This window comes from Triturus cristatus, chromosome 1_2, assembly GCF_964204655.1.
Source record: "Triturus cristatus chromosome 1_2, aTriCri1.1, whole genome shotgun sequence".
NCBI classification, from domain to species: domain Eukaryota; kingdom Metazoa; phylum Chordata; class Amphibia; order Caudata; family Salamandridae; genus Triturus; species Triturus cristatus.
In genome coordinates this window covers 239,330,521-239,402,106 of record NC_140580.1, presented here as the reverse complement: position 1 = coordinate 239,402,106, position 71,586 = coordinate 239,330,521, and positions in this window count along the sequence as shown.

The window sequence follows — 71,586 nt, the reverse complement described above, 5'->3', positions numbered from 1 at the left end:
TGGCCTAATAGCTAATGTCTTAGACTCGTACTATGGCCTAATGGTTAAGGTCTTAACTCTTACTCTGGCCTAATAGCTAAGGTCTTAACTCTTACTCTGCCCTAATAGCTAAGGTCTTAGACTCATACTCTGGCCTAATGGTTAAGGTCTTAACTCTTACTCTGGCCTAATAGCTAAGGTCTTAGACTCGTACTATGGCCTAATGGTTAAGGTCTTAACTCTTACTCTGGCCTAATAGCTAAGGTCTTAGACTCGCACTCTGGCCTAATATCCATGGTCGCAACTCTTACTCTGGCCTAATAGCTAAGGTCTTAGACTTGTACTCTGGCCTAATGGTTAAGGTCTTAACTCTTACTCTGGCCTACTGGTTAAGGTCTTAACTCTTACTCTGGCCTAATAGCTAAGGTCTTAGACTCGTACTCTGGCCTACTGGTTAAGGTCTTAACTCTTACTCTGGCCTAATAGCTAAGGTCTTAACTCTTACTCTGGCCTAATAGCTAAGGTCTTAACTCTTACTATGGCCTAATAGCTAAGGTCTTAGACTTGTACTATGGCCTAATGGTTAAGGTCTTAACTCTTACTCTGGCCTAATAGCAAAGGTCTTAGACTCGTAATCTGGCCTAATAGCTAAGGTCTTAACTATTACTCTGGCCTAATAGCTAAGGTCTTAGACTCGTACTATGGCCTACTGGTTAAGGTCTTAACTCTTACTCTGGCCTAATAGCTAAGGTCTTAACTCTTACTCCTGCCTAATTGCTAAGGTCTTAGACTCGTACTCTGGCCTAATGGTTAAAGTCTTAACTCTTACTCTGCCCTACTGGTTAAGGTCTTAGACTCGTACTCTGGCCTAATAGCTAAGGTCTTAGACTCGTACTCTGGCCTAATGGTTAAGGTCTTAACTCTTACTCTGGCCTAATAGCTAAGGTCTTAGACTCGTACTCTGGCCTACAGGTTAAGGTCTTAACTCTTACTCTGGTCCAATAGCTAAAGTCTTAACTCTTACTCTGGCCTAATAGCTAAGGTCTTAGACTCGTACTCGGGCCTACTGGTTAAGGTCTTAACTCTTACTCTGGCCTAATAGCTAAGGTCTTAGACTCGTACTCTGGCCTAATAGCTAAGGTCTTCGACTCGTACTCTGGCCTACTGGTTAAGGTCTTAACTCTTACTCTGGCCTAATAGCTAAGGTCTTAACTCTTACTCTGGCCTAATAGCTAAGGTCTTAGACTCGTACTCTGGCATAATGGTTAAGGTCTTAACTCTTACTCTGGCCTACTGGTTAAGGTCTTAACTCTTACTCTGGCCTACTGGTTAAGGTCTTAACTCTTACTCTGGCCTAATAGCAAAGGTCTTAGACTCGTAATCTGGCCTAATAGCTAAGGTCTTAACTATTACTCTGGCCTAATAGCTAAGGTCTTAGACTCGTACTATGGCCTACTGGTTAAGGTCTTAACTCTTACTCTGGCCTAATAGCTAAGGTCTTAACTCTTACTCCTGCCTAATTGCTAAGGTCTTAGACTCGTACTCTGGCCTAATGGTTAAAGTCTTAACTCTTACTCTGCCCTACTGGTTAAGGTCTTAGACTCGTACTCTGGCCTAATAGCTAAGGTCTTAGACTCGTACTCTGGCCTAATGGTTAAGGTCTTAACTCTTACTCTGGCCTAATAGCTAAGGTCTTAGACTCGTACTCTGGCCTACAGGTTAAGGTCTTAACTCTTACTCTGGTCCAATAGCTAAAGTCTTAACTCTTACTCTGGCCTAATAGCTAAGGTCTTAGACTCGTACTCGGGCCTACTGGTTAAGGTCTTAACTCTTACTCTGGCCTAATAGCTAAGGTCTTAGACTCGTACTCTGGCCTAATAGCTAAGGTCTTCGACTCGTACTCTGGCCTACTGGTTAAGGTCTTAACTCTTACTCTGGCCTAATAGCTAAGGTCTTAACTCTTACTCTGGCCTAATAGCTAAGGTCTTAGACTCGTACTCTGGCATAATGGTTAAGGTCTTAACTCTTACTCTGGCCTACTGGTTAAGGTCTTAACTCTTACTCTGGCCTAATAGATAAGGTCTTAACTCTTACTCTGGCCTAATAGCTAAGGTCTTCGACTCGTACTCTGGCCTACTGGTTAAGGTCTTAACTCTTACTCTGGCCTAATAGCTAAGGTCTTAACTCTTACTCTGGCCTAATGGTTAAGGTCTTAGACTCTTACTCTGGCCTACTGGTTAAGGTCTTAGACTCTTACTCTGTCCTACTGGTTAAGGTCTTAACTCTTACTCTGGCCTAATAGCTAAGGTCTTAGACTCGTACTCTGGCCTAATGGTTAAGGTCTTAACTCTTACTCTGGCCTTATAGCTAAGGTCTTAGACTCGTACTCTGGCCTAATAGCTAAGGTCTTAACTATTACACTGGCCTAATAGCTAAGGTCTTAACTCTAACTCTGTCCTAATAGCTAAGGTCTTAGACTCGTACTCTGGCCCACTAGTTAAGGTCTTAACTCTTACTCTGGCCTAATAGCTAAGGTCTTAGACTCGTACTCTGGCCTAATGGTTAAGGTCTTAACTCTTACTCTGGCCTAATAGCTAAGGTATTAACTCTTACTCTGGCCTCATAGCTAAGGTCTTAGACTCGTACTCTGGCCTAATGGTTAAGGTCTTAACTCTTACTCTGGCCTACTGGTTAAGGTCCTAACTCTTACTCTGGCCTAATGGTTAAGGTCTTAGACTCTTACTCTGGCCTACTGGTTAAGGTCTTAGACTCTTACTCTGGCCTAATAGCTAAGGTCTTAGACTCGTACTATGGCCTAGAGGTTAAGGTCTTAACTCTTACTCAAGCCTAAGAGCTAAGGTCTTAAATCTTACTCTGGCCTAATAGCTAAGGTCTTAGACTCGTACTATGGCCTACTGGTTAAGGTCTTATCTCTTACACCGGCCTAATTGCTAAGGTCTTAACTCTTACTCTGGCCTAATGGTCAAGGTCTTAACTCTTACTCTGGCCTAATAGCTAAGTTCTTAGACTCGTACTATGGCCTACAGGTTAAGGTCTTCGCTCTTACTATGGCCTAATAGCTAAGGTCTTAACTCTTACTCTGGCCTAATAGCTAAGGTCATAGACTCGTACTCTGGCCTAATGGTTAAGGTCTTAACTCTTACTCTGGCCTAATAGCTAAGGTCTTAACTCTTACTCTGGCCTAATAGCTAAGGTCTTAGACTCGTACTCTGGCCTAATGGTTAAGGTCTTAACTCTTACTATGGCCTAATAGCTAAGGTATTAACTCTTACTCTGGCATCATAGCTAAGGTCTTAGACTCGTACTCTGGCCTAATGGTTAAGGTCTTAACTCTTACTCTGGCCTAATGGTAAAGGTCTTAGACTCTTACTCTGGCCTACTGGTTAAGGTCTTAGACTCTTACTCTGGCCTAATAGCTAAGGTCTTAACTCTTACTCTGGCCTAATAGCTAAGGTCTTAGACTCGAACTATGGCCTACAGGTTAAGGTCTTCACTCTTACTATGGCCTAATAGCTAAGGTCTTAACTCTTACTCTGGCCTAATAGCTAAGGTCTTAGACTCGTACTATGGCCTACTGGTTAAGGTCTTAACTCTTACTCTGGCCTACTGGTTAAGGTCTTAACTCTTACTCTGGCCTAATAGCTAAGGTCATAGACTCGTACTCTGGCCTAATGGTTAAAGTCTTAACTCTTACTCTGGCCTAATAGCTAAGGTCTTAACTCTTACTCTGGCCTAATAGCTAAGGACTTAGACTCGTACTCTGGCCTAATGGTTAAGGTCTTAACTCTTACTCTGGCCTAATAGCTAAGGTATTAACTCTAACTCTGGCATGATAGCTAAGGTCTTAGACTCGTAGTCTGGCCTAATGGTTAAGGTCTTAACTCTTACTCTGGCCTAATAGCTAATGTCTTAACTATTACTCTGGCCTAATAGCAAAGGTCTTAGACTCGTAATCTGGCCTAATAGCTAAGGTATTAACTCTTACTCTGGCCTAATAGCTAAGGTCTTAACTCTTACTCTGGCCTAATAGCTAAGGTCTTAACTCTTACTCTGGCCTAATAGCAAAGGTCTTAGACTCGTAATCTGGCCTAATAGCTAAGGTCTTAACTCTTACTCTGGCCTAATAGCTAAGGTCTTAGACTCGTACTATGGCATACTGGTTAAGGTCTTAACTCTTACTCTGGCCTACTGGTTAAGGTCTTAACTCTTACTCTGGCCTACTGGTTAAGGTCTTAACTCTTACTCTGGCCTAATAGCTTAGGTCTTAACTCTTTCTCTGGCCTAATAGCTAAGGTCTTAGACTCGTACTATGGCCTACTGGTTAAGGTCTTATCTCTTACACCGGCCTAATTGCTAAGGTCTTCACTCTTACTCTGGCCTAATGGTCAAGGTCTTAACTCTTACTCTGGCCTAATAGCTAAGTTCTTAGACTCGTACTATGGCCTACAGGTTAAGGTCTTCGCTCTTACTATGGCCTAATAGCTAAGGTCTTAACTCTTACTCTGGCCTAATAGCTAAGGTCATAGACTCGTACTCTGGCCTAATGGTTAAGGTCTTAACTCTTACTCTGGCCTAATAGCTAGGGTCTTAACTCTTACTCTGGCCTAATAGCTAAGGTCTTAGACTCGTACTCTGGCCTAATGGTTAAGGTCTTAACTCTTACTATGGCCTAATAGCTAAGGTATTAACTCTTACTCTGGCATCATAGCTAAGGTCTTAGACTTGTACTCTGGCCTAATGGTTAAGGTCTTAACTCTTACTCTGGCCTACTGGTTAAGGTCTTAACTCTTACTCTGGCCTAATGGTAAAGGTCTTAGACTCTTACTCTGGCCTACTGGTTAAGGTCTTAGACTCTTACTCTGGCCTAATAGCTAAGGTCTTAACTCTTACTCTGGCCTAATAGCTAAGGTCTTAGACTCGTACTATGGCCTACAGGTTAAGGTCTTAACTCTTACACTCGCCTACAGGTTAGGGTCTTAACTCTTACTCTGGCCTACAGGTTAAGGTCTCAACTCTTACTCTGGCCTAATAGCTAAGGTCTTAGACTCGTACTCTGGCCTACAGGTTAAGGTCTTAACTCTTACTCTGGCCTACTGGTTAAGGTCTTAACTCTTACTCAGGCCTAATAGCTAAGGTCTTAAATCTTACTCTGGCCTAATAGCTAAGGTCTTAACTCTTACTCTGGCCTAATAGCTAAGGTCATAGACTCGTACTCTGGCCTAATGGTTAAGGTCTTAACTCTTACTCTGGCCTAATAGCTAAGGTCTTAACTCTTACTCTGGCCTAATAGCTAAGGTCTTAGACTTGTACTCTGGCCTAATGGTTAAGGTCTTAACTCTTACTCTGGCCTACTGGTTAAGGTCTTAACTCTTACTCTGGCCTAATAGCTAAGGTCTTAGACTCGTACTCTGGCCCAATGTTTAAGGTCTTAACTCTTACTCTGGCCTAATAGCTAAGGTCTTAACTCTTAATCTGGCCTAATAGCTAAGGTCTTAGACTCGTACTATGGCCTACAGGTTAAGGTCTTAACTCTTACTCTGGCCTAATAGCTAAGGTCTTAGACTCGTACTCTGGCCTACTGGTTAAGGTCTTAACTCTTACTCTGGCCTATTAGCTAAGGTCTTAACTCTTACTCTGGCCTAATAGCTAAGGTCTTAACTCTTACTCTGGCCTAATAGCTAAGGTCTTAGACTTGTACTATGGCCTAATGGTTAAGGTCTTTACTCTTACTCTGGCCTAATAGCTAAGGTATTAACTCTTACTCTGGCATGATAGCTAAGGTCTTAGACTCGTAGTCTGGCCTAATGGTTAAGGTCTTAACTCTTACTCCTGCCTAATAGCTAAGGTCTTAGACTCATACTCTGGCCTAATGGTTAAGGTCTTAACTCTTACTCTGGCCTAATAGCTAATGTCTTAACTCTTACTCTGGCCTAATAGCAAAGGTCTTAGACTCGTAATCTGGCCTAATAGCTAAGGTATTAACTCTTACTCTGGCCTAATAGCTAAGGTCTTAACTCTTACTCTGGCCTAATAGCTAAGGTCTTAACTCTTACTCTGGCCTAATAGCAAAGGTCTTAGACTCGTAATCTGGCCTAATAGCTAAGGTCTTAACTCTTACTCTGGCCTAATAGCTAAGGTCTCAGACTCGTGCTATGGCCTACTGGTTAAGGTCTTAACTCTTACTCTGGCCTACTGGTTAAGGTCTTAACTCTTACTCTGGCCTACTGGTTAAGGTCTTAACTCTTACTCTGGCCTAATAGCTAAGGTCTTAACTCTTTCTCTGGCATAATAGATAAGGTCTTAGACTCGTACTCTAGCCTAATGGTTAAAGTCTTAACTCTTACTCTGGCCTAATAGCTAAGGTCTTAACTCTTACTCTGGCCTAATAGGTAAGGTCTTAGACTCGTACTCCGGCCTAATGGTTAAGGTCTTAACTCTTACTCTGGCCTACTGGTTAAGGTCTTAACTCTTACTCTGGCCTAATAGCTAAGGTCTTAGACGCGTACTATGGCCTAATGGTTAAGGTCTTAACTCTCACTCTGGCCTAATAGCTAAGGTCTTAGACTCGCACTCTGGCTTAATAGCTAAGGTCTTAGACTCGTACTCTGGCCTAATGGTTAAGGTCTTAACTCTTACTCTGGCCTAATGGTTAAGGTCTTAGACTCGTACTCTAGCCTACTGGTTAAGGTCTTAACTCTTACTCTGGCCTACTGGTTAAGGTCTTAACTCTTACTCTGGCCTAATAGCTAAGGTCTTAACTCTTACTCTGCCCTAATAGCTAAGGTCTTAGACTCGTACTCTGGCCTAATGGTTAAGGTCTTAACTCTTACTCTGGCCTAATAGCTAAGGTCTTAGACTCGTACTATGGCCTAATGGTTAAGGTCTTAACTCTTACTCGGGCCTAATATCTAAGGTCGCAACTCTTACTCTGGCCTAATAGCTAAGGTCTTAGACTTGTACTCTGGCCTAATGGTTAAGGTCTTAACTCTTACTCTGGCCTACTGGTTAAGGTCTTAACTCTTACTCTGGCCTAATAGCTAAGGTCTTAGACTCGTACTCTGGCCCAATGTTTAAGGTCTTAACTCTTACTCTGGCCTAATAGCTAAGGTCTTAACTCTTAATCTGGCCTAATAGCTAAGGTCTTAGACTCGTACTATGGCCTACAGGTTAAGGTCTTAACTCTTACTCTGGCCTAATAGCTAAGGTCTTAGACTCGTACTCTGGCCTACTGGTTAAGGTCTTAACTCTTACTCTGGCCTAATAGCTAAGGTCTTAACTCTTACTCTGGCCTAATAGCTAAGGTCTTAGACTTGTACTATGGCCTAATGGTTAAGGTCTTAACTCTTACTCTGGCCTAATAGCAAAGGTCTTAGACTCGTAATCTGGCCTAATAGCTAATGTCTTAACTATTACTCTGGCCTAATAGCTAAGGTCTTAGACTCGTACTATGGCCTACTGGTTAAGGTCTTAACTCTTACTCTGGCCTAATAGCTAAGGTCTTAACTCTTACTCCTGCCTAATTGCTAAGGTCTTAGACTCGTACTCTGGCCTAATGGTTAAGGTCTTAACTCTTACTCTGCCCTACTGGTTAAGGTCTTAGACTCGTACTCTGGCCTAATAGCTAAGGTCTTAGACTCGTACTCTGGCCTAATGTTTAAGGTCTTAACTCTTACTCTGGCCTAATAGCTAAGGTCTTAGACTCGTACTCTGGCCTACAGGTTAAGGTCTTAACTCTTACTCTGGTCCAATAGCTAAGGTCTTAACTCTTACTCTGGCCTAATAGCTAAGGTCTTAGACTCGTAGTCTGGCCTACTGGTTAAGGTCTTAACTCTTACTCTGGCCTAATAGCTAAGGTCTTAACTCTTACTCTGGCCTAATAGCTAAGGTCTTAACTCGTACTCTGGCCTAATAGCTAAGGTCTTAGACTCGTACTCTGGCCTAATGGTTACGGTCTTAACTCTTACTCTAGCCTACTGGTTAAGGTCTTAGACTATTACTCTGTCCTACTGGTTAAGGTCTTAACTCTTACTCTGGCCTAATAGCTAAGGTCTTAGACTCGTACTCTGGCGTAATAGCTAAGGTCTTAGACTCGTACTCTGGCCTAATGGTTAAGGTCTTAACTCTTACTCTGGCCTAATAGCTAAGGTCTTAGACTGGTACTCTGGCCTAATAGCTAAAGTCTTAACTCTTACTCTGGCCTACTGGTTAAGGTCTTAACTCTTACTCTGGCCTAATAGCTAAGGTCTTAGACTCATACTCTGGCCTACTGGTTAAGGTCTTAACTCTTACTCTGGCCTACTGGTTAAGGTCTTAACACTTACTCTGGCCTAATAGCTAAGATCTTAACCTCGTACTCTGGCCTACAGGTTAAGGTCTTAGACTCTTACTCTGGCCTACTGGTTAAGGGCTTAACTCTTACTCTGGCCTACTGGTTAAGGTCTTAGACTCTTACTCTGGCCTACTGGTTAAGGTCTTAACTCTTACTCTGGCCTAATAGCTAAGGTCTTAGACTCGTACTCTGGCCTACAGGTTAAGGTCTTAACTCTTACTCCGGCCTAATAGCTAAGGTCTTAGACTCGTACTCTGGCCTAATAGTTAAGGTCTTAACTCTTACTCTGGCCTAATGGCTAAGGTCTTAGACTCGTACTCTGGCCTAATGGTTAAGGTCTTAACTCTTACTCTGGCCTAATAGCTAAGGTCTTAACTCTTACTCTGGCCGAATAGCTAAGGTCTTAGACTCGTACTCTGGCCTAATGGTTAAGGTCTTAACTCTTACTCTGGCCTAATAGCTAAGGTCTTACACTCGTACTATGGCCTACTGGTTAAGGTCTTAACTCTTACTCCAGCCTAATAGCTAAGGTCTTAGACTCGTACTCTGGCCTAATAGTTAAGGTCTTAACTCTTACTCTGGCCTAATAGCTAAGGTCTTAACTCTTACTCTGGCCTAATAGCTAAGGTGTTAGACTCGTACTCTGGCCTAATGGTTAAGGTCTTAACTCTTACTCTGGCCTAATAGCTAAGGTCTTAGACTCGTACTCTGGCCTAATAGTTAAGGTCTTAACTATTACGCTGGCCTAATAGCTAAGGTCTTAACTCTAACTCTGTCCTAATAGCTAAGGTCTTAGACTCGTACTCTGGCCTACTAGTTAAGGTCTTAACTCTTACTCTGGCCTAATAGCTAAGGTCTTAGACTCGTACTCTGGCCTAATGGTTAAGGTCTTAACTCTTACTCTGGCCTAATAGCTAAGGTATTAACTCTTACTCTGGCCTCATAGCTAAGGTCTTAGACTCGTACTCTGGCCTAATGGTTAAGGTCTTAACTCTTACTCTGGCCTACTGGTTAAGGTCCTAACTCTTACTCTGGCCTAATGGTTAAGGTCTTAGACTCTTACTCTGGCCTACTGGTTAAGGTCTTAGACTCTTACTCTGGCCTAATAGCTAAGGTCTTAGACTCGTACTATGGCCTAGAGGTTAAGGTCTTAACTCTTACTCAAGCCTAAGAGCTAAGGTCTTAACTCTTACTCTGGCCTAATAGCTAAGGTCTTAGACTCGTACTATGGCCTACTGGTTAAGGTCTTATCTCTTACACCGGCCTAATTGCTAAGGTCTTAACTCTTACTCTGGCCTAATGGTCAAGGTCTTAACTCTTACTCTGGCCTAATAGCTAAGTTCTTAGACTCGTACTATGGCCTACAGGTTAAGGTCTTCGCTCTTACTATGGCCTAATAGCTAAGGTCTTAACTCTTACTCTGGCCTAATAGCTAAGGTCATAGACTCGTACTCTGGCCTAATGGTTAAGGTCTTAACTCTTACTCTGGCCTAATAGCTAGGGTCTTAACTCTTACTCTGGCCTAATAGCTAAGGTCTTAGACTCGTACTCTGGCCTAATGGTTAAGGTCTTAACTCTTACTATGGCCTAATAGCTAAGGTATTAACTCTTACTCTGGCATCATAGCTAAGGTCTTAGACTCGTACTCTGGCCTAATGGTTAAGGTCTTAACTCTTACTCTGGCCTACTGGTTAAGGTCTTAACTCTTACTCTGGCCTAATGGTAAAGGTCTTAGACTCTTACTCTGGCCTACTGGTTAAGGTCTTAGACTCTTACTCTGGCCTAATAGCTAAGGTCTTAACTCTTACTCTGGCCTAATAGCTAAGGTCTTAGACTCGTACTATGGCCTACAGGTTAAGGTCTTAACTCTTACACTCGCCTACAGGTTAGGGTCTTAACTCTTACTCTGGCCTCCAGGTTAAGGTCTTAACTCTTACTCTGGCCTAATAGCTAAGGTCTTAGACTCGTACTCTGGCCTACAGGTTAAGGTCTTAACTCTTACCCTGGCCTACTGGTTAAGGTCTTAACTCTTACTCAGGCCTAATAGCTAAGGTCTTAAATCTTACTCTGGCCTAATAGCTAAGGTCTTAACTCTTACTCTGGCCTAATAGCTAAGGTCATAGACTCGTACTCTGGCCTAATGGTTAAGGTCTTAACTCTTACTCTGGCCTAATAGCTAAGGTCTTAACTCTTACTCTGGCCTAATAGCTAAGGTCTTAGACTTGTACTCTGGCCTAATGGTTAAGGTCTTAACTCTTACTCTGGCCTACTGGTTAAGGTCTTAACTCTTACTCTGGCCTAATAGCTAAGGTCTTAGACTCGTACTCTGGCCCAATGTTTAAGGTCTTAACTCTTACTCTGGCCTAATAGCTAAGGTCTTAACTCTTAATCTGGACTAATAGCTAAGGTCTTAGACTCGTACTATGGCCTACAGGTTAAGGTCTTAACTCTTACTCTGGCCTAATAGCTAAGGTCTTAGACTCGTACTCTGGCCTACTGGTTAAGGTCTTAACTCTTACTCTGGCCTAATAGCTAAGGTCTTAACTCTTACTCTGGCCTAATAGCTAAGGTCTTAACTCTTACTCTGGCCTAATAGCTAAGGTCTTAGACTTGTACTATGGCCTAATGGTTAAGGTCTTAACTCTTACTCTGGCCTAATAGCAAAGGTCTTAGACTCGTAATCTGGCCTAATAGCTAAGGTCTTAACTATTACTCTGGCCTAATAGCTAAGGTCCTAGACTCGTACTATGGCCTACTGGTTAAGGTCTTAACTCTTACTCTGGCCTAATAGCTAAGGTCTTAACTCTTACTCCTGCCTAATTGCTAAGGTCTTAGACTCGTACTCTGGCCTAATAGCTAAGGTCTTAGACTCGTACTCTGGCCTAATGTTTAAGGTCTTAACTCTTACTCTGGCCTAATAGCTAAGGTCTTAGACTCGTACTCTGGCCTACAGGTTAAGGTCTTAACTCTTACTCTGGTCCAATAGCTAAGGTCTTAACTCTTACTCTGGCCTAATAGCTAAGGTCTTAGACTCGTAGTCTGGCCTACTGGTTAAGGTCTTAACTCTTACTCTGGCCTAATAGCTAAGGTCTTAACTCTTACTCTGGCCTAATAGCTAAGGTCTTAACTCGTACTCTGGCCTAATAGCTAAGGTCTTAGACTCGTACTCTGGCCTAATGGTTACGGTCTTAACTCTTACTCTAGCCTACTGGTTAAGGTCTTAGACTATTACTCTGTCCTACTGGTTAAGGTCTTAACTCTTACTCTGGCCTAATAGCTAAGGTCTTAGACTCGTACTCTGGCGTAATAGCTAAGGTCTTAGACTCATACTCTGGCCTAATGGTTAAGGTCTTAACTCTTACTCTGGCCTAATAGCTAAGGTCTTAGACTGGTACTCTGGCCTAATAGCTAAGGTCTTAACTCTTACTCTGGCCTACTGGTTAAGGTCTTAACTCTTACTCTGGCCTAATAGCTAAGGTCTTAGACTCATACTCTGGCCTACTGGTTAAGGTCTTAACTCTTACTCTGGCCTACTGGTTAAGGTCTTAACTCTTACTCTGGCCTAATAGCTAAGATCTTAACCTCGTACTCTGGCCTACAGGTTAAGGTCTTAGACTCTTACTCTGGCCTACTGGTTAAGGGCTTAACTCTTACTCTGGCCTACTGGTTAAGGTCTTAGACTCTTACTCTGGCCTACTGGTTAAGGTCTTAACTCTTACTCTGGCCTAATAGCTAAGGTCTTAGACTCGTACTCTGGCCTACAGGTTAAGGTCTTAACTCTTACTCCGGCCTAATAGCTAAGGTCTTAGACTCGTACTCTGGCCTAATAGTTAAGGTCTTAACTCTTACTCTGGCCTAATAGCTAAGGTCTTAGACTCGTACTCTGGCCTAATGGTTAAGGTCTTAACTCTTACTCTGGCCTAATAGCTAAGGTCTTAACTCTTACTCTGGCCTAATAGCTAAGGTCTTAGACTCGTACTCTGGCCTAATGGTTAAGGTCTTAACTCTTACTCTGGCCTAATAGCTAAGGTCTTACACTCGTACTATGGCCTACTGGTTAAGGTCTTAACTCTTACTCCAGCCTAATAGCTAAGGTCTCAGACTCGTACTCTGGCCTAATAGTTAAGGTCTTAACTCTTACTCTGGCCTAATAGCTAAGGTCTTAGCTCTTACTCTGGCCTAATAGCTAAGGTGTTAGACTCGTACTCTGGCCTAATGGTTAAGGTCTTAACTCTTACTCTGGCCTAATAGCTAAGGTCTTAGACTCGTACTCTGGCCTAATAGCTAAGGTCTTAACTATTACGCTGGCCTAATAGCTAAGGTCTTAACTCTAACTCTGTCCTAATAGCTAAGGTCTTAGACTCGTACTCTGGCCTACTAGTTAAGGTCTTAACTCTTACTCTGGCCTAATAGCTAAGGTCTTAGACTCGTACTCTGGCCTAATGGTTAAGGTCTTAACTCTTACTCTGGCCTAATAGCTAAGGTATTAACTCTTACTCTGGCCTCATAGCTAAGGTCTTAGACTCGTACTCTGGCCTAATGGTTAAGGTCTTAGCTCTTACTCTGGCCTAATAGCTAAGGTGTTAGACTCGTACTCTGGCCTAATGGTTAAGGTCTTAACTCTTACTCTGGCCTAATAGCTAAGGTCTTAGACTCGTACTCTGGCCTAATAGCTAAGGTCTTAACTATTACGCTGGCCTAATAGCTAAGGTCTTAACTCTAACTCTGTCCTAATAGCTAAGGTCTTAGACTCGTACTCTGGCCTACTAGTTAAGGTCTTAACTCTTACTCTGGCCTAATAGCTAAGGTCTTAGACTCGTACTCTGGCCTAATGGTTAAGGTCTTAACTCTTACTCTGGCCTAATAGCTAAGGTATTAACTCTTACTCTGGCCTAATAGCTAAGGTCTTAGACTCGTACTATGGCCTACTGGTTAAGGTCTTAACTCTTACTCTGGCCTAATAGCTAAGGTCTTAACTCTTACTCCTGCCTAATTGCTAAGGTCTTAGACTCGTACTCTGGCCTAATGGTTAAGGTCTTAACTCTTACTCTGCCCTACTGGTTAAGGTCTTAGACTCGTACTCTGGCCTAATAGCTAAGGTCTTAGACTCGTACTCTGGCCTAATGTTTAAGGTCTTAACTCTTACTCTGGCCTAATAGCTAAGGTCTTAGACTCGTACTCTGGCCTACAGGTTAAGGTCTTAACTCTTACTCTGGTCCAATAGCTAAGGTCTTAACTCTTACTCTGGCCTAATAGCTAAGGTCTTAGACTCGTAGTCTGGCCTACTGGTTAAGGTCTTAACTCTTACTCTGGCCTAATAGCTAAGGTCTTAACTCTTACTCTGGCCTAATAGCTAAGGTCTTAACTCGTACTCTGGCCTAATAGCTAAGGTCTTAGACTCGTACTCTGGCCTAATGGTTACGGTCTTAACTCTTACTCTAGCCTACTGGTTAAGGTCTTAGACTATTACTCTGTCCTACTGGTTAAGGTCTTAACTCTTACTCTGGCCTATAGCTAAGGTCTTAGACTCGTACTCTGGCGTAATAGCTAAGGTCTTAGACTCGTACTCTGGCCTAATGGTTAAGGTCTTAACTCTTACTCTGGCCTAATAGCTAAGGTCTTAGACTGGTACTCTGGCCTAATAGCTAAAGTCTTAACTCTTACTCTGGCCTACTGGTTAAGGTCTTAACTCTTACTCTGGCCTAATAGCTAAGGTCTTAGACTCATACTCTGGCCTACTGGTTAAGGTCTTAACTCTTACTCTGGCCTACTGGTTAAGGTCTTAACACTTACTCTGGCCTAATAGCTAAGATCTTAACCTCGTACTCTGGCCTACAGGTTAAGGTCTTAGACTCTTACTCTGGCCTACTGGTTAAGGGCTTAACTCTTACTCTGGCCTACTGGTTAAGGTCTTAGACTCTTACTCTGGCTTACTGGTTAAGGTCTTAACTCTTACTCTGGCCTAATAGCTAAGGTCTTAGACTCGTACTCTGGCCTACAGGTTAAGGTCTTAACTCTTACTCCGGCCTAATAGCTAAGGTCTTAGACTCGTACTCTGGCCTAATAGTTAAGGTCTTAACTCTTACTCTGGCCTAATGGCTAAGGTCTTAGACTCGTACTCTGGCCTAATGGTTAAGGTCTTAACTCTTACTCTGGCCTAATAGCTAAGGTCTTAACTCTTACTCTGGCCGAATAGCTAAGGTCTTAGACTCGTACTCTGGCCTAATGGTTAAGGTCTTAACTCTTACTCTGGCCTAATAGCTAAGGTCTTACACTCGTACTATGGCCTACTGGTTAAGGTCTTAACTCTTACTCCAGCCTAATAGCTAAGGTCTTAGACTCGTACTCTGGCCTAATAGTTAAGGTCTTAACTCTTACTCTGGCCTAATAGCTAAGGTCTTAACTCTTACTCTGGCCTAATAGCTAAGGTGTTAGACTCGTACTCTGGCCTAATGGTTAAGGTCTTAACTCTTACTCTGGCCTAATAGCTAAGGTCTTAGACTCGTACTCTGGCCTAATAGTTAAGGTCTTAACTATTACGCTGGCCTAATAGCTAAGGTCTTAACTCTAACTCTGTCCTAATAGCTAAGGTCTTAGACTCGTACTCTGGCCTACTAGTTAAGGTCTTAACTCTTACTCTGGCCTAATAGCTAAGGTCTTAGACTCGTACTCTGGCCTAATGGTTAAGGTCTTAACTCTTACTCTGGCCTAATAGCTAAGGTATTAACTCTTACTCTGGCCTCATAGCTAAGGTCTTAGACTCGTACTCTGGCCTAATGGTTAAGGTCTTAACTCTTACTCTGGCCTACTGGTTAAGGTCCTAACTCTTACTCTGGCCTAATGGTTAAGGTCTTAGACTCTTACTCTGGCCTACTGGTTAAGGTCTTAGACTCTTACTCTGGCCTAATAGCTAAGGTCTTAGACTCGTACTATGGCCTAGAGGTTAAGGTCTTAACTCTTACTCAAGCCTAAGAGCTAAGGTCTTAACTCTTACTCTGGCCTAATAGCTAAGGTCTTAGACTCGTACTATGGCCTACTGGTTAAGGTCTTATCTCTTACACCGGCCTAATTGCTAAGGTCTTAACTCTTACTCTGGCCTAATGGTCAAGGTCTTAACTCTTACTCTGGCCTAATAGCTAAGTTCTTAGACTCGTACTATGGCCTACAGGTTAAGGTCTTCGCTCTTACTATGGCCTAATAGCTAAGGTCTTAACTCTTACTCTGGCCTAATAGCTAAGGTCATAGACTCGTACTCTGGCCTAATGGTTAAGGTCTTAACTCTTACTCTGGCCTAATAGCTAGGGTCTTAACTCTTACTCTGGCCTAATAGCTAAGGTCTTAGACTCGTACTCTGGCCTAATGGTTAAGGTCTTAACTCTTACTATGGCCTAATAGCTAAGGTATTAACTCTTACTCTGGCATCATAGCTAAGGTCTTAGACTCGTACTCTGGCCTAATGGTTAAGGTCTTAACTCTTACTCTGGCCTACTGGTTAAGGTCTTAACTCTTACTCTGGCCTAATGGTAAAGGTCTTAGACTCTTACTCTGGCCTACTGGTTAAGGTCTTAGACTCTTACTCTGGCCTAATAGCTAAGGTCTTAACTCTTACTCTGGCCTAATAGCTAAGGTCTTAGACTCGTACTATGGCCTACAGGTTAAGGTCTTAACTCTTACACTCGCCTACAGGTTAGGGTCTTAACTCTTACTCTGGCCTCCAGGTTAAGGTCTTAACTCTTACTCTGGCCTAATAGCTAAGGTCTTAGACTCGTACTCTGGCCTACAGGTTAAGGTCTTAACTCTTACTCTGGCCTACTGGTTAAGGTCTTAACTCTTACTCAGGCCTAATAGCTAAGGTCTTAAATCTTACTCTGGCCTAATAGCTAAGGTCTTAACTCTTACTCTGGCCTAATAGCTAAGGTCATAGACTCGTACTCTGGCCTAATGGTTAAGGTCTTAACTCTTACTCTGGCCTAATAGCTAAGGTCTTAACTCTTACTCTGGCCTAATAGCTAAGGTCTTAGACTTGTACTCTGGCCTAATGGTTAAGGTCTTAACTCTTACTCTGGCCTACTGGTTAAGGTCTTAACTCTTACTCTGGCCTAATAGCTAAGGTCTTAGACTCGTACTCTGGCCCAATGTTTAAGGTCTTAACTCTTACTCTGGCCTAATAGCTAAGGTCTTAACTCTTAATCTGGCCTAATAGCTAAGGTCTTAGACTCGTACTATGGCCTACAGGTTAAGGTCTTAACTCTTACTCTGGCCTAATAGCTAAGGTCTTAGACTCGTACTCTGGCCTACTGGTTAAGGTCTTAACTCTTACTCTGGCCTAATAGCTAAGGTCTTAACTCTTACTCTGGCCTAATAGCTAAGGTCTTAACTCTTACTCTGGCCTAATAGCTAAGGTCTTAGACTTGTACTATGGCCTAATGGTTAAGGTCTTAACTCTTACTCTGGCCTAATAGCAAAGGTCTTAGACTCGTAATCTGGCCTAATAGCTAAGGTCTTAACTATTACTCTGGCCTAATAGCTAAGGTCCTAGACTCGTACTATGGCCTACTGGTTAAGGTCTTAACTCTTACTCTGGCCTAATAGCTAAGGTCTTAACTCTTACTCCTGCCTAATTGCTAAGGTCTTAGACTCGTACTCTGGCCTAATGGTTAAGGTCTTAACTCTTACTCTGCCCTACTGGTTAAGGTCTTAGACTCGTACTCTGGCCTAATAGCTAAGGTCTTAGACTCGTACTCTGGCCTAATGTTTAAGGTCTTAACTCTTACTCTGGCCTAATAGCTAAGGTCTTAGACTCGTACTCTGGCCTACAGGTTAAGGTCTTAACTCTTACTCTGGTCCAATAGCTAAGGTCTTAACTCTTACTCTGGCCTAATAGCTAAGGTCTTAGACTCGTAGTCTGGCCTACTGGTTAAGGTCTTAACTCTTACTCTGGCCTAATAGCTAAGGTCTTAACTCTTACTCTGGCCTAATAGCTAAGGTCTTAACTCGTACTCTGGCCTAATAGCTAAGGTCTTAGACTCGTACTCTGGCCTAATGGTTACGGTCTTAACTCTTACTCTAGCCTACTGGTTAAGGTCTTAGACTATTACTCTGTCCTACTGGTTAAGGTCTTAACTCTTACTCTGGCCTAATAGCTAAGGTCTTAGACTCGTACTCTGGCGTAATAGCTAAGGTCTTAGACTCATACTCTGGCCTAATGGTTAAGGTCTTAACTCCTACTCTGGCCTAATAGCTAAGGTCTTAGACTGGTACTCTGGCCTAATAGCTAAGGTCTTAACTCTTACTCTGGCCTACTGGTTAAGGTCTTAACTCTTACTCTGGCCTAATAGCTAAGGTCTTAGACTCATACTCTGGCCTACTGGTTAAGGTCTTAACTCTTACTCTGGCCTACTGGTTAAGGTCTTAACTCTTACTCTGGCCTAATAGCTAAGATCTTAACCTCGTACTCTGGCCTACAGGTTAAGGTCTTAGACTCTTACTCTGGCCTACTGGTTAAGGGCTTAACTCTTACTCTGGCCTACTGGTTAAGGTCTTAGACTCTTACTCTGGCCTACTGGTTAAGGTCTTAACTCTTACTCTGGCCTAATAGCTAAGGTCTTAGACTCGTACTCTGGCCTACAGGTTAAGGTCTTAACTCTTACTCCGGCCTAATAGCTAAGGTCTTAGACTCGTACTCTGGCCTAATAGTTAAGGTCTTAACTCTTACTCTGGCCTAATAGCTAAGGTCTTAGACTCGTACTCTGGCCTAATGGTTAAGGTCTTAACTCTTACTCTGGCCTAATAGCTAAGGTCTTAACTCTTACTCTGGCCTAATAGCTAAGGTCTTAGACTCGTACTCTGGCCTAATGGTTAAGGTCTTAACTCTTACTCTGGCCTAATAGCTAAGGTCTTACACTCGTACTATGGCCTACTGGTTAAGGTCTTAACTCTTACTCCAGCCTAATAGCTAAGGTCTCAGACTCGTACTCTGGCCTAATAGTTAAGGTCTTAACTCTTACTCTGGCCTAATAGCTAAGGTCTTAGCTCTTACTCTGGCCTAATAGCTAAGGTGTTAGACTCGTACTCTGGCCTAATGGTTAAGGTCTTAACTCTTACTCTGGCCTAATAGCTAAGGTCTTAGACTCGTACTCTGGCCTAATAGCTAAGGTCTTAACTATTACGCTGGCCTAATAGCTAAGGTCTTAACTCTAACTCTGTCCTAATAGCTAAGGTCTTAGACTCGTACTCCGGCCTACTAGTTAAGGTCTTAACTCTTACTCTGGCCTAATAGCTAAGGTCTTAGACTCGTACTCTGGCCTAATGGTTAAGGTCTTAACTCTTACTCTGGCCTAATAGCTAAGGTATTAACTCTTACTCTGGCCTCATAGCTAAGGTCTTAGACTCGTACTCTGGCCTAATGGTTAAGGTCTTAACTCTTACTCTGGCCTACTGGTTAAGGTCCTAACTCTTACTCTGGCCTAATGGTTAAGGTCTTAGACTCTTACTCTGGCCTACTGGTTAAGGTCTTAGACTCTTACTCTGGCCTAATAGCTAAGGTCTTAAACTCGTACTATGGCCTAGAGGTTAAGGTCTTAACTCTTACTCAAGCCTAAGAGCTAAGGTCTTAACTCTTACTCTGGCCTAATAGCTAAGGTCTTAGACTCGTACTATGGCCTACTGGTTAAGGTCTTATCTCTTACACCGGCCTAATTGCTAAGGTCTTAACTCTTACTCTGGCCTAATGGTCAAGGTCTTAACTCTTACTCTGGCCTAATAGCTAAGTTCTTAGACTCGTACTATGGCCTACAGGTTAAGGTCTTCGCTCTTACTATGGCCTAATAGCTAAGGTCTTAACTCTTACTCTGGCCTACTAGCTAAGGTCATAGACTCGTACTCTGGCCTAATGGTTAAGGTCTTAACTCTTACTCTGGCCTAATAGCTAGGGTCTTAACTCTTACTCTGGCCTAATAGCTAAGGTCTTAGACTCGTACTCTGGCCTAATCGTTAAGGTCTTAACTCTTACTATGGCCTAATAGCTAAGGTATTAACTCTTACTCTGGCATCATAGCTAAGGTCTTAGACTCGTACTCTGGCCTAATGGTTAAGGTCTTAACTCTTACTCTGGCCTACTGGTTAAGGTCTTAACTCTTACTCTGGCCTAATGGTAAAGGTCTTAGACTCTTACTCTGGCCTACTGGTTAAGGTCTTAGACTCTTACTCTGGCCTAATAGCTAAGGTCTTAACTCTTACTCTGGCCTAATAGCTAAGGTCTTAGACTCGTACTATGGCCTACAGGTTAAGGTCTTAACTCTTACACTCGCCTACAGGTTAGGGTCTTAACTCTTACTCTGGCCTACAGGTTAAGGTCTTAACTCTTACTCTGGCCTAATAGCTAAGGTCTTAGACTCGTACTCTGGCCTACAGGTTAAGGTCTTAACTCTTACTCTGGCCTACTGGTTAAGGTCTTAACTCTTACTCAGGCCTAATAGCTAAGGTCTTAGACTCGTACTCTGGCCTAATAGTTAAGGTCTTAACTCTTACTCTGGCCTAATAGCTAAGGTCTTAGACTCGTACTCTGGCCTAATGGTTAAGGTCTTAACTCTTACTCTGGCCTAATAGCTAAGGTCTTAACTCTTACTCTGGCCTAATAGCTAAGGTCTTAGACTCGTACTCTGGCCTAATGGTTAAGGTCTTAACTCTTACTCTGGCCTAATAGCTAAGGTCTTACACTCGTACTATGGCCTACTGGTTAAGGTCTTAACTCTTACTCCAGCCTAATAGCTAAGGTCTCAGACTCGTACTCTGGCCTAATAGTTAAGGTCTTAACTCTTACTCTGGCCTAATAGCTAAGGTCTTAGCTCTTACTCTGGCCTAATAGCTAAGGTGTTAGACTCGTACTCTGGCCTAATGGTTAAGGTCTTAACTCTTACTCTGGCCTAATAGCTAAGGTCTTAGACTCGTACTCTGGCCTAATAGCTAAGGTCTTAACTATTACGCTGGCCTAATAGCTAAGGTCTTAACTCTAACTCTGTCCTAATAGCTAAGGTCTTAGACTCGTACTCTGGCCTACTAGTTAAGGTCTTAACTCTTACTCTGGCCTAATAGCTAAGGTCTTAGACTCGTACTCTGGCCTAATGGTTAAGGTCTTAACTCTTACTCTGGCCTAATAGCTAAGGTATTAACTCTTACTCTGGCCTCATAGCTAAGGTCTTAGACTCGTACTCTGGCCTAATGGTTAAGGTCTTAGCTCTTACTCTGGCCTAATAGCTAAGGTGTTAGACTCGTACTCTGGCCTAATGGTTAAGGTCTTAACTCTTACTCTGGCCTAATAGCTAAGGTCTTAGACTCGTACTCTGGCCTAATAGCTAAGGTCTTAACTATTACGCTGGCCTAATAGCTAAGGTCTTAACTCTAACTCTGTCCTAATAGCTAAGGTCTTAGACTCGTACTCTGGCCTACTAGTTAAGGTCTTAACTCTTACTCTGGCCTAATAGCTAAGGTCTTAGACTCGTACTCTGGCCTAATGGTTAAGGTCTTAACTCTTACTCTGGCCTAATAGCTAAGGTATTAACTCTTACTCTGGCCTAATAGCTAAGGTCTTAGACTCGTACTATGGCCTACTGGTTAAGGTCTTAACTCTTACTCTGGCCTAATAGCTAAGGTCTTAACTCTTACTCCTGCCTAATTGCTAAGGTCTTAGACTCGTACTCTGGCCTAATGGTTAAGGTCTTAACTCTTACTCTGCCCTACTGGTTAAGGTCTTAGACTCGTACTCTGGCCTAATAGCTAAGGTCTTAGACTCGTACTCTGGCCTAATGTTTAAGGTCTTAACTCTTACTCTGGCCTAATAGCTAAGGTCTTAGACTCGTACTCTGGCCTACAGGTTAAGGTCTTAACTCTTACTCTGGTCCAATAGCTAAGGTCTTAACTCTTACTCTGGCCTAATAGCTAAGGTCTTAGACTCGTAGTCTGGCCTACTGGTTAAGGTCTTAACTCTTACTCTGGCCTAATAGCTAAGGTCTTAACTCTTACTCTGGCCTAATAGCTAAGGTCTTAACTCGTACTCTGGCCTAATAGCTAAGGTCTTAGACTCGTACTCTGGCCTAATGGTTACGGTCTTAACTCTTACTCTAGCCTACTGGTTAAGGTCTTAGACTATTACTCTGTCCTACTGGTTAAGGTCTTAACTCTTACTCTGGCCTATAGCTAAGGTCTTAGACTCGTACTCTGGCGTAATAGCTAAGGTCTTAGACTCGTACTCTGGCCTAATGGTTAAGGTCTTAACTCTTACTCTGGCCTAATAGCTAAGGTCTTAGACTGGTACTCTGGCCTAATAGCTAAAGTCTTAACTCTTACTCTGGCCTACTGGTTAAGGTCTTAACTCTTACTCTGGCCTAATAGCTAAGGTCTTAGACTCATACTCTGGCCTACTGGTTAAGGTCTTAACTCTTACTCTGGCCTACTGGTTAAGGTCTTAACACTTACTCTGGCCTAATAGCTAAGATCTTAACCTCGTACTCTGGCCTACAGGTTAAGGTCTTAGACTCTTACTCTGGCCTACTGGTTAAGGGCTTAACTCTTACTCTGGCCTACTGGTTAAGGTCTTAGACTCTTACTCTGGCTTACTGGTTAAGGTCTTAACTCTTACTCTGGCCTAATAGCTAAGGTCTTAGACTCGTACTCTGGCCTACAGGTTAAGGTCTTAACTCTTACTCCGGCCTAATAGCTAAGGTCTTAGACTCGTACTCTGGCCTAATAGTTAAGGTCTTAACTCTTACTCTGGCCTAATGGCTAAGGTCTTAGACTCGTACTCTGGCCTAATGGTTAAGGTCTTAACTCTTACTCTGGCCTAATAGCTAAGGTCTTAACTCTTACTCTGGCCGAATAGCTAAGGTCTTAGACTCGTACTCTGGCCTAATGGTTAAGGTCTTAACTCTTACTCTGGCCTAATAGCTAAGGTCTTACACTCGTACTATGGCCTACTGGTTAAGGTCTTAACTCTTACTCCAGCCTAATAGCTAAGGTCTTAGACTCGTACTCTGGCCTAATAGTTAAGGTCTTAACTCTTACTCTGGCCTAATAGCTAAGGTCTTAACTCTTACTCTGGCCTAATAGCTAAGGTGTTAGACTCGTACTCTGGCCTAATGGTTAAGGTCTTAACTCTTACTCTGGCCTAATAGCTAAGGTCTTAGACTCGTACTCTGGCCTAATAGTTAAGGTCTTAACTATTACGCTGGCCTAATAGCTAAGGTCTTAACTCTAACTCTGTCCTAATAGCTAAGGTCTTAGACTCGTACTCTGGCCTACTAGTTAAGGTCTTAACTCTTACTCTGGCCTAATAGCTAAGGTCTTAGACTCGTACTCTGGCCTAATGGTTAAGGTCTTAACTCTTACTCTGGCCTAATAGCTAAGGTATTAACTCTTACTCTGGCCTCATAGCTAAGGTCTTAGACTCGTACTCTGGCCTAATGGTTAAGGTCTTAACTCTTACTCTGGCCTACTGGTTAAGGTCCTAACTCTTACTCTGGCCTAATGGTTAAGGTCTTAGACTCTTACTCTGGCCTACTGGTTAAGGTCTTAGACTCTTACTCTGGCCTAATAGCTAAGGTCTTAGACTCGTACTATGGCCTAGAGGTTAAGGTCTTAACTCTTACTCAAGCCTAAGAGCTAAGGTCTTAACTCTTACTCTGGCCTAATAGCTAAGGTCTTAGACTCGTACTATGGCCTACTGGTTAAGGTCTTATCTCTTACACCGGCCTAATTGCTAAGGTCTTAACTCTTACTCTGGCCTAATGGTCAAGGTCTTAACTCTTACTCTGGCCTAATAGCTAAGTTCTTAGACTCGTACTATGGCCTACAGGTTAAGGTCTTCGCTCTTACTATGGCCTAATAGCTAAGGTCTTAACTCTTACTCTGGCCTAATAGCTAAGGTCATAGACTCGTACTCTGGCCTAATGGTTAAGGTCTTAACTCTTACTCTGGCCTAATAGCTAGGGTCTTAACTCTTACTCTGGCCTAATAGCTAAGGTCTTAGACTCGTACTCTGGCCTAATGGTTAAGGTCTTAACTCTTACTATGGCCTAATAGCTAAGGTATTAACTCTTACTCTGGCATCATAGCTAAGGTCTTAGACTCGTACTCTGGCCTAATGGTTAAGGTCTTAACTCTTACTCTGGCCTACTGGTTAAGGTCTTAACTCTTACTCTGGCCTAATGGTAAAGGTCTTAGACTCTTACTCTGGCCTACTGGTTAAGGTCTTAGACTCTTACTCTGGCCTAATAGCTAAGGTCTTAACTCTTACTCTGGCCTAATAGCTAAGGTCTTAGACTCGTACTATGGCCTACAGGTTAAGGTCTTAACTCTTACACTCGCCTACAGGTTAGGGTCTTAACTCTTACTCTGGCCTCCAGGTTAAGGTCTTAACTCTTACTCTGGCCTAATAGCTAAGGTCTTAGACTCGTACTCTGGCCTACAGGTTAAGGTCTTAACTCTTACTCTGGCCTACTGGTTAAGGTCTTAACTCTTACTCAGGCCTAATAGCTAAGGTCTTAAATCTTACTCTGGCCTAATAGCTAAGGTCTTAACTCTTACTCTGGCCTAATAGCTAAGGTCATAGACTCGTACTCTGGCCTAATGGTTAAGGTCTTAACTCTTACTCTGGCCTAATAGCTAAGGTCTTAACTCTTACTCTGGCCTAATAGCTAAGGTCTTAGACTTGTACTCTGGCCTAATGGTTAAGGTCTTAACTCTTACTCTGGCCTACTGGTTAAGGTCTTAACTCTTACTCTGGCCTAATAGCTAAGGTCTTAGACTCGTACTCTGGCCCAATGTTTAAGGTCTTAACTCTTACTCTGGCCTAATAGCTAAGGTCTTAACTCTTAATCTGGCCTAATAGCTAAGGTCTTAGACTCGTACTATGGCCTACAGGTTAAGGTCTTAACTCTTACTCTGGCCTAATAGCTAAGGTCTTAGACTCGTACTCTGGCCTACTGGTTAAGGTCTTAACTCTTACTCTGGCCTAATAGCTAAGGTCTTAACTCTTACTCTGGCCTAATAGCTAAGGTCTTAACTCTTACTCTGGCCTAATAGCTAAGGTCTTAGACTTGTACTATGGCCTAATGGTTAAGGTCTTAACTCTTACTCTGGCCTAATAGCAAAGGTCTTAGACTCGTAATCTGGCCTAATAGCTAAGGTCTTAACTATTACTCTGGCCTAATAGCTAAGGTCCTAGACTCGTACTATGGCCTACTGGTTAAGGTCTTAACTCTTACTCTGGCCTAATAGCTAAGGTCTTAACTCTTACTCCTGCCTAATTGCTAAGGTCTTAGACTCGTACTCTGGCCTAATGGTTAAGGTCTTAACTCTTACTCTGCCCTACTGGTTAAGGTCTTAGACTCGTACTCTGGCCTAATAGCTAAGGTCTTAGACTCGTACTCTGGCCTAATGTTTAAGGTCTTAACTCTTACTCTGGCCTAATAGCTAAGGTCTTAGACTCGTACTCTGGCCTACAGGTTAAGGTCTTAACTCTTACTCTGGTCCAATAGCTAAGGTCTTAACTCTTACTCTGGCCTAATAGCTAAGGTCTTAGACTCGTAGTCTGGCCTACTGGTTAAGGTCTTAACTCTTACTCTGGCCTAATAGCTAAGGTCTTAACTCTTACTCTGGCCTAATAGCTAAGGTCTTAACTCGTACTCTGGCCTAATAGCTAAGGTCTTAGACTCGTACTCTGGCCTAATGGTTACGGTCTTAACTCTTACTCTAGCCTACTGGTTAAGGTCTTAGACTATTACTCTGTCCTACTGGTTAAGGTCTTAACTCTTACTCTGGCCTAATAGCTAAGGTCTTAGACTCGTACTCTGGCGTAATAGCTAAGGTCTTAGACTCATACTCTGGCCTAATGGTTAAGGTCTTAACTCCTACTCTGGCCTAATAGCTAAGGTCTTAGACTGGTACTCTGGCCTAATAGCTAAGGTCTTAACTCTTACTCTGGCCTACTGGTTAAGGTCTTAACTCTTACTCTGGCCTAATAGCTAAGGTCTTAGACTCATACTCTGGCCTACTGGTTAAGGTCTTAACTCTTACTCTGGCCTACTGGTTAAGGTCTTAACTCTTACTCTGGCCTAATAGCTAAGATCTTAACCTCGTACTCTGGCCTACAGGTTAAGGTCTTAGACTCTTACTCTGGCCTACTGGTTAAGGGCTTAACTCTTACTCTGGCCTACTGGTTAAGGTCTTAGACTCTTACTCTGGCCTACTGGTTAAGGTCTTAACTCTTACTCTGGCCTAATAGCTAAGGTCTTAGACTCGTACTCTGGCCTACAGGTTAAGGTCTTAACTCTTACTCCGGCCTAATAGCTAAGGTCTTAGACTCGTACTCTGGCCTAATAGTTAAGGTCTTAACTCTTACTCTGGCCTAATAGCTAAGGTCTTAGACTCGTACTCTGGCCTAATGGTTAAGGTCTTAACTCTTACTCTGGCCTAATAGCTAAGGTCTTAACTCTTACTCTGGCCTAATAGCTAAGGTCTTAGACTCGTACTCTGGCCTAATGGTTAAGGTCTTAACTCTTACTCTGGCCTAATAGCTAAGGTCTTACACTCGTACTATGGCCTACTGGTTAAGGTCTTAACTCTTACTCCAGCCTAATAGCTAAGGTCTCAGACTCGTACTCTGGCCTAATAGTTAAGGTCTTAACTCTTACTCTGGCCTAATAGCTAAGGTCTTAGCTCTTACTCTGGCCTAATAGCTAAGGTGTTAGACTCGTACTCTGGCCTAATGGTTAAGGTCTTAACTCTTACTCTGGCCTAATAGCTAAGGTCTTAGACTCGTACTCTGGCCTAATAGCTAAGGTCTTAACTATTACGCTGGCCTAATAGCTAAGGTCTTAACTCTAACTCTGTCCTAATAGCTAAGGTCTTAGACTCGTACTCCGGCCTACTAGTTAAGGTCTTAACTCTTACTCTGGCCTAATAGCTAAGGTCTTAGACTCGTACTCTGGCCTAATGGTTAAGGTCTTAACTCTTACTCTGGCCTAATAGCTAAGGTATTAACTCTTACTCTGGCCTCATAGCTAAGGTCTTAGACTCGTACTCTGGCCTAATGGTTAAGGTCTTAACTCTTACTCTGGCCTACTGGTTAAGGTCCTAACTCTTACTCTGGCCTAATGGTTAAGGTCTTAGACTCTTACTCTGGCCTACTGGTTAAGGTCTTAGACTCTTACTCTGGCCTAATAGCTAAGGTCTTAAACTCGTACTATGGCCTAGAGGTTAAGGTCTTAACTCTTACTCAAGCCTAAGAGCTAAGGTCTTAACTCTTACTCTGGCCTAATAGCTAAGGTCTTAGACTCGTACTATGGCCTACTGGTTAAGGTCTTATCTCTTACACCGGCCTAATTGCTAAGGTCTTAACTCTTACTCTGGCCTAATGGTCAAGGTCTTAACTCTTACTCTGGCCTAATAGCTAAGTTCTTAGACTCGTACTATGGCCTACAGGTTAAGGTCTTCGCTCTTACTATGGCCTAATAGCTAAGGTCTTAACTCTTACTCTGGCCTACTAGCTAAGGTCATAGACTCGTACTCTGGCCTAATGGTTAAGGTCTTAACTCTTACTCTGGCCTAATAGCTAGGGTCTTAACTCTTACTCTGGCCTAATAGCTAAGGTCTTAGACTCGTACTCTGGCCTAATCGTTAAGGTCTTAACTCTTACTATGGCCTAATAGCTAAGGTATTAACTCTTACTCTGGCATCATAGCTAAGGTCTTAGACTCGTACTCTGGCCTAATGGTTAAGGTCTTAACTCTTACTCTGGCCTACTGGTTAAGGTCTTAACTCTTACTCTGGCCTAATGGTAAAGGTCTTAGACTCTTACTCTGGCCTACTGGTTAAGGTCTTAGACTCTTACTCTGGCCTAATAGCTAAGGTCTTAACTCTTACTCTGGCCTAATAGCTAAGGTCTTAGACTCGTACTATGGCCTACAGGTTAAGGTCTTAACTCTTACACTCGCCTACAGGTTAGGGTCTTAACTCTTACTCTGGCCTACAGGTTAAGGTCTTAACTCTTACTCTGGCCTAATAGCTAAGGTCTTAGACTCGTACTCTGGCCTACAGGTTAAGGTCTTAACTCTTACTCTGGCCTACTGGTTAAGGTCTTAACTCTTACTCAGGCCTAATAGCTAAGGTCTTAAATCTTACTCTGGCCTAATAGCTAAGGTCTTAACTCTTACTCTGGCCTAATAGCTAAGGTCATAGACTCGTACTCTGGCCTAATGGTTAAGGTCTTAACTCTTACTCTGGCCTAATAGCTAAGGTCTTAACTCTTACTCTTGCCTAATAGCTAAGGTCTTAGACTCGTACTCTGGCCTAATGGTTAAGGTCTTAACTCTTACTCTGGCCTAATAGCTAAGGTATTAACTCTTACTCTGGCATGATAGCTAAGGTCTTAGACTCGTAGTCTGGCCTAATGGTTAAGGTCTTAACTCTTACTCCTGCCTAATAGCTAAGGTCTTAGACTCATACTCTGGCCTAATGGTTAAGGTCTTAACTCTTACTCTGGCCTAATAGCTAATGTCTTAACTCTTACGCTGGCCTAATAGCAAAGGTCTTAGACTCGTAATCTGGCCTAATAGCTAAGGTATTAACTCTTACTCTGGCCTAATAGCTAAGGTCTTAACTCTTACTCTGGCCTAATAGCTAAGGTCTTAACTCTTACTCTGGCCTAATAGCAAAGGTCTTAGACTCGTAATCTGGCCTAATAGCTAAGGTCTTAACTCTTACTCTGGCCTAATAGCTAAGGTCTTAGACTTGTGCTATGGCCTACTGGTTAAGGTCTTAACTCTTACTCTGGCCTACTGGTTAAGGTCTTAACTCTTACTCTGGCCTAATAGCTAAGGTCTTAACTCTTTCTCTGGCCTAATAGATAAGGTCTTAGACTCGTACTCTAGCCTAATGGTTAAGGTCTTAACTCTTACTCTGGCCTAATAGCTAAGGTCTTAACTCTTACTCTGGCCTAATAGGTAAGGTCTTAGACTCGTACTCCGGCCTAATGGTTAAGGTCTTAACTCATACTCTGGCCTAATAGCTAAGGTCTTAGACTCGTACTCTGGCCTAATAGCTAAGGTCTTAGACTCGTACTCTGGCCTAATGATTAAGGTCTTAACTCTTACTCTGGCCTAATAGCTAAGGTCTTAGACTCGTACTCTGGCCTAATGGTTAAGGTCTTAACTTTTACTCTGGCCTAATAGCTAAGGTCTTAACTCTTACTCTGGCCTGATAGCTAAGGTCTTAGACTCGTACTCTGGCCTAATAGCTAAGGTCTTAGACTCGTACTCTAGTCTAATGGTTAAGGTCTTAACTCTTACTCTGGCCTAATAGCTAAGGTCTTAACTCTTACTCTGGCATACTGGTTAAGGTCTTAACTCTTACTCTGGCCTAATAGCTAAGGTCTTAGACTCGTACTCTGGCCTAATAGCTAAGGTCTTAACTCTTACTCTGGCCTAATAGCTAAGGTCTTAGACTCGTACTCTAGCCTACTGGTTATGGTCTTAACTCTTACTCTGGCCCACTGGTTAAGGTCTTAACTCTTACTCTGGCCTAATAGCTAAGGTCTTAACTCTTACTCTGGCCTAATAGCTAAGGTCTTAGACCCGTACTCTGGCCTAATGGTTAAGGTCTTAACTCTTACTCTGGCCTAATAGCTAATGTCTTAGACTTGTACTATGGCCTAATGGTTAAGGTCTTAACTCTCACTCTGGCCTAATAGCTAAGGTCTTAGACTCGCACTCTGGCCTAATAGCTAAGGTCTTAGACTCGTACTCTGGCCTAATGGTTAAGGTCTTAACTCTTACTCTGGCCTAATGGTTAAGGTCTTAGACTCGTACTCTAGCCTACTGGTTAAGGTCTTAACTCTTACTCTGGCCTACTGGTTAAGGTCTTAATTCTTACTCTGGCCTAATAGCTAAGGTCTTAGACTCGTACTATGGCCTAATGGTTAAGGTCTTAACTCTTACTCTGGCCTAATAGCTAAGGTCTTAACTCTTACTCTGCCCTAATAGCTAAGGTCTTAGACTCATACTCTGGCCTAATGGTTAAGGTCTAAACTCTTACTCTGGCCTAATAGCTAAGGTCTTAGACTCGTACTATGGCCTAATGGTTAAGGTCTTAACTCTTACTCTGGCCTAATAGCTAAGGTCTTAGACTCGCACTCTGGCCTAATATCCATGGTCGCAACTCTTACTCTGGCCTAATAGCTAAGGTCTTAGACTTGTACTCTGGCCTAATGGTTAAGGTCTTAACTCTTACTCTGGCCTACTGGTTAAGGTCTTAACTCTTACTCTGGCCTAATAGCTAAGGTCTTAGACTCGTACTCTGGCCTACTGGTTAAGGTCTTAACTCTTACTCTGGCCTAATAGCTAAGGTCTTAACTCTTACTCTGGCCTAATAGCTAAGGTCTTAACTCTTACTATGGCCTAATAGCTAAGGTCTTAGACTTGTACTATGGCCTAATGGTTAAGGTCTTAACTCTTACTCTGGCCTAATAGCAAAGGTCTTAGACTCGTAATCTGGCCTAATAGCTAAGGTCTTAACTATTACTCTGGCCTAATAGCTAAGGTCTTAGACTCGTACTATGGCCTACTGGTTAAGGTCTTAACTCTTACTCTGGCCTAATAGCTAAGGTCTTAACTCTTACTCCTGCCTAATTGCTAAGGTCTTAGACTCGTACTCTGGCCTAATGGTTAAAGTCTTAACTCTTACTCTGCCCTACTGGTTAAGGTCTTAGACTCGTACTCTGGCCTAATAGCTAAGGTCTTAGACTCGTACTCTGGCCTAATGGTTAAGGTCTGAACTCTTACTCTGGCCTAATAGCTAAGGTCTTAGACACGTACTCTGGCCTACAGGTTAAGGTCTTAACTCTTACTCTGGTCCAATAGCTAAAGTCTTAACTCTTACTCTGGCCTAATAGCTAAGGTCTTAGACTCGTACTCGGGCCTACTGGTTAAGGTCTTAACTCTTACTCTGGCCTAATAGCTAAGGTCTTAGACTCGTACTCTGGCCTAATAGCTAAGGTCTTCGACTCGTACTCTGGCCTACTGGTTAAGGTCTTAACTCTTACTCTGGCCTAATAGCTAAGGTCTTAACTCTTACTCTGGCCTAATAGCTAAGGTCTTAGACTCGTACTCTGGCATAATGGTTAAGGTCTTAACTCTTACTCTGGCCTACTGGTTAAGGTCTTAACTCTTACTCTGGCCTAATAGATAAGGTCTTAACTCTTACTCTGGCCTAATAGCTAAGGTCTTCGACTCGTACTCTGGCCTACTGGTTAAGGTCTTAACTCTTACTCTGGCCTAATAGCTAAGGTCTTAACTCTTACTCTGGCCTAATGGTTAAGGTCTTAGACTCTTACTCTGGCCTACTGGTTAAGGTCTTAGACTCTTACTCTGTCCTACTGGTTAAGGTCTTAACTCTTACTCTGGCCTAATAGCTAAGGTCTTAGACTCGTACTCTGGCCTAATGGTTAAGGTCTTAACTCTTACTCTGGCCTAATAGCTAAGGTCTTAGACTCATACTCTTGCCTAATAGCTAAGGTCTTAACTATTACGCTGGCCTAATAGCTAAGGTCTTAACTCTAACTCTGTCCTAATAGCTAAGGTCTTAGACTCGTACTCTGGCCCACTAGTTAAGGTCTTAACTCTTACTCTGGCCTAATAGCTAAGGTCTTAGACTCGTACTCTGGCCTAATGGTTAAGGTCTTAACTCTTACTCTGGCCTAATAGCTAAGGTATTAACTCTTACTCTGGCCTCATAGCTAAGGTCTTAGACTCGTGCTCTGGCCTAATGGTTAAGGTCTTAACTCTTACTCTGGCCTACTGGTTAAGGTCCTAACTCTTACTCTGGCCTAATGGTTAAGGTCTTAGACTCTTACTCTGGCCTACTGGTTAAGGTCTTAGACTCTTACTCTGGCCTAATAGCTAAGGTCTTAGACTCGTACTATGGCCTAGAGGTTAAGGTCTTAACTCTTACTCTGGCCTAATAGCTAAGGTCTTAACTCTTACTCTGGCCTAATAGCTAAGGACTTAGACTCGTACTCTGGCCTAATGGTTAAGGTCTTAACTCTTACTCTGGCCTAATAGCTAAGGTATTAACTCTAACTCTGGCATGATAGCTAAGGTCTTAGACTCGTAGTCTGGCCTAATGGTTAAGGTCTTAACTCTTACTCTGGCCTAATAGCTAATGTCTTAACTATTACTCTGGCCTAATAGCAAAGGTCTTAGACTCGTAATCTGGCCTAATAGCTAAGGTCTTAACTCTTACTCTGGCCTAATGGTTAAGGTCTTAGACTCTTACTCTGGCCTACTGGTTAAGGTCTTAGACTCTTACTCTGTCCTACTGGTTAAGGTCTTAACTCTTACTCTGGCCTAATAGCTAAGGTCTTAGACTCGTACTCTGGCCTAATGGTTAAGGTCTTAACTCTTACTCTGGCCTAATAGCTAAGGTCTTAGACTCGTACTCTGGCCTAATAGCTAAGGTCTTAACTATTACGCTGGCCTAATAGCTAAGGTCTTAACTCTAACTCTGTCCTAATAGCTAAGGTCTTAGACTCGTACTCTGGCCCACTAGTTAAGGTCTTAACTCTTACTCTGGCCTAATAGCTAAGGTCTTAGACTCGTACTCTGGCCTAATGGTTAAGGTCTTAACTCTTACTCTGGCCTAATAGCTAAGGTATTAACTCTTACTCTGGCCTCATAGCTAAGGTCTTAGACTCGTACTCTGGCCTAATGGTTAAGGTCTTAACTCTTACTCTGGCCTACTGGTTAAGGTCCTAACTCTTACTCTGGCCTAATGGTTAAGGTCTTAGACTCTTACTCTGGCCTACTGGTTAAGGTCTTAGACTCTTACTCTGGCCTAATAGCTAAGGTCTTAGACTCGTACTATGGCCTAGAGGTTAAGGTCTTAACTCTTACTCAAGCCTAAGAGCTAAGGTCTTAACTCTTACTCTGGCCTAATAGCTAAGGTCTTAGACTCGTACTATGGCCTACTGGTTAAGGTCTTATCTCTTACACCGGCCTAATTGCTAAGGTCTTAACTCTTACTCTGGCCTAATGGTCAAGGTCTTAACTCTTACTCTGGCCTAATAGCTAAGTTCTTAGACTCGTACTATGGCCTACAGGTTAAGGTCTTCGCTCTTACTATGGCCTAATAGCTAAGGTCTTAACTCTTACTCTGGCCTAATAGCTAAGGTCATAGACTCGTACTCTGGCCTAATGGTTAAGGTCTTAACTCTTACTCTGGCCTAATAGCTAAGGTCTTAACTCTTACTCTGGCCTAATAGCTAAGGTCTTAGACTCGTACTCTGGCCTAATGGTTAAGGTCTTAACTCTTACTATGGCCTAATAGCTAAGGTATTAACTCTTACTCTGGCATCATAGCTAAGGTCTTAGACTCGTACTCTGGCCTAATGGTTAAGGTCTTAACTCTTACTCTGGCCTAATGGTAAAGGTCTTAGACTCTTACTCTGGCCTACTGGTTAAGGTCTTAGACTCTTACTCTGGCCTAATAGCTAAGGTCTTAACTCTTACTCTGGCCTAATAGCTAAGGTCTTAGACTCGTACTATGGCCTACAGGTTAAGGTCTTCACTCTTACTATGGCCTAATAGCTAAGGTCTTAACTCTTACTCTGGCCTAATAGCTAAGGTCTTAGACTCGTACTATGGCCTACTGGTTAAGGTCTTAACTCTTACTCTGGCCTACTGGTTAAGGTCTTAACTCTTACTCTGGCCTAATAGCTAAGGTCATAGACTCGTACTCTGGCCTAATAGCTAAGGACTTAGACTCGTACTCTGGCCTAATGGTTAAGGTCTTAACTCTTACTCTGGCCTAATGGCTAAGGTATTAACTCTAACTCTGGCATGATAGCTAAGGTCTTAGACTCGTAGTCTGGCCTAATGGTTAAGTTCTTAACTCTTACTCTGGCCTAATAGCTAATGTCTTAACTATTACTCTGGCCTAATAGCAAAGGTCTTAGACTCGTAATCTGGCCTAATAGCTAAGGTATTAACTCTTACTCTGGCCTAATAGCTAAGGTCTTAACTCTTACTCTGGCCTAATAGCTAAGGTCTTAACTCTTACTCTGGCCTAATAGCAAAGGTCTTAGACTCGTAATCTGGCCTAATAGCTAAGGTCTTAACTCTTACTCTGGCCTAATAGCTAAGGTCTTAGACTCGTACTATGGCCTACTGGTTAAGGTCTTAACTCTTACTCTGGCCTACTGGTTAAGGTCTTAACTCTTACTCTGGCCTACTGGTTAAGGTCTTAGCTCTTACTCTGGCCTAATAGCTAAGGTCTTAACTCTTTCTCTGGCCTAATAGATAAGGTCTTAGACTCGTACTCTAGCCTAATGGTTAAGGTCTTAACTCTTACTCTGGCCTAATAGCTAAGGTCTTAACTCTTACTCTGGCCTAATAGGTAAGGTCTTAGACTCGTACTCCGGCCTAATGGTTAAGGTCTTAACTCGTACTCTGGCCTCATAGCTAAGGTCTTAGACTCGTACTCTGGCCTAATAGCTAAGGTCTTAGACTCGTACTCTGGCCTAATGGTTAAGGTCTTAACTCTTACTCTGGCCTAATAGCTAAGGTCTTAGACTCGTACTCTGGCCTAATGGTTAAGGTCTTAACTTTTACTCTGGCCTAATAGCTAAGGTCTTAACTCTTACTCTGGCCTGATAGCTAAGGTCTTAGACTCGTACTCTGGCCTAATAGCTAAGGTCTTAGACTCGTACTCTAGTCTAATGGTTAAGGTCTTAACTCTTACTCTGGCCTAATAGCTAAGGTCTTAACTCTTACTCTGGCATACTGGTTAAGGTCTTAACTCTTACTCTGGCCTAATAGCTAAGGTCTTAGACTCGTACTCTGGCCTAATAGCTAAGGTCTTAACTCTTACTCTGGCCTAATAGCTAAGGTCTTAGACTGGTACTCTAGCCTACTGGTTAAGGTCTTAACTCTTACTCTGGCCTACTGGTTAAGGTCTTAACTCTTACTCTGGCCTAATAGCTAAGGTCTTAACTCTTACTCTGGCCTAATAGCTAAGGTCTTAGACCCGTACTCTGGCCAAATGGTTAAGGTCTTAACTCTTACTCTGGCCTAATAGCTAAGGTCTTAGACTCGTACTATGGCCTAATGGTTAAGGTCTTAACTCTCACTCTGGCCTAATAGCTAAGGTCTTAGACTCGCACTCTGGCCTAATAGCTAAGGTCTTAGACTCGTACTCTGGCCTAATGGTTAAGGTCTTAACTCTTACTCTGGCCTAATGATTAAGGTCTTAGACTCGTACTCTAGCCTACTGGTTAAGGTCTTAACTCTTACTCTGGCCTACTGGTTAAGGTTTTAACTCTTACTCTGGCCTAATAGCTAAGGTCTTAACTCTTACTCTGCCCTAATAGCTAAGGTCTTAGACTCGTACTCTGGCCTAATGGTTAAGGTCTTAACTCTTACTCTGGCCTAATAGCTAAGGTCTTAGACTCGCACTCTGGCCTAATATCCATGGTCGCAACTCTTACTCTGGCCTAATAGTTAAGGTCTTAGACTTGTACTCTGGCCTAATGGTTAAGGTCTTAACTCTTACTCTGGCCTAATAGCTAAGGTCTTAGACTCGTACTCTGGCCCAATGTTTAAGGTCTTAACTCTTACTCTGGCCTAATAGCTCAGGTCTTAACTCTTAATCTGGCCTAATAGTTAGGTCTTAGACTCGTACTATGGCCTACAGGTTAAGGTCTTAACTCTTACTCTGGCCTAATAGCTAAGGTCTTAGACTCGTACTCTGGCTTACTGGTTAAGGTCTTAACTCTTACTCTGGCCTAATAGCTAAGGTCTTAACTCTTACTCTGGCCTAATAGCTAAGGTCTTAACTCTTACTCTGGCCTAATAGCTAAGGTCTTAGACTTGTACTATGGCCTAATGGTTAAGGTCTTAACTCTTACTCTGGCCTAATAGCAAAGGTCTTAGACTCGTAATCTGGCCTAATAGCTAAGGTCTTAACTATTACTCTGGCCTAATAGCTAAGGTCTTAGACTCATACTATGGCCTACTGGTTAGGGTCTTAACTCTTACTCTGGCCTAATAGCTAAGGTCTTAACTCTTACTCCTGCCTAATTGCTAAGGTCTTAGACTCGTACTCTGGCCTAATGGTTAAGGTCTTAACTCTTACTCCTGCCTAATAGCTAAGGTCTTAGACTCACACTCTGGCCTAATAGCTAAGGTCTTAGACTCGTACTCTGGCCTAATGGTTAAGGTCTTAACTCTTACTCTGGCCTAATAGCTAAGGTATTAACTCTTACTCTGGCCTCATAGCTAAGGTCTTAGACTCGTACTCTGGCCTAATGGTTAAGGTCTTAACTCTTACTCTGGCCTACTGGTTAAGGTCCTAACTCTTACTCTGGCCTAATGGTTAAGGTCTTAGACTCTTACTCTGGCCTACTGGTTAAGGTCTTAGACTCTTACTCTGGCCTAATAGCTAAGGTCTTAGACTCGTACTATGGCCTTGAGGTTAAGGTCTTAACTCTTACTCAAGCCTAAGAGCTAAGGTCATAACTCTTACTCTGGCCTAATAGCTAAGGTCTTAGACACGTACTATGGCCTACTGGTTAAGGTCTTATCTCTTACACCGGCCTAATTGCTAAGGTCTTAACTCTTACTCTGGCCTAATGGTCAAGGTCTTAACTCTTACTCTGGCCTAATAGCTAAGTTCTTAGACTCGTACTATGGCCTACAGGTTAAGGTCTTCGCTCTTACTATGGCCTAATAGCTAAGGTCTTAACTCTTACTCTGGCCTAATAGCTAAGGTCATAGACTCGTACTCTGGCCTAATGGTTAAGGTCTTAACTCTTACTCTGGCCTAATAGCTAGGGTCTTAACTCTTACTCTGGCCTAATAGCTAAGGTCTTAGACTCGTACTCTGGCCTAATGGTTAAGGTCTTAACTCTTACTATGGCCTAATAGCTAAGGTATTAACTCTTACTCTGGCATCATAGCTAAGGTCTTAGACTCGTACTCTGGCCTAATGGTTAAGGTCTTAACTCTTACTCTGGCCTACTGGTTAAGGTCTTAACTCTTACTCTGGCCTAATGGTAAAGGTCTTAGACTCTTACTCTGGCCTACTGGTTAAGGTCTTAGACTCTTACTCTGGCCTAATAGCTAAGGTCTTAACTCTTACTGTGGCCTAATAGCTAAGGTCTTAGACTCGTACTATGGCCTACAGGTTAAGGTCTTAACTCTTCAACTCGCCTACAGGTTAGGGTCTTAACTCTTACTCTGGCCTACAGGTTAAGGTCTTATCTCTTACTCTGGCCTAATAGCTAAGGTCTTAGACTCGTACTCTGGCCTACAGGTTAAGATCTTAACTCTTACTCTGGCCTACTGGTTAAGGTCTTAACTCTTACTCAGGCCTAATAGCTAAGGTCTTAAATCTTACTCTGGCCTAATAGCTAAGGTCTTAACTCTTACTCTGGCCTAATAGCTAAGGTCATAGACTCGTACTCTGGCCTAATGGTTAAGGTCTTAACTCTTACTCTGGCCTAATAGCTAAGGTCTTAACTCTTACTCTGGCCTAATAGCTAAGGTCTTAGACTCGTATTCTGGCCTAATGGTTAAGGTCTTAACTCTTACTCTGGCCTAATAGCTAAGGAATTAACTCTTACTCTGGCATGATTGCTAAGGTCTTAGACTCGTAGTCTGGCCTAATGGTTAAGGTCTTAACTCTTACTCCTGCCTAATAGCTAAGGTCTTAGACTCATACTCTGGCCTAATGGTTAAGGTCTTAACTCTTACTCTGGCCTAATAGCTAATGTCTTAACTCTTACTCTGGCCTAATAGCAAAGGTCTTAGACTCGTAATCTGGCCTAATAGCTAAGGTATTAACTCTTACTCTGGCCTAATAGCTAAGGTCTTAACTCTTACTCTGGCCTAATAGCTAAGGTCTTAACTCTTACTCTGGCCTAATAGCAAAGGTCTTAGACTCGTAATCTGGCCTAATAGCTAAGGTCTTAACTCTTACTCTGGCCTAATAGCTAAGGTCTTAGACTTGTGCTATGGCCTACTGGTTAAGGTCTTAACTCTTACTCTGGCCTACTGGTTAAGGTCTTAACTCTTACTCTGGCCTACTGGTTAAGGTCTTAACTCTTACTCTGGCCTAATAGCTAAGGTCTTAACTCTTTCTCTGGCCTAATAGATAAGGTCTTAGACTCGTACTCTAGCCTAATGGTTAAGGTCTTAACTCTTACTCTGGCCTAATAGCTAAGGTCTTAACTCTTACTCTGGCCTAATAGGTAAGGTCTTAGACTCGTACTCCGGCCTAATGGTTAAGGTCTTAACTCGTACTCTGGCCTAATAGCTAAGGTCTTAGACTCGTACTCTGGCCTAATAGCTAAGGTCTTAGACTCGTATTCTGGCCTAATGGTTAAGGTCTTAACTCTTACTCTGACCTAATAGCTAAGGTCTTAGACTCGTACTCTGGCCTAATGGTTAAGGTCTTAACTTTTACTCTGGCCTAATAGCTAAGGTCTTAACTCTTACTCTGGCCTGATAGCTAAGGTCTTAGACTCGTACTCTGGCCTAATAGCTAAGGTCTTAGACTCGTACTCTAGTCCAATGGTTAAGGTCTTAACTCTTACTCTGGCCTAATAGCTAAGGTCTTAACTCTTACTCTGGCATACTGGTTAAGGTCTTAACTCTTACTCTGGCCTAATAGCTAAGGTCTTAGACTCGTACTCTGGCCTAATAGCTAAGGTCTTAACTCTTACTCTGGCCTAATAGCTAAGGTCTTAGACTCGTACTCTAGCCTACTGGTTATGGTCTTAACTCTTACTCTGGCCCACTGGTTAAGGTCTTAACTCTTACTCTGGCCTAATAGCTAAGGTCTTAACTCTTACTCTGGCCTAATAGCTAAGGTCTTAGACCCGTACTCTGGCCTAATGGTTAAGGTCTTAACTCTTACTCTGGCCTAATAGCTAATGTCTTAGACTCGTACTATGGCCTAATGGTTAAGGTCTTAACTCTCACTCTGGCCTAATAGCTAAGGTCTTAGACTCGCACTCTGGCCTAATAGCTAAGGTCTTAGACTCGTACTCTGGCCTAATGGTTAAGGTCTTAACTCTTACTCTGGCCTAATGGTTAAGGTCTTAGACTCGTACTCTAGCCTACTGGTTAAGGTCTTAACTCTTACTCTGGCCTACTGGTTAAGGTCTTAACTCTTACTCTGGCCTAATAGCTAAGGTCTTAGACTCGTACTATGGCCTAATGGTTAAGGTCTTAACTCTTACTCTGGCCTAATAGCTAAGGTCTTAACTCTTACTCTGCCCTAATAGCTAAGGTCTTAGACTCATACTCTGGCCTAATGGTTAAGGTCTTAACTCTTACTCTGGCCTAATAGCTAAGGTATTAGACTCGTACTATGGCCTAATGGTTAAGGTCTTAACTCTTACTCTGGCCTAATAGCTAAGGTCTTAGACTCGTACTCTGGCCTAATGGTTAAGGTCTTAACTCTTACTCTGGCCTAATAGCTAAGGTATTAACTCTTACTCTGGCCTCATAGCTAAGGTCTTAGACTCGTACTCTGGCCTAATGGTTAAGGTCTTAACTCTTACTCTGGCCTACTGGTTAAGGTCCTAACTCTTACTCTGGCCTAATGGTTAAGGTCTTAGACTCTTACTCTGGCCTACTGGTTAAGGTCTTAGACTCTTACTCTGGCCTAATAGCTAAGGTCTTAGACTCGTACTATGGCCTAGAGGTTAAGGTCTTAACTCTTACTCAAGCCTAAGAGCTAAGGTCATAACTCTTACTCTGGCCTAATAGCTAAGGTCTTAGACTCGTACTATGGCCTACTGGTTAAGGTCTTATCTCTTACACCGGCCTAATTGCTAAGGTCTTAACTCTTACTCTGGCCTAATGGTCAAGGTCTTAACTCTTACTCTGGCCTAATAGCTAAGTTCTTAGACTCGTACTATGGCCTACAGGTTAAGGTCTTCGCTCTTACTATGGCCTAATAGCTAAGGTCTTAACTTTTACTCTGACCTAATAGCTAAGGTCATAGACTCGTACTCTGGCCTAATGGTTAAGGTCTTAACTCTTACTCTGGCCTAATAGCTAGGGTCTTAACTCTTACTCTGGCCTAATAGCTAAGGTCTTAGACTCGTACTCTGGCCTAATGGTTAAGGTCTTAACTCTTACTATGGCCTAATAGCTAAGGTATTAACTCTTACTCTGGCATCATAGCTAAGGTCTTAGACTCGTACTCTGGCCTAATGGTTAAGGTCTTAACTCTTACTCTGGCCTACTGGTTAAGGTCTTAACTCTTACTCTGGCCTAATGGTAAAGGTCTTAGACTCTTACTCTGGCCTACTGGTTAAGGTCTTAGACTCTTACTCTGGCCTAATAGCTAAGGTCTTAACTCTTACTCTGGCCTAATAGCTAAGGTCTTAGACTCGTACTATGGCCTACAGGTTAAGGTCTTGACTCTTACACTCGCCTACAGGTTAGGGTCTTAACTCTTACTCTGGCCTACAGGTTAAGGTCTTAACTCTTACTCTGGCCTAATAGCTAAGGTCTTAGACTCGTACTCTGGCCTACAGGTTAAGATCTTAACTCTTACTCTGGCCTACTGGTTAAGGTCTTAACTCTTACTCAGGCCTAATAGCTAAGGTCTTAAATCTTACTCTGGCCTAATAGCTAAGGTCTTAACTCTTACTCTGGCCTAATAGCTAACGTCATAGACTCGTACTCTGGCCTAATGGTTAAGGTCTTAACTCTTACTCTGGCCTAATAGCTAAGGTCTTAACTCTTACTCTGGCCTAATAGCTAAGGTCTTAGACTCGTACTCTGGCCTAAGGGTTAAGGTCTTAACTCTTACTCTGGCCTAATAGCTAAGGAATTAACTCTTACTCTGGCATGATAGCTAAGGTCTTAGACTCGTAGTCTGGCCTAATGGTTAAGGTCTTAACTCTTACTCCTGCCTAATAGCTAAGGTCTTAGACTCATACTCTGGCCTAATGGTTAAGGTCTTAACTCTTACTCTGGCCTAATAGCTAATGTCTTAACTCTTACTCTGGCCTAATAGCAAAGGTCTTAGACTCGTAATCTGGCCTAATAGCTAAGGTATTAACTCTTACTCTGGCCTAATAGCTAAGGTCTTAACTCTTACTCTGGCCTAATAGCTAAGGTCTTAACTCTTACTCTGGCCTAATAGCAAAGGTCTTAGACTCGTAATCTGGCCTAATAGCTAAGGTCTTAACTCTTACTCTGGCCTAATAGCTAAGGTCTTAGACTTGTGCTATGGCCTACTGGTTAAGGTCTTAACTCTTACTCTGGCCTACTGGTTAAGGTCTTAACTCTTACTCTGGCCTACTGGTTAAGGTCTTAACTCTTACTCTGGCCTAATAGCTAAGGTCTTAACTCTTTCTCTGGCCTAATAGATAAGGTCTTAGACTCGTACTCTAGCCTAATGGTTAAGGTCTTAACTCTTACTCTGGCCTAATAGCTAAGGTCTTAACTCTTACTCTGGCCTAATAGGTAAGGTCTTAGACTCGTACTCCGGCCTAATGGTTAAGGTCTTAACTCGTACTCTGGCCTAATAGCTAAGGTCTTAGACTCGTACTCTGGCCTAATAGCTAAGGTCTTAGACTCGTATTCTGGCCTAATGGTTAAGGTCTTAACTCTTACTCTGGCCTAATAGCTAAGGTCTTAGACTCGTACTCTGGCCTAATGGTTAAGGTCTTAACTTTTACTCTGGCCTAATAGCTAAGGTCTTAACTCTTACTCTGGCCTGATAGCTAAGGTCTTAGACTCATACTCTGGCCTAATAGCTAAGGTCTTAGACTCGTACTCTAGTCTAATGGTTAAGGTCTTAACTCTTACTCTGGCCTAATAGCTAAGGTCTTAACTCTTACTCTGGCATACTGGTTAAGGTCTTAACTCTTACTCTGGCCTAATAGCTAAGGTCTTAGACTCGTACTCTGGCCTAATAGCTAAGGTCTTAACTCTTACTCTGGCCTAATAGCTAAGGTCTTAGACTCGTACTCTAGCCTACTGGTTATGGTCTTAACTCTTACTCTGGCCCACTGGTTAAGGTCTTAACTCTTACTCTGGCCTAATAGCTAAGGTCTTAACTCTTACTCTGGCCTAATAGCTAAGGTCTTAGACCCGTACTCTGGCCTAATGGTTAAGGTCTTAACTCTTACTCTGGCCTAATAGCTAATGTCTTAGACTCGTACTATCGCCTAATGGTTAAGGTCTTAACTCTCACTCTGGCCTAATAGCTAAGGTCTTAGACTTGCACTCTGGCCTAATAGCTTATGTCTTAGACTCGTACTCTGGCCTAATGGTTAAGGTCTTAACTCTTACTCTGGCCTAATGGTTAAGGTCTTAGACTCGTACTCTAGCCTACTGGTTAAGGTCTTAACTCTTACTCTGGCCTACTGGTTAAGGTCTTAACTCTTACTCTGGCCTAATAGCTAAGGTCTTAGACTCGTACTATGGCCTAATGGTTAAGGTCTTAACTCTTACTCTGGCCTAATAGCTAAGGTCTTAACTCTTACTCTGCCCTAATAGCTAAGGTCTTAGACTCATACTCTGGCCTAATGGTTAAGGTCTTAACTCTTACTCTGGCCTAATAGCTAAGGTCTTAGACTCGTACTATGGCCTAATGGTTAAGGTCTTAACTCTTACTCTGGCCTAATAGCTAAGGTCTTAGACTCGCACTCTGGCCTAATATCCATGGTCGCAACTCTTACTCTGGCCTAATAGCTAAGGTCTTAGACTTGTACTCTGGCCTAATGGTTAAGGTCTTAACTCTTACTCTGGCCTACTGGTTAAGGTCTTAACTCTTACTCTGGCCTACTGGTTAAGGTCCTAACTCTTACTCTGGCCTAATGGTTAAGGTCTTAGACTCTTACTCTGGCCTACTGGTTAAGGTCTTAGACTCTTACTCTGGACTAATAGCTAAGGTCTTAGACTCGTACTATGGCCTAGAGGTTAAGGTCTTAACTCTTACTCAAGCCTAAGAGCTAAGGTCTTAACTCTTACTCTGGCCTAATAGCTAAGGTCTTAGACTCGTACTATGGCCTACTGGTTAAGGTCTTATCTCTTACACCGGCCTAATTGCTAAGGTCTTAACTATGACTCTGGCCTAATGGTCAAGGTCTTAACTCTTACTCTGGCCTAATAGCTAAGTTCTTAGACTCGTACTATGGCCTACAGGTTAAGGTCTTCGCTCTTACCATGGCCTAATAGCTAAGGTCTTAACTCTTACTCTGGCCTAATAGCTAAGGTCATAGACTCGTACTCTGGCCTAATGGTTAAGGTCTTAACTCTTACTCTGGCCTAATAGCTAGGGTCTTAACTCTTACTCTGGCCTAATAGCTAAGGTCTTAGACTCGTACTCTGGCCTAATGGTTAAGGTCTTAACTCTTACTATGGCCTAATAGCTAAGGTATTAACTCTTACTCTGGCATCATAGCTAAGGTCTTAGACTCGTACTCTGGCCTAATGGTTAAGGTCTTAACTCTTACTCTGGCCTACTGGTTAAGGTCTTAACTCTTACTCTGGCCTAATGGTAAAGGTCTTAGACTCTTACTCTGGCCTACTGGTTAAGGTCTTAGACTCTTACTCTGGCCTAATAGCTAAGGTCTTAACTCTTACTCTGGCCTAATAGCTATGGTCTTAGACTCGTACTATGGCCTACAGGTTAAGGTCTTAACTCTTACACTCGCCTACAGGTTAGGGTCTTAACTCTTACTCTGGCCTACAGGTTAAGGTCTTAACTCTTACTCTGGCCTAATAGCTAAGGTCTTAGACTCGTACTCTGGCCTACAGGTTAAGGTCTTAACTCTTACTCTGGCCTACTGGTTAAGGTCTTAACTCTTACTCAGGCCTAATAGCTAAGGTCTTAAATCTTACTCTGGCCTAATAGCTAAGGTCTTAACTCTTACTCTGGCCTAATAGCTAAGGTCATAGACTCGTACTCTGGCCTAATGGTTAAGGTCTTAACTCTTACTCTGGCCTAATAGCTATGGTCTTAACTCTTACTCTGGCCTAATAGCTAAGGTCTTAGACTCGTACTCTGGCCTAATGGTTAAGGTCTTAACTCTTACTCTGGCCTAATAGCTAAGGTATTAACTCTTACTCTGGCATGATAGCTAAGGTCTTAGACTCGTAGTCTGGCCTAATGGTTAAGGTCTTAACTCTTACTCCTGCCTAATAGCTAAGGTCTTAGACTCATACTCTGGCCTAATGGTTAAGGTCTTAACTCTTACTCTGGCCTAATAGCTAATGTCTTAACTCTTACGCTGGCCTAATAGCAAAGGTCTTAGACTCGTAATCTGGCCTAATAGCTAAGGTATTAACTCTTACTCTGGCCTAATAGCTAAGGTCTTAACTCTTACTCTGGCCTAATAGCTAAGGTCTTAACTCTTACTCTGGCCTAATAGCAAAGGTCTTAGACTCGTAATCTGGCCTAATAGCTAAGGTCTTAACTCTTACTCTGGCCTAATAGCTAAGGTCTTAGACTTGTGCTATGGCCTACTGGTTAAGGTCTTAACTCTTACTCTGGCCTACTGGTTAAGGTCTTAACTCTTACTCTGGCCTAATAGCTAAGGTCTTAACTCTTTCTCTGGCCTAATAGATAAGGTCTTAGACTCGTACTCTAGCCTAATGGTTAAGGTCTTAACTCTTACTCTGGCCTAATAGCTAAGGTCTTAACTCTTACTCTGGCCTAATAGGTAAGGTCTTAGACTCGTACTCCGGCCTAATGGTTAAGGTCTTAACTCATACTCTGGCCTAATAGCTAAGGTCTTAGACTCGTACTCTGGCCTAATAGCTAAGGTCTTAGACTCGTACTCTGGCCTAATGATTAAGGTCTTAACTCTTACTCTGGCCTAATAGCTAAGGTCTTAGACTCGTACTCTGGCCTAATGGTTAAGGTCTTAACTTTTACTCTGGCCTAATAGCTAAGGTCTTAACTCTTACTCTGGCCTGATAGCTAAGGTCTTAGACTCGTACTCTGGCCTAATAGCTAAGGTCTTAGACTCGTACTCTAGTCTAATGGTTAAGGTCTTAACTCTTACTCTGGCCTAATAGCTAAGGTCTTAACTCTTACTCTGGCATACTGGTTAAGGTCTTAACTCTTACTCTGGCCTAATAGCTAAGGTCTTAGACTCGTACTCTGGCCTAATAGCTAAGGTCTTAACTCTTACTCTGGCCTAATAGGTAAGGTCTTAGACTCGTACTCTAGCCTACTGGTTATGGTCTTAACTCTTACTCTGGCCCACTGGTTAAGGTCTTAACTCTTACTCTGGCCTAATAGCTAAGGTCTTAACTCTTACTCTGGCCTAATAGCTAAGGTCTTAGACCCGTACTCTGGCCTAATGGTTAAGGTCTTAACTCTTACTCTGGCCTAATAGCTAATGTCTTAGACTCGTACTATGGCCTAATGGTTAAGGTCTTAACTCTCACTCTGGCCTAATAGCTAAGGTCTTAGACTCGCACTCTGGCCTAATAGCTAAGGTCTTAGACTCGTACTCTGGCCTAATGGTTAAGGTCTTAACTCTTACTCTGGCCTAATGGTTAAGGTCTTAGACTCGTACTCTAGCCTACTGGTTAAGGTCTTAACTCTTACTCTGGCCTACTGGTTAAGGTCTTAACTCTTACTCTGGCCTAATAGCTAAGGTCTTAACTCTTACTCTGGCATACTGGTTAAGGTCTTAACTCTTACTCTGGCCTAATAGCTAAGGTCTTAGACTCGTACTCTGGCCTAATAGCTAAGGTCTTAACTCTTACTCTGGCCTAATAGCTAAGGTCTTAGACTCGTACTCTAGCCTACTGGTTATGGTCTTAACTCTTACTCTGGCCCACTGGTTAAGGTCTTAACTCTTACTCTGGCCTAATAGCTAAGGTCTTAACTCTTACTCTGGCCTAATAGCTAAGGTCTTAGACCCGTACTCTGGCCTAATGGTTAAGGTCTTAACTCTTACTCTGGCCTAATAGCTAATGTCTTAGACTCGTACTATGGCCTAATGGTTAAGGTCTTAACTCTTACTCTGGCCTAATAGCTAAGGTCTTAACTCTTACTCTGCCCTAATAGCTAAGGTCTTAGACTCATACTCTGGCCTAATGGTTAAGGTCTTAACTCTTACTCTGGCCTAATAGCTAAGGTCTTAGACTCGTACTATGGCCTAATGGTTAAGGTCTTAACTCTTACTCTGGCCTAATAGCTAAGGTCTTAGACTCGCACTCTGGCCTAATATCCATGGTCGCAACTCTTACTCTGGCCTAATAGCTAAGGTCTTAGACTTGTACTCTGGCCTAATGGTTAAGGTCTTAACTCTTACTCTGGCCTACTGGTTAAGGTCTTAACTCTTACTCTGGCCTAATAGCTAAGGTCTTAGACTCGTACTCTGGCCTACTGGTTAAGGTCTTAACTCTTATTCTGGCCTAATAGCTAAGGTCTTAACTCTTACTCTGGCCTAATAGCTAAGGTCTTAACTCTTACTATGGCCTAATAGCTAAGGTCTTAGACTTGTACTATGGCCTAATGGTTAAGGTCTTAACTCTTACTCTGGCCTAATAGCAAAGGTCTTAGACTCGTAATCTGGCCTAATAGCTAAGGTCTTAACTATTACTCTGGCCTAATAGCTAAGGTCTTAGACTCGTACTATGGCCTACTGGTTAAGGTCTTAACTCTTACTCTGGCCTAATAGCTAAGGTCTTAACTCTTACTCCTGCCTAATTGCTAAGGTCTTAGACTCGTACTCTGGCCTAATGGTTAAAGTCTTAACTCTTACTCTGCCCTACTGGTTAAGGTCTTAGACTCGTACTCTGGCCTAATAGCTAAGGTCTTAGACTCGTACTCTGGCCTAATGGTTAAGGTCTTAACTCTTACTCTGGCCTAATAGCTAAGGTCTTAGACTCGTACTCTGGCCTACAGGTTAAGGTCTTAACTCTTACTCTGGTCCAATAGCTAAAGTCTTAACTCTTACTCTGGCCTAATAGCTAAGGTCTTAGACTCGTACTCGGGCCTACTGGTTAAGGTCTTAACTCTTACTCTGGCCTAATAGCTAAGGTCTTAGACTCGTACTCTGGCCTAATAGCTAAGGTCTTCGACTCGTACTCTGGCCTACTGGTTAAGGTCTTAACTCTTACTCTGGCCTAATAGCTAAGGTCTTAACTCTTACTCTGGCCTAATAGCTAAGGTCTTAGACTCGTACTCTGGCATAATGGTTAAGGTCTTAACTCTTACTCTGGCCTACTGGTTAAGGTCTTAACTCTTACTCTGGCCTACTGGTTAAGGTCTTAACTCTTACTCTGGCCTAATAGCAAAGGTCTTAGACTCGTAATCTGGCCTAATAGCTAAGGTCTTAACTATTACTCTGGCCTAATAGCTAAGGTCTTAGACTCGTACTATGGCCTACTGGTTAAGGTCTTAACTCTTACTCTGGCCTAATAGCTAAGGTCTTAACTCTTACTCCTGCCTAATTGCTAAGGTCTTAGACTCGTACTCTGGCCTAATGGTTAAAGTCTTAACTCTTACTCTGCCCTACTGGTTAAGGTCTTAGACTCGTACTCTGGCCTAATAGCTAAGGTCTTAGACTCGTACTCTGGCCTAATGGTTAAGGTCTTAACTCTTACTCTGGCCTAATAGCTAAGGTCTTAGACTCGTACTCTGGCCTACAGGTTAAGGTCTTAACTCTTACTCTGGTCCAATAGCTAAAGTCTTAACTCTTACTCTGGCCTAATAGCTAAGGTCTTAGACTCGTACTCGGGCCTACTGGTTAAGGTCTTAACTCTTACTCTGGCCTAATAGCTAAGGTCTTAGACTCGTACTCTGGCCTAATAGGTAAGGTCTTCGACTCGTACTCTGGCCTACTGGTTAAGGTCTTAACTCTTACTCTGGCCTAATAGCTAAGGTCTTAACTCTTACTCTGGCCTAATAGCTAAGGTCTTAGACTCGTACTCTGGCATAATGGTTAAGGTCTTAACTCTTACTCTGGCCTACTGGTTAAGGTCTTAACTCTTACTCTGGCCTAATAGATAAGGTCTTAACTCTTACTCTGGCCTAATAGCTAAGGTCTTCGACTCGTACTCTGGCCTACTGGTTAAGGTCTTAACTCTTACTCTGGCCTAATAGCTAAGGTCTTAACTCTTACTCTGGCCTAATGGTTAAGGTCTTAGACTCTTACTCTGGCCTACTGGTTAAGGTCTTAGACTCTTACTCTGTCCTACTGGTTAAGGTCTTAACTCTTACTCTGGCCTAATAGCTAAGGTCTTAGACTCGTACTCTGGCCTAATGGTTAAGGTCTTAACTCTTACTCTGGCCTTATAGCTAAGGTCTTAGACTCGTACTCTGGCCTAATAGCTAAGGTCTTAACTATTACACTGGCCTAATAGCTAAGGTCTTAACTCTAACTCTGTCCTAATAGCTAAGGTCTTAGACTCGTACTCTGGCCCACTAGTTAAGGTCTTAACTCTTACTCTGGCCTAATAGCTAAGGTCTTAGACTCGTACTCTGGCCTAATGGTTAAGGTCTTAACTCTTACTCTGGCCTAATAGCTAAGGTATTAACTCTTACCCTGGCCTCATAGCTAAGGTCTTAGACTCGTACTCTGGCCTAATGGTTAAGGTCTTAACTCTTACTCTGGCCTACTGGTTAAGGTCCTAACTCTTACTCTGGCCTAATGGTTAAGGTCTTAGACTCTTACTCTGGCCTACTGGTTAAGGTCTTAGACTCTTACTCTGGCCTAATAGCTAAGGTCTTAGACTCGTACTATGGCCTAGAGGTTAAGGTCTTAACTCTTACTCAAGCCTAAGAGCTAAGGTCTTAAATCTTACTCTGGCCTAATAGCTAAGGTCTTAGACTCGTACTATGGCCTACTGGTTAAGGTCTTATCTCTTACACCGGCCTAATTGCTAAGGTCTTAACTCTTACTCTGGCCTAATGGTCAAGGTCTTAACTCTTACTCTGGCCTAATAGCTAAGTTCTTAGACTCGTACTATGGCCTACAGGTTAAGGTCTTCGCTCTTACTATGGCCTAATAGCTAAGGTCTTAACTCTTACTCTGGCCTAATAGCTAAGGTCATAGACTCGTACTCTGGCCTAATGGTTAAGGTCTTAACTCTTACTCTGGCCTAATAGCTAAGGTCTTAACTCTTACTCTGGCCTAATAGCTAAGGTCTTAGACTCGTACTCTGGCCTAATGGTTAAGGTCTTAACTCTTACTATGGCCTAATAGCTAAGGTATTAACTCTTACTCTGGCATCATAGCTAAGGTCTTAGACTCGTACTCTGGCCTAATGGTTAAGGTCTTAACTCTTACTCTGGCCTAATGGTAAAGGTCTTAGACTCTTACTCTGGCCTACTGGTTAAGGTCTTAGACTCTTACTCTGGCCTAATAGCTAAGGTCTTAACTCTTACTCTGGCCTAATAGCTAAGGTCTTAGACTCGTACTATGGCCTACAGGTTAAGGTCTTCACTCTTACTATGGCCTAATAGCTAAGGTCTTAACTCTTACTCTGGCCTAATAGCTAAGGTCTTAGACTCGTACTATGGCCTACTGGTTAAGGTCTTAACTCTTACTCTGGCCTACTGGTTAAGGTCTTAACTCTTACTCTGGCCTAATAGCTAAGGTCATAGACTCGTACTCTGGCCTAATGGTTAAAGTCTTAACTCTTACTCTGGCCTAATAGCTAAGGTCTTAACTCTTACTCTGGCCTAATAGCTAAGGACTTAGACTCGTACTCTGGCCTAATGGTTAAGGTCTTAACTCTTACTCTGGCCTAATAGCTAAGGTATTAACTCTAACTCTGGCATGATAGCTAAGGTCTTAGACTCGTAGTCTGGCCTAATGGTTAAGGTCTTAACTCTTACTCTGGCCTAATAGCTAATGTCTTAACTATTACTCTGGCCTAATAGCAAAGGTCTTAGACTCGTAATCTGGCCTAATAGCTAAGGTATTAACTCTTACTCTGGCCTAATAGCTAAGGTCTTAACTCTTACTCTGGCCTAATAGCTAAGGTCTTAACTCTTACTCTGGCCTAATAGCAAAGGTCTTAGACTCGTAATCTGGCCTAATAGCTAAGGTCTTAACTCTTACTCTGGCCTAATAGCTAAGGTCTTAACTCTTACTCTGGCCTAATAGCTAAGGTCTTAACTCTTACTATGGCCTAATAGCTAAGGTCTTAGACTTGTACTATGGCCTAATGGTTAAGGTCTTAACTCTTACTCTGGCCTAATAGCTAGGGTCTTAACTCTTACTCTGGCCTAATAGCTAAGGTCTTAGACTCGTACTCTGGCCTAATCGTTAAGGTCTTAACTCTTACTATGGCCTAATAGCTAAGGTATTAACTCTTACTCTGGCATCATAGCTAAGGTCTTAGACTCGTACTCTGGCCTAATGGTTAAGGTCTTAACTCTTACTCTGGCCTACTGGTTAAGGTCTTAACTCTTACTCTGGCCTAATGGTAAAGGTCTTAGACTCTTACTCTGGCCTACTGGTTAAGGTCTTAGACTCTTACTCTGGCCTAATAGCTAAGGTCTTAACTCTTACTCTGGCCTAATAGCTAAGGTCTTAGACTCGTACTATGGCCTACAGGTTAAGGTCTTAACTCTTACACTCGCCTACAGGTTAGGGTCTTAACTCTTACTCTGGCCTACAGGTTAAGGTCTTAACTCTTACTCTGGCCTAATAGCTAAGGTCTTAGACTCGTACTCTGGCCTACAGGTTAAGGTCTTAACTCTTACTCTGGCCTACTGGTTAAGGTCTTAACTCTTACTCAGGCCTAATAGCTAAGGTCTTAAATCTTACTCTGGCCTAATAGCTAAGGTCTTAACTCTTACTCTGGCCTAATAGCTAAGGTCATAGACTCGTACTCTGGCCTAATGGTTAAGGTCTTAACTCTTACTCTGGCCTAATAGCTAAGGTCTTAACTCTTACTCTTGCCTAATAGCTAAGGTCTTAGACTCGTACTCTGGCCTAATGGTTAAGGTCTTAACTCTTACTCTGGCCTAATAGCTAAGGTATTAACTCTTACTCTGGCATGATAGCTAAGGTCTTAGACTCGTAGTCTGGCCTAATGGTTAAGGTCTTAACTCTTACTCCTGCCTAATAGCTAAGGTCTTAGACTCATACTCTGGCCTAATGGTTAAGGTCTTAACTCTTACTCTGGCCTAATAGCTAATGTCTTAACTCTTACGCTGGCCTAATAGCAAAGGTCTTAGACTCGTAATCTGGCCTAATAGCTAAGGTATTAACTCTTACTCTGGCCTAATAGCTAAGGTCTTAACTCTTACTCTGGCCTAATAGCTAAGGTCTTAACTCTTACTCTGGCCTAATAGCAAAGGTCTTAGACTCGTAATCTGGCCTAATAGCTAAGGTCTTAACTCTTACTCTGGCCTAATAGCTAAGGTCTTAGACTTGTGCTATGGCCTACTGGTTAAGGTCTTAACTCTTACTCTGGCCTACTGGTTAAGGTCTTAACTCTTACTTTGGCCTAATAGCTAAGGTCTTAACTCTTTCTCTGGCCTAATAGATAAGGTCTTAGACTCGTACTCTAGCCTAATGGTTAAGGTCTTAACTCTTACTCTGGCCTAATAGCTAAGGTCTTAACTCTTACTCTGGCCTAATAGGTAAGGTCTTAGACTCGTACTCCGGCCTAATGGTTAAGGTCTTAACTCATACTCTGGCCTAATAGCTAAGGTCTTAGACTCGTACTCTGGCCTAATAGCTAAGGTCTTAGACTCGTACTCTGGCCTAATGATTAAGGTCTTAACTCTTACTCTGGCCTAATAGCTAAGGTCTTAGACTCGTACTCTGGCCTAATGGTTAAGGTCTTAACTTTTACTCTGGCCTAATAGCTAAGGTCTTAACTCTTACTCTGGCCTGATAGCTAAGGTCTTAGACTCGTACTCTGGCCTAATAGCTAAGGTCTTAGACTCGTACTCTAGTCTAATGGTTAAGGTCTTAACTCTTACTCTGGCCTAATAGCTAAGGTCTTAACTCTTACTCTGGCATACTGGTTAAGGTCTTAACTCTTACTCTGGCCTAATAGCTAAGGTCTTAGACTCGTACTCTGGCCTAATAGCTAAGGTCTTAACTCTTACTCTGGCCTAATAGCTAAGGTCTTAGACTCGTACTCTAGCCTACTGGTTATGGTCTTAACTCTTACTCTGGCCCACTGGTTAAGGTCTTAACTCTTACTCTGGCCTAATAGCTAAGGTCTTAACTCTTACTCTGGCCTAATAGCTAAGGTCTTAGACCCGTACTCTGGCCTAATGGTTAAGGTCTTAACTCTTACTCTGGCCTAATAGCTAATGTCTTAGACTTGTACTATGGCCTAATGGTTAAGGTCTTAACTCTCACTCTGGCCTAATAGCTAAGGTCTTAGACTCGCACTCTGGCCTAATAGCTAAGGTCTTAGACTCGTACTCTGGCCTAATGGTTAAGGTCTTAACTCTTACTCTGGCCTAATGGTTAAGGTCTTAGACTCGTACTCTAGCCTACTGGTTAAGGTCTTAACTCTTACTCTGGCCTACTGGTTAAGGTCTTAACTCTTACTCTGGCCTAATAGCTAAGGTCTTAGACTCGTACTATGGCCTAATGGTTAAGGTCTTAACTCTTACTCTGGCCTAATAGCTAAGGTCTTAACTCTTACTCTGCCCTAATAGCTAAGGTCTTAGACTCATACTCTGGCCTAATGGTTAAGGTCTAAACTCTTACTCTGGCCTAATAGCTAAGGTCTTAGACTCGTACTATGGCCTAATGGTTAAGGTCTTAACTCTTACTCTGGCCTAATAGCTAAGGTCTTAGACTCGCACTCTGGCCTAATATCCATGGTCGCAACTCTTACTCTGGCCTAATAGCTAAGGTCTTAGACTTGTACTCTGGCCTAATGGTTAAGGTCTTAACTCTTACTCTGGCCTACTGGTTAAGGTCTTAACTCTTACTCTGGCCTAATAGCTAAGGTCTTAGACTCGTACTCTGGCCTACTGGTTAAGGTCTTAACTCTTACTCTGGCCTAATAGCTAAGGTCTTAACTCTTACTCTGGCCTAATAGCTAAGGTCTTAACTCTTACTATGGCCTAATAGCTAAGGTCTTAGACTTGTACTATGGCCTAATGGTTAAGGTCTTAACTCTTACTCTGGCCTAATAGCAAAGGTCTTAGACTCGTAATCTGGCCTAATAGCTAAGGTCTTAACTATTACTCTGGCCTAATAGCTAAGGTCTTAGACTCGTACTATGGCCTACTGGTTAAGGTCTTAACTCTTACTCTGGCCTAATAGCTAAGGTCTTAACTCTTACTCCTGCCTAATTGCTAAGGTCTTAGACTCGTACTCTGGCCTAATGGTTAAAGTCTTAACTCTTACTCTGCCCTACTGGTTAAGGTCTTAGACTCGTACTCTGGCCTAATAGCTAAGGTCTTAGACTCGTACTCTGGCCTAATGGTTAAGGTCTGAACTCTTACTCTGGCCTAATAGCTAAGGTCTTAGACACGTACTCTGGCCTACAGGTTAAGGTCTTAACTCTTACTCTGGTCCAATAGCTAAAGTCTTAACTCTTACTCTGGCCTAATAGCTAAGGTCTTAGACTCGTACTCGGGCCTACTGGTTAAGGTCTTAACTCTTACTCTGGCCTAATAGCTAAGGTCTTAGACTCGTACTCTGGCCTAATAGCTAAGGTCTTCGACTCGTACTCTGGCCTACTGGTTAAGGTCTTAACTCTTACTCTGGCCTAATAGCTAAGGTCTTAACTCTTACTCTGGCCTAATAGCTAAGGTCTTAGACTCGTACTCTGGCATAATGGTTAAGGTCTTAACTCTTACTCTGGCCTACTGGTTAAGGTCTTAACTCTTACTCTGGCCTAATAGATAAGGTCTTAACTCTTACTCTGGCCTAATAGCTAAGGTCTTCGACTCGTACTCTGGCCTACTGGTTAAGGTCTTAACTCTTACTCTGGCCTAATAGCTTAGGTCTTAACTCTTACTCTGGCCTAATGGTTAAGGTCTTAGACTCTTACTCTGGCCTACTGGTTAAGGTCTTAGACTCTTACTCTGTCCTACTGGTTAAGGTCTTAACTCTTACTCTGGCCTAATAGCTAAGGTCTTAGACTCGTACTCTGGCCTAATGGTTAAGGTCTTAACTCTTACTCTGGCCTAATAGCTAAGGTCTTAGACTCATACTCTTGCCTAATAGCTAAGGTCTTAACTATTACGCTGGCCTAATAGCTAAGGTCTTAACTCTAACTCTGTCCTAATAGCTAAGGTCTTAGACTCGTACTCTGGCCCACTAGTTAAGGTCTTAACTCTTACTCTGGCCTAATAGCTAAGGTCTTAGACTCGTACTCTGGCCTAATGGTTAAGGTCTTAACTCTTACTCTGGCCTAATAGCTAAGGTATTAACTCTTACTCTGGCCTCATAGCTAAGGTCTTAGACTCGTGCTCTGGCCTAATGGTTAAGGTCTTAACTCTTACTCTGGCCTACTGGTTAAGGTCCTAACTCTTACTCTGGCCTAATGGTTAAGGTCTTAGACTCTTACTCTGGCCTACTGGTTAAGGTCTTAGACTCTTACTCTGGCCTAATAGCTAAGGTCTTAGACTCGTACTATGGCCTAGAGGTTAAGGTCTTAACTCTTACTCTGGCCTAATAGCTAAGGTCTTAACTCTTACTCTGGCCTAATAGCTAAGGACTTAGACTCGTACTCTGGCCTAATGGTTAAGGTCTTAACTCTTACTCTGGCCTAATAGCTAAGGTATTAACTCTAACTCTGGCATGATAGCTAAGGTCTTAGACTCGTAGTCTGGCCTAATGGTTAAGGTCTTAACTCTTACTCTGGCCTAATAGCTAATGTCTTAACTATTACTCTGGCCTAATAGCAAAGGTCTTAGACTCGTAATCTGGCCTAATAGCTAAGGTCTTAACTCTTACTCTGGCCTAATGGTTAAGGTCTTAGACTCTTACTCTGGCCTACTGGTTAAGGTCTTAGACTCTTACTCTGTCCTACTGGTTAAGGTCTTAACTCTTACTCTGGCCTAATAGCTAAGGTCTTAGACTCGTACTCTGGCCTAATGGTTAAGGTCTTAACTCTTACTCTGGCCTAATAGCTAAGGTCTTAGACTCGTACTCTGGCCTAATAGCTAAGGTCTTAACTATTACGCTGGCCTAATAGCTAAGGTCTTAACTCTAACTCTGTCCTAATAGCTAAGGTCTTAGACTCGTAATCTGGCCCACTAGTTAAGGTCTTAACTCTTACTCTGGCCTAATAGCTAAGGTCTTAGACTCGTACTCTGGCCTAATGGTTAAGGTCTTAACTCTTACTCTGGCCTAATAGCTAAGGTATTAACTCTTACTCTGGCCTCATAGCTAAGGTCTTAGACTCGTACTCTGGCCTAATGGTTAAGGTCTTAACTCTTACTCTGGCCTACTGGTTAAGGTCCTAACTCTTACTCTGGCCTAATGGTTAAGGTCTTAGACTCTTACTCTGGCCTACTGGTTAAGGTCTTAGACTCTTACTCTGGCCTAATAGCTAAGGTCTTAGACTCGTACTATGGCCTAGAGGTTAAGGTCTTAACTCTTACTCAAGCCTAAGAGCTAAGGTCTTAACTCTTACTCTGGCCTAATAGCTAAGGTCTTAGACTCGTACTATGGCCTACTGGTTAAGGTCTTATCTCTTACACCGGCCTAATTGCTAAGGTCTTAACTCTTACTCTGGCCTAATGGTCAAGGTCTTAACTCTTACTCTGGCCTAATAGCTAAGTTCTTAGACTCGTACTATGGCCTACAGGTTAAGGTCTTCGCTCTTACTATGGCCTAATAGCTAAGGTCTTAACTCTTACTCTGGCCTAATAGCTAAGGTCATAGACTCGTACTCTGGCCTAATGGTTAAGGTCTTAACTCTTACTCTGGCCTAATAGCTAAGGTCTTAACTCTTACTCTGGCCTAATAGCTAAGGTCTTAGACTCGTACTCTGGCCTAATGGTTAAGGTCTTAACTCTTACTATGGCCTAATAGCTAAGGTATTAACTCTTACTCTGGCATCATAGCTAAGGTCTTAGACTCGTACTCTGGCCTAATGGTTAAGGTCTTAACTCTTACTCTGGCCTAATGGTAAAGGTCTTAGACTCTTACTCTGGCCTACTGGTTAAGGTCTTAGACTCTTACTCTGGCCTAATAGCTAAGGTCTTAACTCTTACTCTGGCCTAATAGCTAAGGTCTTAGACTCGTACTATGGCCTACAGGTTAAGGTCTTCACTCTTACTATGGCCTAATAGCTAAGGTCTTAACTCTTACTCTGGCCTAATAGCTAAGGTCTTAGACTCGTACTATGGCCTACTGGTTAAGGTCTTAACTCTTACTCTGGCCTACTGGTTAAGGTCTTAACTCTTACTCTGGCCTAATAGCTAAGGTCATAGACTCGTACTCTGGCCTAATAGCTAAGGACTTAGACTCGTACTCTGGCCTAATGGTTAAGGTCTTAACTCTTACTCTGGCCTAATGGCTAAGGTATTAACTCTAACTCTGGCATGATAGCTAAGGTCTTAGACTCGTAGTCTGGCCTAATGGTTAAGTTCTTAACTCTTACTCTGGCCTAATAGCTAATGTCTTAACTATTACTCTGGCCTAATAGCAAAGGTCTTAGACTCGTAATCTGGCCTAATAGCTAAGGTATTAACTCTTACTCTGGCCTAATAGCTAAGGTCTTAACTCTTACTCTGGCCTAATAGCTAAGGTCTTAACTCTTACTCTGGCCTAATAGCAAAGGTCTTAGACTCGTAATCTGGCCTAATAGCTAAGGTCTTAACTCTTACTCTGGCCTAATAGCTAAGGTCTTAGACTCGTACTATGGCCTACTGGTTAAGGTCTTAACTCTTACTCTGGCCTACTGGTTAAGGTCTTAACTCTTACTCTGGCCTACTGGTTAAGGTCTTAGCTCTTACTCTGGCCTAATAGCTAAGGTCTTAACTCTTTCTCTGGCCTAATAGATAAGGTCTTAGACTCGTACTCTAGCCTAATGGTTAAGGTCTTAACTCTTACTCTGGCCTAATAGCTAAGGTCTTAACTCTTACTCTGGCCTAATAGGTAAGGTCTTAGACTCGTACTCCGGCCTAATGGTTAAGGTCTTAACTCGTACTCTGGCCTCATAGCTAAGGTCTTAGACTCGTACTCTGGCCTAATAGCTAAGGTCTTAGACTCGTACTCTGGCCTAATGGTTAAGGTCTTAACTCTTACTCTGGCCTAATAGCTAAGGTCTTAGACTCGTACTCTGGCCTAATGGTTAAGGTCTTAACTTTTACTCTGGCCTAATAGCTAAGGTCTTAACTCTTACTCTGGCCTGATAGCTAAGGTCTTAGACTCGTACTCTGGCCTAATAGCTAAGGTCTTAGACTCGTACTCTAGTCTAATGGTTAAGGTCTTAACTCTTACTCTGGCCTAATAGCTAAGGTCTTAACTCTTACTCTGGCATACTGGTTAAGGTCTTAACTCTTACTCTGGCCTAATAGCTAAGGTCTTAGACTCGTACTCTGGCCTAATAGCTAAGGTCTTAACTCTTACTCTGGCCTAATAGCTAAGGTCTTAGACTGGTACTCTAGCCTACTGGTTAAGGTCTTAACTCTTACTCTGGCCTACTGGTTAAGGTCTTAACTCTTACTCTGGCCTAATAGCTAAGGTCTTAACTCTTACTCTGGCCTAATAGCTAAGGTCTTAGACCCGTACTCTGGCCAAATGGTTAAGGTCTTAACTCTTACTCTGGCCTAATAGCTAAGGTCTTAGACTCGTACTATGGCCTAATGGTTAAGGTCTTAACTCTCACTCTGGCCTAATAGCTAAGGTCTTAGACTCGCACTCTGGCCTAATAGCTAAGGTCTTAGACTCGTACTCTGGCCTAATGGTTAAGGTCTTAACTCTTACTCTGGCCTAATGATTAAGGTCTTAGACTCGTACTCTAGCCTACTGGTTAAGGTCTTAACTCTTACTCTGGCCTACTGGTTAAGGTTTTAACTCTTACTCTGGCCTAATAGCTAAGGTCTTAACTCTTACTCTGCCCTAATAGCTAAGGTCTTAGACTCGTACTCTGGCCTAATGGTTAAGGTCTTAACTCTTACTCTGGCCTAATAGCTAAGGTCTTAGACTCGCACTCTGGCCTAATATCCATGGTCGCAACTCTTACTCTGGCCTAATAGTTAAGGTCTTAGACTTGTACTCTGGCCTAATGGTTAAGGTCTTAACTCTTACTCTGGCCTAATAGCTAAGGTCTTAGACTCGTACTCTGGCCCAATGTTTAAGGTCTTAACTCTTACTCTGGCCTAATAGCTCAGGTCTTAACTCTTAATCTGGCCTAATAGTTAGGTCTTAGACTCGTACTATGGCCTACAGGTTAAGGTCTTAACTCTTACTCTGGCCTAATAGCTAAGGTCTTAGACTCGTACTCTGGCTTACTGGTTAAGGTCTTAACTCTTACTCTGGCCTAATAGCTAAGGTCTTAACTCTTACTCTGGCCTAATAGCTAAGGTCTTAACTCTTACTCTGGCCTAATAGCTAAGGTCTTAGACTTGTACTATGGCCTAATGGTTAAGGTCTTAACTCTTACTCTGGCCTAATAGCAAAGGTCTTAGACTCGTAATCTGGCCTAATAGCTAAGGTCTTAACTATTACTCTGGCCTAATAGCTAAGGTCTTAGACTCATACTATGGCCTACTGGTTAGGGTCTTAACTCTTACTCTGGCCTAATAGCTAAGGTCTTAACTCTTACTCCTGCCTAATTGCTAAGGTCTTAGACTCGTACTCTGGCCTAATGGTTAAGGTCTTAACTCTTACTCCTGCCTAATAGCTAAGGTCTTAGACTCACACTCTGGCCTAATAGCTAAGGTCTTAGACTCGTACTCTGGCCTAATGGTTAAGGTCTTAACTCTTACTCTGGCCTAATAGCTAAGGTATTAACTCTTACTCTGGCCTCATAGCTAAGGTCTTAGACTCGTACTCTGGCCTAATGGTTAAGGTCTTAACTCTTACTCTGGCCTACTGGTTAAGGTCCTAACTCTTACTCTGGCCTAATGGTTAAGGTCTTAGACTCTTACTCTGGCCTACTGGTTAAGGTCTTAGACTCTTACTCTGGCCTAATAGCTAAGGTCTTAGACTCGTACTATGGCCTAGAGGTTAAGGTCTTAACTCTTACTCAAGCCTAAGAGCTAAGGTCATAACTCTTACTCTGGCCTAATAGCTAAGGTCTTAGACTCGTACTATGGCCTACTGGTTAAGGTCTTATCTCTTACACCGGCCTAATTGCTAAGGTCTTAACTCTTACTCTGGCCTAATGGTCAAGGTCTTAACTCTTACTCTGGCCTAATAGCTAAGTTCTTAGACTCGTACTATGGCCTACAGGTTAAGGTCTTCGCTCTTACTATGGCCTAATAGCTAAGGTCTTAACTCTTACTCTGGCCTAATAGCTAAGGTCATAGACTCGTACTCTGGCCTAATGGTTAAGGTCTTAACTCTTACTCTGGCCTAATAGCTAGGGTCTTAACTCTTACTCTGGCCTAATAGCTAAGGTCTTAGACTCGTACTCTGGCCTAATGGTTAAGGTCTTAACTCTTACTATGGCCTAATAGCTAAGGTATTAACTCTTACTCTGGCATCATAGCTAAGGTCTTAGACTCGTACTCTGGCCTAATGGTTAAGGTCTTAACTCTTACTCTGGCCTACTGGTTAAGGTCTTAACTCTTACTCTGGCCTAATGGTAAAGGTCTTAGACTCTTACTCTGGCCTACTGGTTAAGGTCTTAGACTCTTACTCTGGCCTAATAGCTAAGGTCTTAACTCTTACTGTGGCCTAATAGCTAAGGTCTTAGACTCGTACTATGGCCTACAGGTTAAGGTCTTAACTCTTCAACTCGCCTACAGGTTAGGGTCTTAACTCTTACTCTGGCCTACAGGTTAAGGTCTTATCTCTTACTCTGGCCTAATAGCTAAGGTCTTAGACTCGTACTCTGGCCTACAGGTTAAGATCTTAACTCTTACTCTGGCCTACTGGTTAAGGTCTTAACTCTTACTCAGGCCTAATAGCTAAGGTCTTAAATCTTACTCTGGCCTAATAGCTAAGGTCTTAACTCTTACTCTGGCCTAATAGCTAAGGTCATAGACTCGTACTCTGGCCTAATGGTTAAGGTCTTAACTCTTACTCTGGCCTAATAGCTAAGGTCTTAACTCTTACTCTGGCCTAATAGCTAAGGTCTTAGACTCGTATTCTGGCCTAATGGTTAAGGTCTTAACTCTTACTCTGGCCTAATAGCTAAGGAATTAACTCTTACTCTGGCATGATTGCTAAGGTCTTAGACTCGTAGTCTGGCCTAATGGTTAAGGTCTTAACTCTTACTCCTGCCTAATAGCTAAGGTCTTAGACTCATACTCTGGCCTAATGGTTAAGGTCTTAACTCTTACTCTGGCCTAATAGCTAATGTCTTAACTCTTACTCTGGCCTAATAGCAAAGGTCTTAGACTCGTAATCTGGCCTAATAGCTAAGGTATTAACTCTTACTCTGGCCTAATAGCTAAGGTCTTAACTCTTACTCTGGCCTAATAGCTAAGGTCTTAACTCTTACTCTGGCCTAATAGCAAAGGTCTTAGACTCGTAATCTGGCCTAATAGCTAAGGTCTTAACTCTTACTCTGGCCTAATAGCTAAGGTCTTAGACTTGTGCTATGGCCTACTGGTTAAGGTCTTAACTCTTACTCTGGCCTACTGGTTAAGGTCTTAACTCTTACTCTGGCCTACTGGTTAAGGTCTTAACTCTTACTCTGGCCTAATAGCTAAGGTCTTAACTCTTTCTCTGGCCTAATAGATAAGGTCTTAGACTCGTACTCTAGCCTAATGGTTAAGGTCTTAACTCTTACTCTGGCCTAATAGCTAAGGTCTTAACTCTTACTCTGGCCTAATAGGTAAGGTCTTAGACTCGTACTCCGGCCTAATGGTTAAGGTCTTAACTCGTACTCTGGCCTAATAGCTAAGGTCTTAGACTCGTACTCTGGCCTAATAGCTAAGGTCTTAGACTCGTATTCTGGCCTAATGGTTAAGGTCTTAACTCTTACTCTGACCTAATAGCTAAGGTCTTAGACTCGTACTCTGGCCTAATGGTTAAGGTCTTAACTTTTACTCTGGCCTAATAGCTAAGGTCTTAACTCTTACTCTGGCCTGATAGCTAAGGTCTTAGACTCGTACTCTGGCCTAATAGCTAAGGTCTTAGACTCGTACTCTAGTCCAATGGTTAAGGTCTTAACTCTTACTCTGGCCTAATAGCTAAGGTCTTAACTCTTACTCTGGCATACTGGTTAAGGTCTTAACTCTTACTCTGGCCTAATAGCTAAGGTCTTAGACTCGTACTCTGGCCTAATAGCTAAGGTCTTAACTCTTACTCTGGCCTAATAGCTAAGGTCTTAGACTCGTACTCTAGCCTACTGGTTATGGTCTTAACTCTTACTCTGGCCCACTGGTTAAGGTCTTAACTCTTACTCTGGCCTAATAGCTAAGGTCTTAACTCTTACTCTGGCCTAATAGCTAAGGTCTTAGACCCGTACTCTGGCCTAATGGTTAAGGTCTTAACTCTTACTCTGGACTAATAGCTAATGTCTTAGACTCGTACTATGGCCTAATGGTTAAGGTCTTAACTCTCACTCTGGCCTAATAGCTAAGGTCTTAGACTCGCACTCTGGCCTAATAGCTAAGGTCTTAGACTCGTACTCTGGCCTAATGGTTAAGGTCTTAACTCTTACTCTGGCCTAATGGTTAAGGTCTTAGACTCGTACTCTAGCCTACTGGTTAAGGTCTTAACTCTTACTCTGGCCTACTGGTTAAGGTCTTAACTCTTACTCTGGCCTAATAGCTAAGGTCTTAGACTCGTACTATGGCCTAATGGTTAAGGTCTTAACTCTTACTCTGGCCTAATAGCTAAGGTCTTAACTCTTACTCTGCCCTAATAGCTAAGGTCTTAGACTCATACTCTGGCCTAATGGTTAAGGTCTTAACTCTTACTCTGGCCTAATAGCTAAGGTATTAGACTCGTACTATGGCCTAATGGTTAAGGTCTTAACTCTTACTCTGGCCTAATAGCTAAGGTCTTAGACTCGTACTCTGGCCTAATGGTTAAGGTCTTAACTCTTACTCTGGCCTAATAGCTAAGGTATTAACTCTTACTCTGGCCTCATAGCTAAGGTCTTAGACTCGTACTCTGGCCTAATGGTTAAGGTCTTAACTCTTACTCTGGCCTACTGGTTAAGGTCCTAACTCTTACTCTGGCCTAATGGTTAAGGTCTTAGACTCTTACTCTGGCCTACTGGTTAAGGTCTTAGACTCTTACTCTGGCCTAATAGCTAAGGTCTTAGACTCGTACTATGGCCTAGAGGTTAAGGTCTTAACTCTTACTCAAGCCTAAGAGCTAAGGTCATAACTCTTACTCTGGCCTAATAGCTAAGGTCTTAGACTCGTACTATGGCCTACTGGTTAAGGTCTTATCTCTTACACCGGCCTAATTGCTAAGGTCTTAACTCTTACTCTGGCCTAATGGTCAAGGTCTTAACTCTTACTCTGGCCTAATAGCTAAGTTCTTAGACTCGTACTATGGCCTACAGGTTAAGGTCTTCGCTCTTACTATGGCCTAATAGCTAAGGTCTTAACTTTTACTCTGACCTAATAGCTAAGGTCATAGACTCGTACTCTGGCCTAATGGTTAAGGTCTTAACTCTTACTCTGGCCTAATAGCTAGGGTCTTAACTCTTACTCTGGCCTAATAGCTAAGGTCTTAGACTCGTACTCTGGCCTAATGGTTAAGGTCTTAACTCTTACTATGGCCTAATAGCTAAGGTATTAACTCTTACTCTGGCATCATAGCTAAGGTCTTAGACTCGTACTCTGGCCTAATGGTTAAGGTCTTAACTCTTACTCTGGCCTACTGGTTAAGGTCTTAACTCTTACTCTGGCCTAATGGTAAAGGTCTTAGACTCTTACTCTGGCCTACTGGTTAAGGTCTTAGACTCTTACTCTGGCCTAATAGCTAAGGTCTTAACTCTTACTCTGGCCTAATAGCTAAGGTCTTAGACTCGTACTATGGCCTACAGGTTAAGGTCTTGACTCTTACACTCGCCTACAGGTTAGGGTCTTAACTCTTACTCTGGCCTACAGGTTAAGGTCTTAACTCTTACTCTGGCCTAATAGCTAAGGTCTTAGACTCGTACTCTGGCCTACAGGTTAAGATCTTAACTCTTACTCTGGCCTACTGGTTAAGGTCTTAACTCTTACTCAGGCCTAATAGCTAAGGTCTTAAATCTTACTCTGGCCTAATAGCTAAGGTCTTAACTCTTACTCTGGCCTAATAGCTAACGTCATAGACTCGTACTCTGGCCTAATGGTTAAGGTCTTAACTCTTACTCTGGCCTAATAGCTAAGGTCTTAACTCTTACTCTGGCCTAATAGCTAAGGTCTTAGACTCGTACTCTGGCCTAAGGGTTAAGGTCTTAACTCTTACTCTGGCCTAATAGCTAAGGAATTAACTCTTACTCTGGCATGATAGCTAAGGTCTTAGACTCGTAGTCTGGCCTAATGGTTAAGGTCTTAACTCTTACTCCTGCCTAATAGCTAAGGTCTTAGACTCATACTCTGGGCTAATGGTTAAGGTCTTAACTCTTACTCTGGCCTAATAGCTAATGTATTAACTCTTACTCTGGCCTAATAGCAAAGGTCTTAGACTCGTAATCTGGCCTAATAGCTAAGGTATTAACTCTTACTCTGGCCTAATAGCTAAGGTCTTAACTCTTACTCTGGCCTAATAGCTAAGGTCTTAACTCTTACTCTGGCCTAATAGCAAAGGTCTTAGACTCGTAATCTGGCCTAATAGCTAAGGTCTTAACTCTTACTCTGGCCTAATAGCTAAGGTCTTAGACTTGTGCTATGGCCTACTGGTTAAGGTCTTAACTCTTACTCTGGCCTACTGGTTAAGGTCTTAACTCTTACTCTGGCCTACTGGTTAAGGTCTTAACTCTTACTCTGGCCTAATAGCTAAGGTCTTAACTCTTTCTCTGGCCTAATAGATAAGGTCTTAGACTCGTACTCTAGCCTAATGGTTAAGGTCTTAACTCTTACTCTGGCCTAATAGCTAAGGTCTTAACTCTTACTCTGGCCTAATAGGTAAGGTCTTAGACTCGTACTCCGGCCTAATGGTTAAGGTCTTAACTCGTACTCTGGCCTAATAGCTAAGGTCTTAGACTCGTACTCTGGCCTAATAGCTAAGGTCTTAGACTCGTATTCTGGCCTAATGGTTAAGGTCTTAACTCTTACTCTGGCCTAATAGCTAAGGTCTTAGACTCGTACTCTGGCCTAATGGTTAAGGTCTTAACTTTTACTCTGGCCTAATAGCTAAGGTCTTAACTCTTACTCTGGCCTGATAGCTAAGGTCTTAGACTCATACTCTGGCCTAATAGCTAAGGTCTTAGACTCGTACTCTAGTCTAATGGTTAAGGTCTTAACTCTTACTCTGGCCTAATAGCTAAGGTCTTAACTCTTACTCTGGCATACTGGTTAAGGTCTTAACTCTTACTCTGGCCTAATAGCTAAGGTCTTAGACTCGTACTCTGGCCTAATAGCTAAGGTCTTAACTCTTACTCTGGCCTAATAGCTAAGGTCTTAGACTCGTACTCTAGCCTACTGGTTATGGTCTTAACTCTTACTCTGGCCCACTGGTTAAGGTCTTAACTCTTACTCTGGCCTAATAGCTAAGGTCTTAACTCTTACTCTGGCCTAATAGCTAAGGTCTTAGACCCGTACTCTGGCCTAATGGTTAAGGTCTTAACTCTTACTCTGGCCTAATAGCTAATGTCTTAGACTCGTACTATCGCCTAATGGTTAAGGTCTTAACTCTCACTCTGGCCTAATAGCTAAGGTCTTAGACTTGCACTCTGGCCTAATAGCTTATGTCTTAGACTCGTACTCTGGCCTAATGGTTAAGGTCTTAACTCTTACTCTGGCCTAATGGTTAAGGTCTTAGACTCGTACTCTAGCCTACTGGTTAAGGTCTTAACTCTTACTCTGGCCTACTGGTTAAGGTCTTAACTCTTACTCTGGCCTAATAGCTAAGGTCTTAGACTCGTACTATGGCCTAATGGTTAAGGTCTTAACTCTTACTCTGGCCTAATAGCTAAGGTCTTAACTCTTACTCTGCCCTAATAGCTAAGGTCTTAGACTCATACTCTGGCCTAATGGTTAAGGTCTTAACTCTTACTCTGGCCTAATAGCTAAGGTCTTAGACTCGTACTATGGCCTAATGGTTAAGGTCTTAACTCTTACTCTGGCCTAATAGCTAAGGTCTTAGACTCGCACTCTGGCCTAATATCCATGGTCGCAACTCTTACTCTGGCCTAATAGCTAAGGTCTTAGACTTGTACTCTGGCCTAATGGTTAAGGTCTTAACTCTTACTCTGGCCTACTGGTTAAGGTCTTAACTCTTACTCTGGCCTACTGGTTAAGGTCCTAACTCTTACTCTGGCCTAATGGTTAAGGTCTTAGACTCTTACTCTGGCCTACTGGTTAAGGTCTTAGACTCTTACTCTGGACTAATAGCTAAGGTCTTAGACTCGTACTATGGCCTAGAGGTTAAGGTCTTAACTCTTACTCAAGCCTAAGAGCTAAGGTCTTAACTCTTACTCTGGCCTAATAGCTAAGGTCTTAGACTCGTACTATGGCCTACTGGTTAAGGTCTTATCTCTTACACCGGCCTAATTGCTAAGGTCTTAACTATGACTCTGGCCTAATGGTCAAGGTCTTAACTCTTACTCTGGCCTAATAGCTAAGTTCTTAGACTCGTACTATGGCCTACAGGTTAAGGTCTTCGCTCTTACCATGGCCTAATAGCTAAGGTCTTAACTCTTACTCTGGCCTAATAGCTAAGGTCATAGACTCGTACTCTGGCCTAATGGTTAAGGTCTTAACTCTTACTCAGGCCTAATAGCTAGGGTCTTAACTCTTACTCTGGCCTAATAGCTAAGGTCTTAGACTCGTACTCTGGCCTAATGGTTAAGGTCTTAACTCTTACTATGGCCTAATAGCTAAGGTATTAACTCTTACTCTGGCATCATAGCTAAGGTCTTAGACTCGTACTCTGGCCTAATGGTTAAGGTCTTAACTCTTACTCTGGCCTACTGGTTAAGGTCTTAACTCTTACTCTGGCCTAATGGTAAAGGTCTTAGACTCTTACTCTGGCCTACTGGTTAAGGTCTTAGACTCTTACTCTGGCCTAATAGCTAAGGTCTTAACTCTTACTCTGGCCTAATAGCTAAGGTCTTAGACTCGTACTATGGCCTACAGGTTAAGGTCTTAACTCTTACACTCGCCTACAGGTTAGGGTCTTAACTCTTACTCTGGCCTACAGGTTAAGGTCTTAACTCTTACTCTGGCCTAATAGCTAAGGTCTTAGACTCGTACTCTGGCCTACAGGTTAAGGTCTTAACTCTTACTCTGGCCTACTGGTTAAGGTCTTAACTCTTACTCAGGCCTAATAGCTAAGGTCTTAAATCTTACTCTGGCCTAATAGCTAAGGTCTTAACTCTTACTCTGGCCTAATAGCTAAGGTCATAGACTCGTACTCTGGCCTAATGGTTAAGGTCTTAACTCTTACTCTGGCCTAATAGCTATGGTCTTAACTCTTACTCTGGCCTAATAGCTAAGGTCTTAGACTCGTACTCTGGCCTAATGGTTAAGGTCTTAACTCTTACTCTGGCCTAATAGCTAAGGTATTAACTCTTACTCTGGCATGATAGCTAAGGTCTTAGACTCGTAGTCTGGCCTAATGGTTAAGGTCTTAACTCTTACTCCTGCCTAATAGCTAAGGTCTTAGACTCATACTCTGGCCTAATGGTTAAGGTCTTAACTCTTACTCTGGCCTAATAGCTAATGTCTTAACTCTTACGCTGGCCTAATAGCAAAGGTCTTAGACTCGTAATCTGGCCTAATAGCTAAGGTATTAACTCTTACTCTGGCCTAATAGCTAAGGTCTTAACTCTTACTCTGGCCTAATAGCTAAGGTCTTAACTCTTACTCTGGCCTAATAGCAAAGGTCTTAGACTCGTAATCTGGCCTAATAGCTAAGGTCTTAACTCTTACTCTGGCCTAATAGCTAAGGTCTTAGACTTGTGCTATGGCCTACTGGTTAAGGTCTTAACTCTTACTCTGGCCTACTGGTTAAGGTCTTAACTCTTACTCTGGCCTAATAGCTAAGGTCTTAACTCTTTCTCTGGCCTAATAGATAAGGTCTTAGACTCGTACTCTAGCCTAATGGTTAAGGTCTTAACTCTTACTCTGGCCTAATAGCTAAGGTCTTAACTCTTACTCTGGCCTAATAGGTAAGGTCTTAGACTCGTACTCCGGCCTAATGGTTAAGGTCTTAACTCATACTCTGGCCTAATAGCTAAGGTCTTAGACTCGTACTCTGGCCTAATAGCTAAGGTCTTAGACTCGTACTCTGGCCTAATGATTAAGGTCTTAACTCTTACTCTGGCCTAATAGCTAAGGTCTTAGACTCGTACTCTGGCCTAATGGTTAAGGTCTTAACTTTTACTCTGGCCTAATAGCTAAGGTCTTAACTCTTACTCTGGCCTGATAGCTAAGGTCTTAGACTCGTACTCTGGCCTAATAGCTAAGGTCTTAGACTCGTACTCTAGTCTAATGGTTAAGGTCTTAACTCTTACTCTGGCCTAATAGCTAAGGTCTTAACTCTTACTCTGGCATACTGGTTAAGGTCTTAACTCTTACTCTGGCCTAATAGCTAAGGTCTTAACTCTTACTCTGGCCTGATAGCTAAGGTCTTAGACTCGTACTCTGGCCTAATAGCTAAGGTCTTAGACTCGTACTCTAGTCTAATGGTTAAGGTCTTAACTCTTACTCTGGCCTAATAGCTAAGGTCTTAACTCTTACTCTGGCATACTGGTTATGGTCTTAACTCTTACTCTGGCCCACTGGTTAAGGTCTTAACTCTTACTCTGGCCTAATAGCTAAGGTCTTAACTCTTACTCTGGCCTAATAGCTAAGGTCTTAGACCCGTACTCTGGCCTAATGGTTAAGGTCTTAACTCTTACTCTGGCCTAATAGCTAATGTCTTAGACTCGTACTATGGCCTAATGGTTAAGGTCTTAACTCTCACTCTGGCCTAATAGCTAAGGTCTTAGACTCGCACTCTGGCCTAATAGCTAAGGTCTTAGACTCGTACTCTGGCCTAATGGTTAAGGTCTTAACTCTTACTCTGGCCTAATGGTTAAGGTCTTAGACTCGTACTCTAGCCTACTGGTTAAGGTCTTAACTCTTACTCTGGCCTACTGGTTAAGGTCTTAACTCTTACTCTGGCCTAATAGCTAAGGTCTTAACTCTTACTCTGGCATACTGGTTAAGGTCTTAACTCTTACTCTGGCCTAATAGCTAAGGTCTTAGACTCGTACTCTGGCCTAATAGCTAAGGTCTTAACTCTTACTCTGGCCTAATAGCTAAGGTCTTAGACTCGTACTCTAGCCTACTGGTTATGGTCTTAACTCTTACTCTGGCCCACTGGTTAAGGTCTTAACTCTTACTCTGGCCTAATAGCTAAGGTCTTAACTCTTACTCTGGCCTAATAGCTAAGGTCTTAGACCCGTACTCTGGCCTAATGGTTAAGGTCTTAACTCTTACTCTGGCCTAATAGCTAATGTCTTAGACTCGTACTATGGCCTAATGGTTAAGGTCTTAACTCTTACTCTGGCCTAATAGCTAAGGTCTTAACTCTTACTCTGCCCTAATAGCTAAGGTCTTAGACTCATACTCTGGCCTAATGGTTAAGGTCTTAACTCTTACTCTGGCCTAATAGCTAAGGTCTTAGACTCGTACTATGGCCTAATGGTTAAGGTCTTAACTCTTACTCTGGCCTAATAGCTAAGGTCTTAGACTCGCACTCTGGCCTAATATCCATGGTCGCAACTCTTACTCTGGCCTAATAGCTAAGGTCTTAGACTTGTACTCTGGCCTAATGGTTAAGGTCTTAACTCTTACTCTGGCCTACTGGTTAAGGTCTTAACTCTTACTCTGGCCTAATAGCTAAGGTCTTAGACTCGTACTCTGGCCTACTGGTTAAGGTCTTAACTCTTACTCTGGCCTAATAGCTAAGGTCTTAACTCTTACTCTGGCCTAATAGCTAAGGTCTTAACTCTTACTATGGCCTAATAGCTAAGGTCTTAGACTTGTACTATGGCCTAATGGTTAAGGTCTTAACTCTTACTCTGGCCTAATAGCAAAGGTCTTAGACTCGTAATCTGGCCTAATAGCTAAGGTCTTAACTATTACTCTGGCCTAATAGCTAAGGTCTTAGACTCGTACTATGGCCTACTGGTTAAGGTCTTAACTCTTACTCTGGCCTAATAGCTAAGGTCTTAACTCTTACTCCTGCCTAATTGCTAAGGTCTTAGACTCGTACTCTGGCCTAATGGTTAAAGTCTTAACTCTTACTCTGCCCTACTGGTTAAGGTCTTAGACTCGTACTCTGGCCTAATAGCTAAGGTCTTAGACTCGTACTCTGGCCTAATGGTTAAGGTCTTAACTCTTACTCTGGCCTAATAGCTAAGGTCTTAGACTCGTACTCTGGCCTACAGGTTAAGGTCTTAACTCTTACTCTGGTCCAATAGCTAAAGTCTTAACTCTTACTCTGGCCTAATAGCTAAGGTCTTAGACTCGTACTCGGGCCTACTGGTTAAGGTCTTAACTCTTACTCTGGCCTAATAGCTAAGGTCTTAGACTCGTACTCTGGCCTAATAGCTAAGGTCTTCGACTCGTACTCTGGCCTACTGGTTAAGGTCTTAACTCTTACTCTGGCCTAATAGCTAAGGTCTTAACTCTTACTCTGGCCTAATAGCTAAGGTCTTAGACTCGTACTCTGGCATAATGGTTAAGGTCTTAACTCTTACTCTGGCCTACTGGTTAAGGTCTTAACTCTTACTCTGGCCTACTGGTTAAGGTCTTAACTCTTACTCTGGCCTAATAGCAAAGGTCTTAGACTCGTAATCTGGCCTAATAGCTAAGGTCTTAACTATTACTCTGGCCTAATAGCTAAGGTCTTAGACTCGTACTATGGCCTACTGGTTAAGGTCTTAACTCTTACTCTGGCCTAATAGCTAAGGTCTTAACTCTTACTCCTGCCTAATTGCTAAGGTCTTAGACTCGTACTCTGGCCTAATGGTTAAAGTCTTAACTCTTACTCTGCCCTACTGGTTAAGGTCTTAGACTCGTACTCTGGCCTAATAGCTAAGGTCTTAGACTCGTACTCTGGCCTAATGGTTAAGGTCTTAACTCTTACTCTGGCCTAATAGCTAAGGTCTTAGACTCGTACTCTGGCCTACAGGTTAAGGTCTTAACTCTTACTCTGGTCCAATAGCTAAAGTCTTAACTCTTACTCTGGCCTAATAGCTAAGGTCTTAGACTCGTACTCGGGCCTACTGGTTAAGGTCTTAACTCTTACTCTGGCCTAATAGCTAAGGTCTTAGACTCGTACTCTGGCCTAATAGCTAAGGTCTTCGACTCGTACTCTGGCCTACTGGTTAAGGTCTTAACTCTTACTCTGGCCTAATAGCTAAGGTCTTAACTCTTACTCTGGCCTAATAGCTAAGGTCTTAGACTCGTACTCTGGCATAATGGTTAAGGTCTTAACTCTTACTCTGGCCTACTGGTTAAGGTCTTAACTCTTACTCTGGCCTAATAGATAAGGTCTTAACTCTTACTCTGGCCTAATAGCTAAGGTCTTCGACTCGTACTCTGGCCTACTGGTTAAGGTCTTAACTCTTACTCTGGCCTAATAGCTAAGGTCTTAACTCTTACTCTGGCCTAATGGTTAAGGTCTTAGACTCTTACTCTGGCCTACTGGTTAAGGTCTTAGACTCTTACTCTGTCCTACTGGTTAAGGTCTTAACTCTTACTCTGGCCTAATAGCTAAGGTCTTAGACTCGTACTCTGGCCTAATGGTTAAGGTCTTAACTCTTACTCTGGCCTTATAGCTAAGGTCTTAGACTCGTACTCTGGCCTAATAGCTAAGGTCTTAACTATTACACTGGCCTAATAGCTAAGGTCTTAACTCTAACTCTGTCCTAATAGCTAAGGTCTTAGACTCGTACTCTGGCCCACTAGTTAAGGTCTTAACTCTTACTCTGGCCTAATAGCTAAGGTCTTAGACTCGTACTCTGGCCTAATGGTTAAGGTCTTAACTCTTACTCTGGCCTAATAGCTAAGGTATTAACTCTTACCCTGGCCTCATAGCTAAGGTCTTAGACTCGTACTCTGGCCTAATGGTTAAGGTCTTAACTCTTACTCTGGCCTACTGGTTAAGGTCCTAACTCTTACTCTGGCCTAATGGTTAAGGTCTTAGACTCTTACTCTGGCCTACTGGTTAAGGTCTTAGACTCTTACTCTGGCCTAATAGCTAAGGTCTTAGACTCGTACTATGGCCTAGAGGTTAAGGTCTTAACTCTTACTCAAGCCTAAGAGCTAAGGTCTTAAATCTTACTCTGGCCTAATAGCTAAGGTCTTAGACTCGTACTATGGCCTACTGGTTAAGGTCTTATCTCTTACACCGGCCTAATTGCTAAGGTCTTAACTCTTACTCTGGCCTAATGGTCAAGGTCTTAACTCTTACTCTGGCCTAATAGCTAAGTTCTTAGACTCGTACTATGGCCTACAGGTTAAGGTCTTCGCTCTTACTATGGCCTAATAGCTAAGGTCTTAACTCTTACTCTGGCCTAATAGCTAAGGTCATAGACTCGTACTCTGGCCTAATGGTTAAGGTCTTAACTCTTACTCTGGCCTAATAGCTAAGGTCTTAACTCTTACTCTGGCCTAATAGCTAAGGTCTTAGACTCGTACTCTGGCCTAATGGTTAAGGTCTTAACTCTTACTATGGCCTAATAGCTAAGGTATTAACTCTTACTCTGGCATCATAGCTAAGGTCTTAGACTCGTACTCTGGCCTAATGGTTAAGGTCTTAACTCTTACTCTGGCCTAATGGTAAAGGTCTTAGACTCTTACTCTGGCCTACTGGTTAAGGTCTTAGACTCTTACTCTGGCCTAATAGCTAAGGTCTTAACTCTTACTCTGGCCTAATAGCTAAGGTCTTAGACTCGTACTATGGCCTACAGGTTAAGGTCTTCACTCTTACTATGGCCTAATAGCTAAGGTCTTAACTCTTACTCTGGCCTAATAGCTAAGGTCTTAGA